We start from the raw sequence: 72,089 nt of genomic DNA on the forward strand, positions 1-72,089 counted from the left end.
TTCGGAGGGTTGGCCGGTATGACTACAGTGGCTTCGCTTGTTCTGAACAATGCGGCAAAATTACTCTGTGTAACGATACTGAAGTAATGTGAAATTGTTTGAAAGGCCATAAATTACCCTATTTCTGGTGTGGCCTTTCATTTCATTCTCTGGTCTGCGTCTTCCTTTCCGTGCAATATATTTTTGTACTTCACATGCGTGTGATTGGTGTGAGGGGCTTATGGTTGCACTAGATTTTGTTCTTTTTCTGAAATTTTCTGTAGCTGGCTCTTCAAGGTGGGCAAATCCAAGTGACGACCCCTCACATATACACCTCCTCCTACGGCAGCAGGGAACAAGCTATTCAGATTACCTCGGGAAATTCTCAGCGTGCCCTGATTTTGTGCCTGCTTTTGTACTACGTAAATTGCGAAGCTTATCTCTTTGAATTTTTCCAAGTACCTTTTTTCATGCAGAAAATTTTAGATCCTATTAAAAGTTTGTCCAAAAGACCGCTTGAAATCGGCCTAAAAGCTTGTTAGTGATGCATATAAAAAAAGATAACTTGGCGTGGGAATCACAACTCAGGCGCGATCGCAACGAGGAACCTAAGGGGGAAGTGTAAAGGTGGATTCTTAAATACGACTGAATTCCGAGGGTAATATTACAGACTCTGAGTGACACGGACTCTCAGTGACACGGAGAATGTAGCCCCTGAAGCCTGCCTGGAAGCTCTCGAGAAGACCATCGTACTCAAGAAAGTACACGAGCCTCCTGTTTATCATCTTCTCGAAGAGCTTGCACAGGCAGCTTGTCAAAGCAATGGGCCGATAACTGGCGGGAGAGGAAGGGTCCTTCCCTTCTTTCAGGACAGCAACTACTATGGCCTCTCTCCAAGAGCGTGGAATGTGCCCCGAAAGCCATATTTTATCGTATAGATGTAGGAGTGTTTCAATGGTGTCCGAGTGTAGGTGTATCATGGTGTATGTGATTTTGTCTGCACCTGGAGCTGAAGGCTTACATGTGGTCAGGGCTGCCTTCAGCTCAGGAATTGAAAACGGACAATTGTAGGAGGTGTACGACTTGTTGCTATCACGCAGGGACTTCTTCTCCGCAGATGTTTTGTGTTTATTGAAAGTGTTTGTGTAGTGTGCTGAACTCGACACGTGTTCCAAGTCATGTGTAAGTGTGTTAGCCTGGTTTTAGAGTGTGTCCCCTGTTGTGCTAACCAGGGGCAGGCTGTGCGTCTGTTGTCCCTTGAGCTTACGTATATGTGTTCAGACTTTGTGTGTGTACGTGTATGAATTTATGGATGTCAGGAAGTTATGCCAACTCTCTCGTTTTGCCTCACGGCGGACACGTTTGCTAACGCCCTAGCCCGTTTGAACAAAAGGAGGTTACCCGACGTGGGGTACTGACGGAGGATACCCCACGCCTTGTTCTGAGCCTCTCGCGGCCGCCTATATTCCTCATTGCACCACGGCCTCCCCTGGTTGCGCGGGGCACCAGAGGCGTGGGGAATGGACTTTTCGGTGGCGTCGAGGATGTGCGCCGTGAATAGTTGGGTAGCTTCTTCAACGTGTAGGTGTTTAATGGATGTGTGGTGTAGTTTGAATGTCTCTGTAAATGTATTCCAGTTAGCTCTTGCTTCATTGAACTTGTTTTGGGAAATTAGTGAGGTGGGGAAGTGGTCACTGCCGTATGGGTCAGTGCCCACACCCCACTCGAGAAGAGGAAAGAGAACTGCGGAGCCAATAGCCAAGTAAAAATGAGTGCGTGTTGTGTCTCATGTTAAGGTATGTAGGCTGTTTCTTGTTGAAGAGGCATGCTCCCGAGGATGTTAGAAACTTCTCTATCAGGCGACCTCGGGCATCTGTGCGAGAAGATCCCCAAAGAGTATTGTGTGCATTAAGGTCGCCTGTGAGGATGTATCGTTCGGGCAGTTGGTCAAACGGGGCCTCGAAGTCGGAGCTCGAAAGTGCAAGATCCGGAGGAATGTATATGGGGCATATCGTTATCTACGGCACGCCAGTTGCTTCAGCCTTCACGACCATGTATCCCGCGACGTCACCTACCTGCACCATCTAGCCTATGTCGCTGGGCATCCTGTGACCTTGGAAGAGATACCCGCTCATTGTGGCATTCTCGGCAACAAGAAAGCAGATGAGGCGGCTCGCAGAGGGCTACAACTGCGCAATGTAAGAAAAATTTTCTTTACAAAGCACGAGGCTGCAGCGCTAGCGAAGCAGCTTGCCTTAGAGGAACGAAACCGCTTCTGGTCTTTCCACTAAACTCACCACCCCTTTCTGTATCATATAGACTCTGACCTGAGAATGAGGCTCGCAGAGCGAATCCCACGTCGACTTGAGACGCTCTACCATCGGTTGCGCCTCAACGCAGCACTTACAAACTCCTACCAACATCGCCTCGGTTAAACTACAAGCCCTTACTGTGATAACTGTGGTTTTCTAAAAACTGTTGAGCTGTTGAGCCGGACACCCTAATAAAGGGTGTCCGGCGTACAACCAGGAAAGGAACCACCTCGCCAAGAAGATCGAGTGCCTCAACAATGGGCTTTTATCATTGAAAGCTCTTCTTGGACCATGGTAATCTCCACCATCCCAGCGAAAAGTGTTAGATGCACTGTTTTAATATTTACACGACATCGGCGTCGCAGAGACACGTAGAATTATGCGTCGTCATCCTGTGAGGCCACCTGGACTTTTACGTGACCCATGGAACACTCCATGTTACATTATTTTACCTCTTCCTTTTTTACCCTCCCTTTCGCCCTCCTTGCTTTAGGGCCATTATTCCCTTCACCCCATCCCGCAGAGTAGCATGTAGACGAATACGTGCCTGCAGACCTCTGCTTTCTTCTAATAAAGAGCTCTCTCTCTCTCTCTCTCTCAACCTATTAAATATTATTGTACGGATTCCTACAGCCTCAAGGACAGTGTTCAAGGTGACAGGGTGGCATGCTAAGGATTTCCGTGCGATTATGGCCACACCGCCACAAGAGTGTGTGCAGCCATCCCTGTCCTTTCTGTATACCAGGTAACTATTCGAGAAATTTATGTGTTTGGAATTCAAATGTGTTACCTGAACACATATTACACTTGGCTGATTAGCATGCAGCATTTCGTATACATCGCCAAGATTTTTAAGAAGGCCTCTGCAGTTTCATTGTATTATGTTTTCTCTTTCCATAATAGAAGTGTTCGGAGCTACTGGAATATGTTGTTTATGCATCGTCTTTCGGGGCTTGGACTCTCGGAGGGGGCTTTTTCGGCCTCTATAGAGGTTTAGATGCAACGACCCGTTCTTTTCGCTGCGACGCAAACAGGAACGGTCCAACGTCCATCTCATCCCCGGATGTCCGAGGGGTTCCTGATGGACCAGGCCCTTGAACTTGGCTCCCGTTCGGGTGCCCTTCGTTTTAGATGCGAAGCTTCTCATGCTTGGGGCTGTGTCCCTTCCTCCCTAGTTGTCGTTGTCGTTGTCCGCGGTCTGCAGTCCACTGCGCATGCGCGTCTCTGCAGGCCCGTCAGCGTTTGGGCTGACGTCAGCGCAGTTCACTATAAAAAGAAATAGGCGGCGCCCGGTTTCGATCCCACGACTCTCCAGCCGCATCGGGAGGTACGTGGCACTCTTCCCACTGCGCTACAAACTGAGACGGGAGAACGTGCTACGAACGCGCCTTATGTCCTTCACTCATTCAAACTACATCAAGAAGCCACTGATACAACGAAGGCACGCGAAGCTGAACGTCAACGGAAACGACGAACTGAAAAGTAATGGTAACTTCAGTCGACCCCATGGCTGCTTCGTATACTACTCAGGGTTCCCCTACGGGAAGGTGGTGTAATTTTTTTGACCCGCTACCGCCGAAGGTGTCGGGAGTACCACAGGTGGCACGGGCGGTGCGGCAGGGGTGGGAGCCGATGCGGGACCACCGGTGTCCATCACCTCCACAGCCTCCAGTGAAGCAGGGAGGGTGAGGAAGCAGGGGCCGGAGGGGCATCGGTTTCCACGGTGACTGTTGCTACCACAGCCGCTGGTAGCTCAGCGAGCGGTGTGGTGACGGGTTGGGCTGACTGAGGCAACCGGGGGGGGGGGGGGGCGGGGGTGGGACCAAGTCTGACTTGCAGTACTGGGTCCCCGCCGAAACCAGACGCCGCTCCGGCCCCCGGCGAGCCGCGTCGGCGTACCTCCCCAGGGGAAAGAGGCGAACCTCTTTCGCGCCTCTGGAAAGGTTATGTTCTCGTTGGCTTTCAAGGCAATGATCTGTTCCTCTTGATTAAACTTTTCACAGCTCCTCGAATAGGCAGCGTGCGGTCCCTGGCAGTTCGCGCAGGTGAAGTGCTCGGAATCACAATTGTCAGTTGGATGATCTTGTTCTGCACATTTTGCGCACGTCAGTTTACCACGACAAGAGTTTGTTCCATGCCCAAAGAGCTGACACTTGAAGCAGCGGCGTGTGTTCGGCACGTAGGGTCGTACCGGACATCTCACGAAGCCTGCCTTGACTGACTCAGTAAGTGTTGAGCGGTCAAACGTCAAGATTACGTGTTTGGTTGGTGTTATTTGGTCGTTTCGGCGAATGGTTATTCGCCTCACTGCCGTTACGCCCTGATCACGAAGGCCCTCGAACAGATAGGCTTCGGTTTCACTAATAAGAACCGGATCAGAGATCACGCCTTGGCAGCTATTAAGGCTGCAATGAGGCGTGACCTTCATGTCAACATTGACCATGCGCGTTTATGCGAGGAGGTTTGCGGACTGCTGCTTGTTGTGTACCTCAATCAGGAGTTCTCCCGTTTTCAGTTTCTTCGCCTTGTACGACTTGCCGACAAGGCTTTCAAGATACTTGGAGCTTAGAAACACGGACTGAGAAGTGATTGACTTTGTCTTATCAAGAGATTCCATGATCAAAAAGCGTGAGAAATTATTGGGCTTTGGGAGCGAGATTGATTGCAAAGAATTAAAAGAAACCTCGGTGTGGCCCCTTTTCAGGGACCGATCACGTTTGGGGGGGGGGGGGTTAGAAAACACCATACACTATAGTATAGCAGCAGGGGACGGGGGTACTTTCTTCATTCGGGTTACTCTGATACCGAAAGAGGTCGCGGAGCTCCCTGGTAAACAGACAGGGAGCTCATCTGCTGGAGCTTAACCTGGGCTCTGACGGCCACCATTTGAGGTTTCTACCCTTCACCTTAAAACTCATTACCACGGTCGGTTACAGTATGAGTAGGGGGATCCGCGGGTTCGGGTTTGGGGTCCGCGGTGTCGCCAATACCGTCACCAAGCTTGCTGAATGTGCCCCGTGCGGGGGGTGGTGTGGTCACGGGTAGAGATTGGGCGGCATTTTTCTTTTTCTCGCTTACTTCGTTCAATCAGTTGATTCGGGGCTCGAGGGAGTTTTGAGGCGCTGTTCAGATCATTGGGCAACATTCCTACCGGCCTTCCTATCGCTTGGTTATGTGCCCCCGCGTCCATCATGCTGACGGAGTTACATTTGTATTTCACGTTTGTCTTTACTTTCTTTGAGGGTATGTTTCTTAAATGTGGATGGATTGGCTAACGTTTTGTACTTTCCCTTTGAGACAAAGGCGATGGATTATTGTTTTAGTAACAAAAGCTTGAAGTGGGTGAGTTGGTACATTTTGTTAAAAAATTACTCGGCGCTAAAACAGGAACGAAGAAGTCAGACGTAACACACAACACAGTGAGGAACTTCACACTAGATTTCACTGAAAAAACACGCTGCTTATACACGCAATGCTAAAATACTAAAAGCAATGTGACGTCAAAATGCATCACATTTCTAAAAAGGCCACTGCTTTATCTGACAGTGATATGTACTGAGTACTAACGCAGTTATCCCCTGCCTGTCTCATTATAAAATGAGCCCCAAGAATTTTGCGTTCAAGCTTTCCTCTTGGTCTCCGCAAAAACTTTGTCCTATCTAGCAGGGGGCTACACTTGCATCTTTTGCAGTGCTCAGAAAGGTGGCCATTAGCCTTACTTGCAACTGTCCAGTTGTGCTCCCTCGCCCTCTTATTGAAACACCTTCCAGTTTGCCCTATGTGCACTTTTTTGCAGATCAGGGGAATTTCGTACGCTACACCCATGCTGCAGTCTGTGTAGCGAACAGCGTGGTTTTTTGCACATGATTCTGTGATTCTGGTTTTTTCTTCTGATTTTTATTCATCAAAGGGCATACTTTTGGCAGCTTTTCCGGGGTACTGAAAACTATATTTACGCCGTACCTTTGCGCCGTTTTCTTTACATTATGGGACACTTTGTGTAGATACGGTATAACGTGCACCTTTTTTCTTACCGGCCTGTTTAGTTCGTCAGGGCTATCTTTTCGTCTCATCTTTTCGAGAAGAGCTTTACACACGCTGGAAATCAGAAAAGAAGGGAACCGGGCCCGGCTTAGCCTCAAAATCTTGTCGTGGAGACTAGCCTCCACTTTGTGAACCACGATTTATTCAAACCGTCATCGCTACATCCCTTTTTACTAGTATTGAGTGCGCTATTGAAGGGAAGAAGCGGTTTTTTGTGCCCTCGGACTGTACTGCCAGCAAACATGCGTGCCTCCTCTGAACGGAAGCTGCAAATCCAGAAAACAGATTCCATTATCAGTTGGCAATTCACACGTAAATTTGAGAGCTTTTGAAGCGTGACTGAAGGTGTTAATCACATTTTTTACTATCAAATCATGGTGCGCTATTCCCGAATCATCACCACAAGATAGTCATCGACGTACCTACAAATGGTAAGGTCAAGCGAATTATCTAAAGGCAAGCTCCCACGCTTATCAAATGCACTAAAAAACAAGTCGGACAAGAGGGGGGCAAGGGAAGAACCAATGCAATTTCCACTACGTTTAGCATAGCGTTTGTACTCAAAACTAACCACCGTGGAATACAGGTAAAAGTTCAATAGTTCCAGGAAATTATCCCTGCTCACTCCCGTCACGCTACTAAGCCTTATTTCACCATAATCCTCAATTTTTGGCCGCAGGACACTGAACAGTTCATCGTGAGGAATACTGAAGTAAAGGTCCTCCACGTCGAGTGAAAAGGCATACACCCCACTCCACGTATCTTCTTCCAACTTCTGGATGACCCGGACTAGGGTCCTGGACTGAGGACTACACTCACAGCGCTCTTATTTGATATCAATAACAGTTTTCCCCCTCCTTCCTTAGTTACAGTTGCAACAGAGACTAAACAGCTACGGAAGGAAATTGAGATCCTTGGGTGCCTTGATCCCCCTGTCGGTGGGTTGGTGTGGCTGGTTTTTTTTTGTTATTTATTTGCAGAGATCCTTGGAGGTGGAGATCTCGGGACAGTGAACTGTGGGCTGGGCAGTGAGGCGCTTCCGGCGCCGCTCTTGTGGTGCAGCTCCAGCAATGTTGCCGTGGCTTGTCTGGACTGTGCCCGGTTCCGCCCTGGGGACACCGGTTTATTACGCCTGCTCCGGAAGCGGCCACATGTGGGAAACTCCTCGTTGGACCGTTGATGGTAAGTTTGCGGCTCTCTTTATGGACTCTGAGCTGATCGGACTTGCTCATGGACTCTCAACTGCGGACTCTGAACTCTGCGCCTTGTGGACTGTTGGGAAGGACTTGTGTTTGGTGTTGGAAGGGGTACTCCGTGCTGTGAGGCGTGCTTGTGGGGCACCCGGAGGACGGTGTTCTGTTTCTGGTGCTGGAAATTGTGGTCGGGGGAAAGCAAGGGTTGTGGGGTGGTCTATTGGGACTTTTTGGGACTTCATTGTTATTATTATTCTCGATTTTTTTTGGAGGGGGGGGGGGGGACCTGTGCACTGCGCATCGTGCGCCTGTCTTTTCAGCGATGTATGAAGGGCTTCGGGGTGGTATGGGAGAATCGTGGGGTGTTGGGGATTGTGTGCCCTGTGTGTTATCTGAGGCGCTTCCTCTCCTTGCATTCATGAGTCAACTCCGTGTGGGTGCTCAGTTGCGTTGTTTTCCCGCCGAACAAAGCAAAATCCTGAATTTTTTTTCTTTTTTTGTAACCCATTGGCTTTTCTTCCAAAAGGTTTTGCAGCCTCGGCTTCCTGTTATTTTATTTTTCTAATCGGCATTAACCTGCTATAGCCTAGCTGGTGCAAGGTTGTTCCAGTTTTTATTTAGGTTGTTTTTATTTTTCAAGGGAACGTTAATTTTTTCCTTTTTCTCCCTCACCCGTGAAGAGGAGCTTTAGGTGGGGACTCTGCATTGTGACCTCGACCAAAGGAGACTTGTTTTTGTACTTGTAAAAGTAACACGGTTTTTTATTACACTAATCTCCCTACTCTCGTGTCGACGTCATTGTTGTGCACTTCAGTGTAAGGTACACAGACAGCACAAGTGTCGAAAGCACACCCAGAGGGCAAGCAGTGCGACCATTTCAACGGAAGCAGTTGTTACTCTTTGTGGCAGCTGCAGTCAACCTCTAGCTCACTTTACCTGCGGAAAGGGTAGCGGTTGATGGGAGACGGGCAGAAACATAATGCGAACTGGTGTACATGAAATGAGAGACCTTAAGAATGGGGGAATAACCCGGTTGTTTAGAGACAGGAAAGTCGGCAAGTAGGATTCTGAGACTGTGTACGCCTGGGGAGGAGTCCACAACTCTCAACCTCCAAAAGAGGTTGAGGGCTTACTAGCCAACCCTAGCTGGATTCCTTCAGTTCCTTCAAGTGGCCCAGTTGTCGCAAAGATGCATTCAAGCCCTCTTGAGGGACCCCATTGCTGTAGCTTGGGCGCCATACTGTAACGCCATCTCGGCAAGCCTGACAAATAAATGAGAAGTTGCTAGAGGACATGGCTCCTTCTCGTCCTCTATCACGGCAAGGGCGCCAACCTTCCAAGACATCATCAGTTATCTTTCTACTGGTGCCGTGTTTGTGCTTCCGGTAGCAGACTAATTTTGAACAGTTGACATTATAACTCATCTGTATATATAAGTTGCGTATCAGTTACGTATATATTGTGAGCGCCAGCGATTAACCTTAGGCGCCGAGCTTTCTTCATGGTTTTCCCACCATTTATTTGCCGTCTGTGCATCTTCTTCGTCTTCTTATCTCACCCGTTCAAAATCAGTACATCATGTTTTAGACGCGAGACGCTTCATGATTATCATCGTAGTTCGGAGCCCTTCTCGGGTTCGGGCTTCTGCTTGCCGAATAAAGGGCCTTCTCGCCTTCAACCAAGCCTTCTCGCCTGAGCCTCTCACGTGGCGGAGGTGCAGTTCGGCCCCGCGACGTCGTCTACAACGTTTCCTTTGGAGCTAAGATCAGGTTAGGTGGAGCCTGCGTGAGAATTTTTATGAAACAAAGAGTAAGGCAGATTAATGTAAATACATGCAAATGTAAAATAAATGCACGCCAGAACTTAACTTCTGCTGAGCACGTTGTTTTAAAGGATAAAATTCAGCTCTGACGGGATACTGACCAGATTCTGCCGCTTAAATGGAGACAAAATTTGTTTTAGTTTTCATCCTGGTCAAATGTATCACATTGTCATACAAGTACTGCCAGAAGCGTCATGCGGATGAAAAAAACTGTTACCCTCTGTGTATAATTAAATGCCAAAACTAGGGATGGGCGATTGGTCGATTAAGCTCCCGAGTAATCAATTAATGCTTTAGTCGCGGACTCGCGAGTACTTTTTTATCAGGCAATTTATTGAAGTCTAGTGAGCCAAGAGAGATAGGCCTGCCGCCTTCAACGGTGCGTGTGAAGCCGCGTTTTTGTGTTGTTGTTATCTGCTGTTTTACGTTTCACGTACCACTCTTCCCCTCCTATTAGCGGCCGTCACCCTCGACTGCCGCGTTGCTTTTGTCCAGATCGTAGAAAAGATTCATTGTCGTCGCTTTGACCGCCGAAGGGGCACTCCACGCTGTGCACGCCACGAAGCTCCGAGCACGAAATGCTTTTTGGGGGTTCGTCCTCCATAAAGAAACCACATGCTCCCGCATTGCACAGCCCACACCCAGAAAAAGCGGTCGGCGCCGGCGGCTGTTTGCGCACTCTCAAGGTCCGTAAGCGGATTGTTCAGCCCGATTGTGTGCTGGCCACCGAACCCTCGCCCCCAAGATGTTTCTCAAAAGAGACCACCTGCGTCGAACCTCGTCTCCAACCGAAAAGCTGGGATACGCTTTCCGATAACAGGGCTGGACAGTGGGGACGCACATGTGTGTAGGCGTCACTATGAGTTTCTTTGGAGCTTTCCATGTCGCGTGTTTTTGCACTTAATGAATTGTCTGTCGATGGCCGGAAGCTTGGGCGAAGTTGGGCAGGAAAACAGCACGAAAAGACGCAAACACACTGAGAGTGAGAAAGACACAACTACAGCGCTGGCTCAGACGTGGAAGTACTTCCGAGGGTAGCTATATAACAAGCAAAGAACCTCTCGGCGACCGGAAAATGTCAACAATCTTTTTTGCCTCCGCTACTGGATGAATTATTACTGATAGTCTAAAATGATCTGTATTCAGAAGCATCGACAACGTGACAACGAAAACAGAAATCAAAGAAAAACTTAACCCTTAATCTTTTCAGGTCCTATGTCTCGAAATGAACGCACCCGATTAATGGGTTACTCATTGATAAAAGGAAGCTGACTAATCGAAATAAAGTTTTTAATCGACGCCCACTGACCCAGCCCTAGCGACACTATGGGTTGTCGATTAGCTGCGATTAGCTGCTACAACCAGCTATGTGACCTGTTAGGCTATCAGCCACCATGCTGGAAAATTGAGTTGGTATTATCTGCTCCTCCAGAAGAACTGTCAGCAAGTACACTGGCTCAGCGCTGTCAAGAAAGAACAGGCACTTTGAAATCCCCATTAAAGGGGCACTGACACAAAAATTTTGCATCTTGTTTTTTTTTGTTGCGATAAGTAGCTAGTGACCTACGTATAACCTGTAGAAACCTCATTTGCTTCAGCGTGCGACGGTTGTTTAGTTAGAGGCATTTTCAATGCGGCCAGTCGCAGTTTCGGTTTCAGCGAGTGCCGCGAAACGATGGATTTTGTGGATTTTGTGTGAACAAAGCTGACCACGTGACCGTCGGAGGGATATCACAGAGCAGAGCCGCCGTAGCACTGTCGAATACGCATCGACAGCAGTTTCTGCGAATGCCCCCACGTACTGATCTTGTGAGGCGCTTATTTAAAAAGCGACCGTGGATGTGTCGCAGGCGCTGCGAGTGCAAATGCTACCGCGGCTAAAGAACGACGCGCGACGCTCGAGTCGGTCGGTGGCAAGACGCGCGCTGGGAGCAGCCGGCCGGTCTGCCTACAGGTCCGCCTACAGATGTGTTCGGCTTAGCACTGCGGCGGATATCCGAGTGCTGCTCTCGTAAGCGGTGCAGATGACAATTTTTAATGCAACCCGCCATCGCATCATTAACTCCTTTCTCATGTAAGCCACCATGGTCTGGACTTCGGGACAATTTCGTGCAGCGGTAACAAGCTATCACTCGAGCTACCTGCGCCGGCCTGGGCCACTTCGCCGCCGTGGCCTCCGCCTGCACAGCGACCATGCGGCTAGCTCCGTGGGCTTTTCGTGCCTCCGGCGCGTTTTCGCATCCAATGGTAATAAACAGTAATAAAACAGAGGTCCTGGAATCGCTGTAGAACTTTGGTCGCGGCAAGCTGCCCGATGAGCTGATGAAATCACGGTGCCTCCGCCGCCAACGATCGGGTCGTTCGTTCTCGAGAGCAGAAGCTCCGCCCTCCGGCCCTCCGATTGGAGCGGCGAGCCGGGCGAGCCGGCGAAAAACGCTGGCAGTGCGGAAGCGGCAAACACAAGCTCGTGACGTGTTTGGATGTTGTTTATTTACACAATATACTCGGGATGTCGATTGCGCGTGGTCCTCTGCTGGCTGCTCGGTTGCGCTTCGCACACTTTAAAATTGATTTCAAATATGTTCTAGGCTGTATTCACCACTGATATTTTGCAGATGATGTATATGTGTTCCCACCAGTCTATCTCCGAAGTTATCTCGCCTTCAAAATTTTGTGTCAGTGCCCCTTTAAGCTTCACAAAATCTCGCAGGGCATTTTACCATGTAATAACATTTATGCCACAAATGGCGTAATTATGGGGTTAGTCTGGCTTCAGGCAGTGAAACTGGATAATGTTGAATGACTTGAGCTCACCTGCTAAACGGCCTATTTAAATTACTGAGCTCACTTGAGCGAATTCCGAAAAAAGGACGGGCCCAATGTGGCCATTTCAGCGGCTGCGTCGTAGTTGTGGGAGCCATTAAGAGATAGTGCAGCGTCCTCACCGCTTATAGTGGTTGCCTCCGACCCATGCCGTTTTTACTGCATTTTTGCCCTGTGGTGATATCTTATTTCTATTATCACCTCCATAACAACGCATTTTTTTATTTTAAACACTATGAGTTTTAGTTGCAAGGCCACAAAAACCGTTATCTGTATTTTAGTTGCTTATTTGTCAGCACTACTTAATCACGCAAAGAAGGCTTGCATCAGTCTAAAGGCCCGTTCACACTGCGACGAAAGCGACCAGAATTCTGTCGCTTTGTCGCGCGATGACAAAAATTGGTCCCGACCATTCGCCAAAAACGGTCGTCGCGCGACAAAGCGACGGAATTTGCGTCGCTTTTGCTCGCTTTCGTCGCAAGTGTGAGCGCGCCTTAATGCGAGAAAGTAGGTTGTCGATCGCCACCTTTACCATTAATTGTATATCAATTATTTGACTTTTGTTCGCGCCGGCACGAGTGTCATTCTGAAGACGCAATCTCGTGTGTGGAGCTGTCCTTCATGGTCCTCTACAACGTTGCAAGAACGTGCGTTATAATAGACGGCGCCACTCTCTCTGCCACCTCGCAGTTTCTCAATGCGGCAGGGCCCGCGCTTGAGTTCAGCCGTTGTGCGATGGAAGGAAGGAGTGAGGGCGCTGGTCCATCTGTGCCGAGCTGGTTATGCCAGCATAACCGGGCCTAGCCGAGCAAAGCCGCAGCCATTTTCGACCATAATTTGCAGCCTTTAAAAGGCTACTCAACACGAAAGGAAGTAGCCGTTTAGCTGCCAAGCACTCTCACATGCAGTCCAAGGAGAAATGCATAAAACTGTCGTGTTTTGCCTTTAACCTTCTTCATTCATACCGTATGGCTAGTACAAAACTATGAAAATATAGGGTGTCGAAATAAAACGCGAAGAGCCATTACATAGCTAAACTAGGTTTCCTTCACATTTTCAAAAAAGGGAACTCTGCCCTCTTCTTTCCTCTGTCTAGACAGAGGGCATGGGGCGGGTAGCTCGTATTGAATCTTTTTGGGGGGTGTTGGGGGGGGGGGGGGTATAAATCCCGGCTGAGTCCTCTGCTGTTTAAAGTGTATTTAACGACCTCGTCTCTGCTGTATCGTCTTCAATATTTCAATACATGATGTCACGGTTCTTGTTTCTTATGCTTGTCATAATTCTGACGCCATAAACGCGCTTCAAGTTTCTGCAATGGAAACTATGAATGGGTTTACGGCCAACTCCATTGATTTTAATGCCAAAAAAAAAAAACACAGCTGATTTGCTTTCACAATCCGTTGAAAAAAGTTGACTTAACGTAACGTTTATTTCTGCACTCAGCGGCTTGCTCTTCTTCTTGTTGTATTCGTGTAAATTATGTGTCCACTGTGAAGTATTTAGGTTTGTATTTCGATAGAGACATTTTTTGGAATTACCACTTAGCTTATGTGTGTAAAACAAATTCGTGCTGTATCATCGTTGTTGAACAAATTAAGAACATTTATTTCATTTACGCTGCGAAAAGTTATTGTACATTCCCTTTGTTATAGTGTGCTTAGGTACGGTATTAAAGTATATGGTCACTGTGCTTTACGTTGGATAGAGCGAGTCAATTCCATTTTGAGTTTTTGCTGCGTACCATTGCATATGACTTGTGTATTGAGAAAGATGACAATGTATTCAAAGCCTTGATGTTGCCCGATTTTACCTCGCTCCTAAACGAAACTGTTATTTTAGAACATTTTGGGATTAATACATTCAAAAATTGTTACACTCCTGCTAGGTCCCTGAGACCGAAGCAACCTTACGGAATTCCTCGTTGTTCCACAAGGTACGGGAAAAGAACACGTCGTTAGCATGTGCCAGCTATATTTAACACTTGCCATCTTACGTTTTTGCGCATGCTTCGAAATATAAACTGAAAAAGGCTTTAAGGAGCATGCGTTAGAGCTTTCCAGACATTTTGTGAATACCGCATGTTTATCTGTTCTTGGTTGGTACTCTTTGCTGTAATATATATACTTTTTTTTGAATAGCGCTTGTCTCCTGCCAGGCTCTGCCAGAAAAGCCCGTTGCGGCTTAGGTAGGCCTGATTATGTACAGGACTTCTGTTTGACTGATAAATATTATTATTATTATTATTATTATTATTATTATTACTACTACTACCTGCTTCAGTTAGTAACCCTTACTGCTGCATTTGCTACCCCCAGTTACTAAGTACACTATGAAACAAGTCCCTTTTTAGTATTCCGTTAGTCAATCTCACAACCTCTTTTTAAGTGATGGGACCGAAATCGTTCAGTTCTCACGCTTGAAGAAATTCATTCGGCGCCTCTCCCAGATTTTATCGGCGGCCAGGACGGCCGTTTCTCTGTGCGCGGGCGATAGGTGTAAGCGCCAGTGACTAACTTTAAGCGCGGAAATTTATTCATGGTTGTCTCTCTATTTGTTTCCCATCAGAGCATCTTCTTTCTTACCTCACCCGCTCATCATCATCACACCGTCGTTTAGACGCGCGACGCTTCAGTGTCATCACCGTAGTTCGGAGTCCCTTCGCTTGTTCAGGCTGCTGCTTGCCGTATAAAGGGCCTTCTCACCTTTAACCAAGCCTTCTCGCCTGAGCCTCAATATATTGCTGAGAACATGTTTTTTGCCAGACGCACCAAACCCCATGTTTCACGACATGCCCTCAGCCGGACGACCCGATCTAATCCTGACGTGACTCCCGAACGCGACGACAGCCACACGGAGCGACGCGTACCCGACATGACAGAACCTGCTGGTGAGAAGACGACGACCACGACGACGACGCATATCCGGGTGCATCGGGGCGTCGTATGTCGGCTTTTCGTCAACACGGAAAAGCCGAGATAAGACGCCCCGATGCACCCGGAGCACGGGGAAGGCGGCGTCCGACGTCAAGTTGTCCATCGACGGCTTTGACGTAGTCGCCCTCATAAACATGGGAGCCGACTACTCAGTAATGACCGCATCATTCGCGTCTAAGATGGAGAAAGTTACGACTAGACGGGACGGCCTGCACATACGCACAGCAGGAGCCCATCTGGTAACGCCAAGTGGAACGTGCACATTGCGCGTCTACATAGACGGCACCACGTACCATACTCCGTTCGTCATTTTGCTTAACTACTCCCGCGACGTCATTCTGGGAATGAACTCTTTCACGGCCAACGGTGCAATAACTGACCTGCAGACCAAGCGAACTTTTTCCTTCGATCACTCCATGACGCTGGACTCGAAATACAAACACCGTGCTGCTGTAAGGATCACCGATGACCATGTCCCCTTGCCACCCCGCGAAAGCGGGATAATCACCATGTGCGGTGTAGATGCGGTCTCTGCCGTCGACGCTATCGCAGTGACCAAAGTTTGCTTTTTGACCTTGGTGTCTCCGTCGCAAGAGGTATTGCGTGCTTCAAGCAATGCAAATTTAACTTTTTGGTCAGTAATTTTATCGATGAGTACCAGCATGTAAACAAAGTTGCTGCAGTTGCGTTCCTTGAAGAAACGGAGTGAGGTGATCGCGGTCGTTGGACGCGTACCTGACGAAGCTTTGAAGCTCCCGGACCCAGTGCTCCCGCAAGAAAAACGGAGCAACTTATTTGCTTTGTTGCGTGGCTACAGCGAGGATTTTTCGCCGAACTCAAAATTACCTCAGAGAGCTCTAGCGAAGCAGAGATTAGACAGTTTTAGAATAACCTACGCAGCTATACGGAAAAAGTTAGCGAACGCCATTTATTTGCGTCGTTGACACTGCGCATGCGCCGTACGCTAACACGGGTCTGCGTTTAGCGGACGGAAGACGAGCGGACGCTATTTCAGCAAAATAGAGAGCGTACGCGAGGCCGCTTCCGTTTCCAACATGGCGGCAAGCAGCGCTACCACCATCCACGGTTCCGCTCTTCAATGGACAGTAATTTGCTTCCGATGGACCAAGTTCTTTGCTCCTGTGTTTCGTTAGCGTGTGGTCGTGGTGTGGTTAACACGTCTCCCTAGCACAGCTCTTTATCGTCGTGACATCGCTGACTGTCCGAGCGAAGCTTTGTAGCCAGGCGAGCGACCGAAGCTGCGTGCGTGCGTGCGTTTGCGCGTGTGTGTGTTGTTGTGCATGTGCCTGTGCCTGTGCCTGTGCGTGTGCGTGTGCGTGTGTTGCGTGCGAGTGCGTGCGAGTGTGAGTGCGTGGATACGTGCGTGCGCGCGCGCGCGCGCGCGCGTGTGTGTGTGTCGGAAACGGAAAAAATGGTCCCGGAAAAAATGGTCGCGGAAAAAATGGTCCCGGAGAAAATGGTCCCGGAGAAAATGGTCCCGGAAAAAATGGTCCCGGAAAAAATGGTCCCAGTGACCATTTAGGAAAAAATGGTCCCATGCTCCAGTCGACGTGTTTCCCTTCAAGTTAGTCAGATCTGAACTTTTTGGCGGCTTTGCTTTTGTGCGTTTGCGTTTTAGCTAAAGGGTTGAGAAAGAGATGGAATGCTTTAATATTCAGGGGAGGCTGGATGGATGGGTGGGCGATTTACGTACAGATGGATGGATGTATAGATGGATGGTAGGGCTGAGTACCGATTAAAAATTTAGTGCAAGTAATTGGATTAAAACCGCCCAAACAACTGCGAGGCCTGGAACAGCCGGTTTAGAAGCTTAGTCGGACACAGCTATCTCAGTGTCTGGAAGGACATTAAAGCTCTACGCTGCGAGGTTTCATCAGAATCGGTGTAAATTGAAATCGGGATTTACGCGCTGATACTCCGCCTTGGTTTAGCCTTCGTTTCTGCTAAGTGCGGCCCAAACCCAACTCTCGAACGTAAAGTCATATCGAAATTAAAATATTAAAGCTAAAGCTTTAAGTTAATGTCTGGGACATCCCGTGCACTGAAATGATCGCACCGAAACATCGTGCACCGAAACGTCCGTGCGCTGAAAAGTCCGTGCACCGAAATATGCGTGCACGTAAATATCCATGCACCATCATGTCCGTGCACCGAAATGTCCGGCCACCGAAATATAAATGTAAATACAATTAAAATATACAATCTTTAACTTCACAGCACGAATAAACAAAGGAAAGAAGCATTCAAGAGAAACAAATAGCAACAGAGTGTAATAAAAAGTTAAGAAAAAAAAACGTAAAAAATTGCAGGGGGGTGGGGCTTACAACTCTGAGAATGTGAAGGCGAAATTTTCAGTTGATATGCCTTGAAATTTCATACGAACTTAACGGTCGCCCCCGTCCACTCCTGAATAGCCCCCTGGGCAGCCCCCTCTGACGCTCCTTCCTTTCACTACACATCACCAGGATCCTGTTTTTCGTATCGGTACCTTCACCTGTCGAGGGTGTGTGGAAGCGGTTTACCCTCCTCACAACGTGCGGGTTCAAAACAGAGATGTACTGAGATTTATGCATGCTATATGTGGTTGATACGTCATCAATGCGAAACATCTGTGGATTAAGCTAGCGTAACGGCAAATTAGAAAAGAAATATTGGAGAGGCCATGAAAACAACTCAACCTGAATTTCGGTAAAACAAACGTTCTTGGTGCGATTAACCGGATTTACTCGAACAAGACTACTTTTTGTGCTTTGGCTTCAGGACCAATTTTTCCGGGACCATTTTTTCCTACCTTGGATTTGGGACCATTTTTTCCGGGACCATTTCTTCCGGGACCATTTTTTCCAGGACCATTTTTTCCGGGACCATTTTTTCCTACACCCGTGTGTGTGTGTGTGTGTGTGTGTGTGTGTGTGTGTGTGTGTGTGTGTGTGTGTGTGTGTGTGTGTGTGGGTGGGTGGGTGGGTGTGTGTGTGTGGGTGGGTGGGTGAACGCGTTCACTTCGTGATGAAATGCGATGTGCTTCCTCGGGTTGACGGGTGTTTCCCATGCTCGCTGAATCAGGCACACTTTGGTAGAAGCAAAATGTCGAGAACATACTGGAAAACTAACTAAAAAACGAAGGAACTAATTGCCAAACGTAAGAACCTTGAAATGTGAAGTACGGCTGATCAGATTGAACTAGGCGAGCTGTCGAAACTGACTAACGCATGTAAAACAACCGACATTCGTGCATATAATATGGCAGTCATCGAGGAAATGCTGCAAATAGGGGGAAGCTTGAAAGCAACTAAGAGAAATCTAGCCGTCTACAAAGACAGGATGTACGCACGGAGGGACGAGCACGGTAACCTAACGCACAACCTGGACGTGATAATAAAGGTAGCAGAACTATTCTACACCATCACAGTGGTTTCTTGGGCGAGTTGGTCATTAATCGTTTAAGTAAGCGAGAAATGAACAAGGACGAACGAAGAGAACGGGACACGGCGCTTGTCCAGTTGTCTTCGTTCGTCCTTGTTCATTTCGCGCTTACTTACACTATTCTACACCAGACTGTATGCCAGCGACGTTATACCAGGGGATACTGGTGAGAGTGCAACCTTAACTTCCGATGTGCCACTAGTAACTAAAGAGGAGGTACGAAATGGTCTCAAGGTCATGAAAAGAGGAAAAGCCGCGGAAGACGATGGCATAATCATAAATATTTTGAAGGAGGGAGGAGATATTGCCCTGCAAACACTCGCCGTGCTATTCCCGGAATGCTTGAATGCCCAAAAGGTGTCTAAATCCTGAAAAAATCCAATATTCTTATTCTCATTCATAAGAATGGATATACCAAGGACCTACATAAGACTTCTAGACGACGTATATAAAGAATGCACAGGCATGATAACCTTCCACAAGCAAAGCGATCAATTCCTGATCCGGAAGGGAGTACGACAGGGAGATACAATCTCGCCAAAACTATTCATAGCATGTCTGGAGGGCGTGTTTATAAAGCTTGACAAGGAAGATGTAACACTTAGCATAAATTGGGAATACTTGAACCGTTTGTGGTTTTCCGACGACATAGTATTGCTGAGTGAAACTGCAGAACACCTGCAAACAATGATTGAAGAGCTACAATCAGAAAGCACGGCCGTGGGGATAAAAATAAATATGAATAAATCTAAAGTAAAAGGAACAGACATGCCAAGAGCGTTTTCTTCAGCTTAGGAAACGAAACGCTAGAAGAAGTAAAAGAAAAGAATTGTAGCCGTACGGATGCATTCAGGTGGATCTCAAACTTTCCTTTGCAGAAATTTACTCCACCTTGGTGATTTCCCCTAAAACGCGACTTGGACAACGACGGTAAAGAAGGACGACGGGACAAGCGCTCTGGACAAGCGCTTGTCCCGTCGTCCTTCTTTACCGTCGTTGTCCAAGTCGCGCTCTATTTTTTGAATCATAATGCACCAACTTGCCCAACAGATTTGCTTAAAGGGGCCCTGAAAGGCATTTTGAGCACACTAAATGAACTAGCGCAATCGCTAGATTGGGTCGCCAACGTCACCTGTGCCAAGTATTACTCTTTTACGCGCAGCGGAAAGCTCACATTTTTGTTGCAAAGTTTGTCGCTTTTTTCTCACCCTTTCCTTCGTGTTTTTGGACGCCGCCATCTTCACATGTCTACATCATCGATTCCCAGATGTTCGTCATGAGCTAGACATCCTGCTATTGGGCGGCTTTTTCACGCACTTCCGGCAAAGAGATGAGTCGTCTGCTCAGCGTCGGCTCGCCAGCTGATCTGCCAGCGGAGTGCCGGAGTGCTTTGACATTTTACGACAAACGAAACAAGTGTAAACAAACGCTTAACCGTTTGTATTGAATGCAACACGGCCATAACACGACGTGGATTTTATCTTACGTGAGTACCTACCATAAAGAAAGTCCCGTGGCACTTCTTTCGTGCAATCGCAGAGAACGCCCTGAGCCGAATGCCCGGGTTTGACGCGTACATTTTATTCAACTTCGAAACAATCCAGAGATGCGTTTCGAACGAACGCAACGTCACAACATGCGTTGCAAGTCTGAACCGCGATTGACAGTCGATGAGTTGCCTCCTCCTGCCCGTCGTAAATACGGCACTCACCTCACACCCGGTTTGCGGGGACGAGCAGCAAGTCACAACTCTGGCGCGCAAGCGAGAAGGCTTTTAGCCAGGCACACTGCACATACCCCATGCGAGGTTGAGTGGTACGTCGTTCGAGAAAGATAATCCAGACCACGGGAAGCACTATCCACCCGCAGAAGTACAATGTCGCATTTCATCGCGAAACGAACGCGTCCACAACACACAGGAGGCGATGCACACACACACACACAGCTTCGGTCGCTGCATTGGCTTAGCTGCAAGCTTCGTTCGGACAATCAGCGATGCTACGACGATACAGAGCTGCGTGAGGACGACGTGCTAACCACTTCACGTATTTAAAAACACAGGGGCAAAGAACTAGGTTCATCGGAAGCAAAAAATCTTTCCTCCATTATAGTGCCTGAAATATACTGGCTAGTGTGCCGAGGGCGGGCTCCAGGCGGGCGCCGGGAGCGATGTACGCGGCCGTCTGCCGCTTGGGGCGCTGCCGTGCGGGAGTGTGCGCGTTCATGCGGCCCGAGCAGATCGCGCGGTTACCTCCGAGCTGCGTAGCAGACGGCAGCGGCAGAACTTTCCATTCCCGCTTGCGACGAAAGCGAGCGAAGGCGACGGGAATTCTGTCGCGCAACCAAAATTTGTCCCGACCATTCGACAAAAACGATCGTCGCGCGACAAAGCGACAGAATTCCTGCCGCTCTCACTCGCTTTCGTCGCAAGTGCGAACGGGCCTTTATGCGCAATCTCCGCCCCACATAAAACAAGCTCTTGCTTGTCGCCTGAGCATACGGTTGATATCTGACTACGTTACACTGTGCTTGCCAGGGTATTTAAACGATGTCACTAGGTTTGAAACGTACGCGCTCGGCGTGCAGCTTTGTAAACGCAAGCGGTTTCACATACGCACGCTATTTTGCTGCTAATAGAGTTTTAGTACAGCGTTTGTGGCCTTTGCATACGCTAAACGCTAAATTTTGCGTCCAACGACCCGCTACGTTTGCGTTTGCGTTCGCGTTCCGCTGCGTGACACCGCGATGGGAGTTTTAGTAGAGCGTCTCATCAGTTTTGCGTAGCGACACACTAATGCATACGGCGCCATCTGTCAAATGTTTTCCGAAATGTCTCGCAGGCTGATCTGCTAGCGGAGTGCCGGAGTGTTTGGACATTTTACGACTATCCAAACAAGTGCAAACAAACGCTTTCCCGTCAGTGTTGAATGCAACACATGGGTGCAGCTTGTCAGAACACGGGTTCTCGCTGATCGAGTGCAGCGTTGGTTTGCTCTTCGCCTTCACGTTCATCGCCGCTGATAAAGCGATCCGATCCGGCGCGTTTTGTGCACGGGTTCTGTGTCGGTTGAAAATGTCTTTTTTCACATGCCGCCGGTAGTAGGAATTACAACCACCGCAAAATAACACCCGGCACCAGCGGGGCCACATCTGAGACCGCGCTTTTTGGATAAACAGTGCGCGGTGCACCAAAGGGAACGAGCGCACGATTCTCCCCACGCGGCTGCGAGTTCGCCGCCGATACCAACTGCAGCCCTGCAGCTACGTACACCGCGAAAGGGCAAGGCCAGGCCGCACACATGCGGCCAGGTCATTCGTTCGCTTTTCCAGCCTGTGTCCATGGTGTCTACAGAGATGAAAAAGCCGAAAGAGCTGGCCCGTAGCAGACGGCAGTCTGTGGGAGCGCAATAGCGGAAGTACGTCACCGCTGAGGAGCGGAGCATCATGGGAGGGGAGGCCAACAGCGAAGAAACAGTTGAAAGGAGGAGGAAATACGGCGCGACGATAATTCGCGATTTTTGATTTACGATTTCTCAGCTAATACTCATCGCTTTAACAAAATTCTTGCAGGAGGAGATTGCTAATACATTGCTTTATTTGGTTACATGTACATCCATGCATCGGCGGAAGGCATTTCAGGACCCCTTTAATGATTTCCCCTAAAACGCGACTTGGACAACGACGGTAAAGAAGGACGACGGGACAAGCGCTCTGGACAAACGCTTGTCCCGTCGTCCTTCTTTACCGTCGTTGTCCAAGTCGCGCTCTATTTTTTGAATCATAATGCACCAAGTTGCCCAACAGATTTGCTTAATGATTTCCGCTAAATATGGTCGATTAACACCTGTCCTTCACTTCGAGTTGTCGGTCAATTCGCTCTCGCGCTACAAATGACTAGCCCCCTGGTTAGCTCAGTTGGTAGAGCGACTGCTCCGGTTAGGGTTCGAATCCTAGACGAGGACAAATTTTTCTTCGGCTGCGAATTTTCTGAGGAAGCTGTATAGCTTTCCTTTGTAGCCGTACGGCTTCATTCAGGTGGATGTCAAACTTTCCTTTGCAGAAAGGTACTCCACCTTGGAGATTTCCCCTAAATGTGGTCGCGTAAGAATATAACTAACTCGGGCAGATGGTTAGTGCTGACCCCAAGCACGAGAGAGAAATCCGGCGCAGAATAGGTATCATCGGTTAGGGTGCACTCGGCAAGTACTACCAAGTACTGAAAAGTAAGCTACCTCTATTACTCAAAAGAAAAATCTACAACCAGTGCATACTGCCGGTTATGACACATGGAGCTGCAAGTTGGCGCCTTACTAAACTAGAAAGCAAGCTTAGGTCGGCTCAACGGGCCATGGAACGAATAAAGTTAGGAGTGACAGGAAACGAGCTACGTGGATCAGAGAACAAACTAGAGTAGCAAATGTCATAGTTCAAATAAAGAAGAAGAAATGGACTGGGGCTGGCCATGTAGCGAGACGAACCGACAGCCGGTGGACAATTAGGACAAAAGAGTGGATAGCAAGAGATGGGTCTAAACTAAAAGAAGAGCAACCCGGTGGAGGGATGAAATAAAAAAAAAAGTTCGGGGTAATCTGTTGACCCGAGCGGCGGAGGAGAGAAGCGGTTGGAGCTCAATGGGAGAGGCCTTCGTCCTGCACAGGACCTGAGTAGTCTGATGATGATGACGGTAACGATGGTAATAATCACGATATTGATAACAGTACCTGTCTACTTTTCACCAGTAAATTTTAGTAGTTGTATCTATGGCGCTTGTCTGGAGTGCGGATTATTTACAGCCAGATGTGGCTATGAGTAGCCAAAGAGTGGCAGGTGTTAGTATACTTTTTAATTTTTCATTTGTTTCTTTTCGCCAATGGTGTAAATATATACCACTATGTCGCATTTACAACGTTCTTTACACAGCTTTCTTGGTTGACTGTTTGCTTTTCGGAGGACATGTGTAAGGCATGTTTGGATTTCTTTAGCTCAGGTTTTTTAAATTTTAAATATTCCCTTTCCGTATTTTGGGATGTTTATAATTCTGCTCGACTAATTATCTCCATTTCCGGTAATAAATAATTCGGTGTATTACTTCTGCCAATTATGCGCTCTTGTGGAAATGCAGGGCGTTACACGGCCTGCTCATTTTCGCTTTTTTTATTCGTGTGGGGATCAACTATTTGCGGCCTTTTTTTGTTTTGTTTTTTGTTTTCGGAGAAGATGTATACGACGCATATTTTTTATTTCGTCCATTTATTTTTCTGAAACTTTCGTTTGTTGTTTTTTTTTCTATTTTTTTAATACTCTGTTGCACCAATTATCTTCAGTTATGCTCTTATAAAAATTCAGGGGTTTAATTCCAAATTTCTGCATTCTTGCGCTTATGCAGGACGTCACACCGTCCTGTCTGAGGGAATACTCGGCAAAGAATGCGATGCATTGAATCTAGGGCTTTTGACTCGTTGTACCTCTCGACACAATGGTGACCTGTTGACTCATTCGACCTCATGACTCGGCTGTCACGTGACTATTGGAATTTGGATCTGTTGAATCGTTGGACCTCTTGACGAGAAAGTCAGCCAGGGGCCCTTATATGGGCGCGCTATTGGCAAGACCCACCGAACATAACAGGACCGATTTGCGGTCCGTAGGAGGTGGCCACTTTTGCCGTCAATTTGAATGTCGTCTATGGGAAGGTTTTTGATGAATTCATAGCGCGAAGAACGAGGAGTGTTGCGTGTCTTCGTTCTTTGCGCTATGTATTCGTCAAAATCACCACACTAACTTGCTCAAGAATACGTACTCGTGTATGGGAATGTCTGGGTGAATGTCGAATGTGGGTGAGGCATCCTGCAGAAAGGAGGCAACTCGGTAGGCCGCTGTTACACAGCAACGCGCAATGCAAGGACAACTCTAGGTTGCACGTGCGGTAGCACCGCAGGGTTCTTTCCTAACATCGCTGATTAACAAGGGTCACTTCTTATGCCGTTTTTGCACTTTTGCGCGCCTACTTTTGAAGCACCGCCGGCATGCGGGTGCGTGAGGGGCCGCTAATGAAAGCGGGGCAGCAATGCGCCCTCTTCTTCGGCTCACGCCGGGCTCCTCTTTGTTCAACCCGCGTCTCATGGGCGAGTGTGCTGAACGCAAACAAGTTAGGGTCCTCCGCTGTCGTTGTTTTATCCAGGGTCATGATTACGCTCGACCCCAGAAATTAATATACTCAATCAGAACTTGGGCGTTGGCGTTTTTTATTGCCGGGTTTTGTGTTTGAGATGCTCATCTGGGAAGCATGTTGTTTGAAGAATGCGTGCATGGAAAGGAATAAATCTGTTGACCCAAGAAGTAAATCAATGAGTGCCGCAAAACGCATGATTCAACAGACACAGACTGAGACTCGCCGCTGCTCGCATGGCTTGCTTCTTGAGAGGAATGAAGAAGTGGCTTTGTTGAACGCAGCACAGAGAACACAAGACGAGGGATACAAGGACGAGCACTCGTCCTTGTATCCCTTGTCCTGTGTTCTCTTTGCTGCGCTCAACAAAGTTATAATGGATTACTAACTCGCTCGTACCCACTCGTTGCAAGAAGTGGCGGCAAGAGCGAAAAATTCATTGGCGCCCTTAAGCCCGCTTCCGTGCTTTCAAGGCTAAAGCCTGGTGATATTCAGCTATGATTTTTTAACTGCAGCATCGCATTTGTGTGCCTACTTCGCTTTCGCTTATTCGTCTTTTCGATAAATTCAACGAGCACATGAGCACACCCCACGGCTTGCCTAGAATAACCGTTCTGCGCAGCCGATGTGCACGTGTTCTGCTCAGGTGGAATCAAGTTCAGGTTTGTTGCAAATTGTGGCAGACTTCACTAGAATTCAAGAATATTTCCAATAAATACTAGATGGATCTCTTTTAATAAGTGAATCCGAGAAGTTTCTGCGACGTATAAATCCAGGAATTTCGGGCCGTAAAGCAGTGTTACTCTAACAAGCAAAGGTAAACAAACATTTAAAAATCGCCATTTTCTAACGTGTGAATGAAAGGGTCGAGAGTTTTATGCCCAAGATAAGAAAAAAAAATGAAAGGGAAGAACCCTTGGATTTTACCGGAGATATTGCAGTTGAAAAGGAGACAGAAGCGCCTAAAGAGAAGTCAAACAACAATAAACAACAAATCTTTCTCTTAAGCAAAAAAGCACTATAATGGGGAATCATTACCAATTTTTTTAATTACGTCTCCGGAGAAGTTTTGGTGTTCACCTACTCCGCATTCCACAGAACTGATACGTTTGAATCTTATGACTGTCCTATTCATGGTAGTACAAAAATTGCGAATGTGTTAAATAGGTGTTTCATTACCTACGTTTTTCCCCATATCTAATATCATTGCACTTAAAGGAGTACTGACACAAAAATTTGACGCGAAAAAAATGATATAATTGGCTTCAGTAGTTTGTACAGATGCCTCACAGAAATTTTTGCAGCGATCCGAGGCCGCAATCACATCTAAAATCGATTTTGATTGTCCAGGCCGCGAGCTTCCACAAATCGGCAGCACTAGCGAAATCGCTTTCGGCGTGACGAAACATTGGCCTGCGTGTCTGGCCGGTTCAGGGTGACGTCATATAGTCGTTTTCGGAACCGGAGACGATATCCTGCGCTGCTGTTCTCGGTGGTATTGGTTTGGGCAGGAGACGTGGGCGTAGCTGTGTGAGCAATGCTTGCAAACTTTGCGTGTTTGACGCCTTTGCTCTTCAGTTCATGGCCGGCTAATGGTGTTCCCTTGTGCTGGTGCCGAAAACTGCGCGCTGCCGGCACCGCGCAGTGCGCGATGTCGACGGGCACCGCGGCGACGCGGCGGTGCGCGTCGCCGAGCTCGCCCAAGTTGTGCTATGGCAAGCTCGCGGTATGCGAAGTGCTGCTCGTGGAAGCCTGTCCGAGCAAATCGACGACGACGCCAAGATGCATTATTTTCCACGCGATGACATGCAGCGCTAAACGTGGACTGAGTTCGTGCGCGGCGGCGGCCGCAAGAACTGTCGTCCAAGCCAGCGGGCTCGCGCAGGTGGCGCCATCTTTCGGCCGCTCGCGACACCGCGGTGCCGGCAGTGCTGGGTCGGAGAGCCGAAGCTCCGCTTCCGGTCAGCGTAGGCTTACCATCGCGGCAAATATCTGTACGCCACTTTTAAATTCAACGCTGATAACAACCCCTAGCACAATTTTTCAACACACTAACATCTACTTTCTCGCATGTGTAACTTCTTTTGCGCGATCAGATTGATTAGGAGAGTGGCGACAAGCTGTTGCTATCACGGTCTGCGACGGTTCGAGCCGCAGTGATATTAAAAAAACGGACGACGGCGAAGACATCGCCGGTCTAATCGCCTGGCCAAATACAGTGGTTCTGTCTGTCGGGTGGCAGCGACTCATCCGAGTCTGACGATTCAGGCGACATGTCGACCGCGCGGGCGAGTGCTGACCAAGTGCAATCCTAGTAGACGCTGCGGCGAACGTCCCTGACGTCACGGGTGAGACCGTGACGTAAGGCTGGGCCGCTTGCAGGCTGGCCTTCGAACAGCCATTTTCCCGCGCGGCGAACAAATTTGAAACTGGTTGCAATAAACGTGCTATAATTAATTCTGTGTTGGCGGTTGACTACTTTCGGTTCGATTTTCGTAATTACTGGGCCAATAGGTATTCTTTACCGCATAAAAACTGAAAGCGAGAAATTTCGTCTCAGTACTCCTTTGAAGTCGCATATTCAAGCTTCTCTCAATGCACCACGTTAAAGAATCACCAGGGTAGAAGAGTTTGGTGTTGGGCCTGTTGGTACATACTTTGAAGAACGGCACACGAGGAGAGAGTAGGAAAACACACACGCTGGTACTAGCAGCATTTTAATGAATAAAATTTCGGAGGAAAAGCAAGGTCAGGGCATGCCCCGTAAAAACTACAGTAAGAAGGTCAGCTGATGACGCTTTGTTTGAGGACAAGACAACTATCACTCGCTGTAAACACCGCGGCAGCAGCGGCATCTGGCGGCCCAGCTTACGGAGGTGTCTTGGTCTTCTGTGCGACCAAACATGCAAATAATGAACGCCGCGGCATTGAGGAATGCCGAACACTTAGCTGCCCGCTGCAAAAACTGCAAAGATTCTGCTTTTCAGACCAATGCTTGAGAAATGTGAGGTTTTCTTCAGATCGAGGGACCAGCGGAGCAGTATACACAAGACTTCTGTGTCAGCATGCCATCTTTGCACCGGTCGGTCAGAAAAATTGCTTTCTTGGATTTTCTGACGCACGGGTGTCGGTCGGCTGCTGCGGAGTGTGCAACATTCATCAAGTATGACTATCGCTTTCGTTCTTTTTCTTTTTCTTTTCGTCTGTTCGTAACGTGTTTATAAAGGGTGTGTCTGTGTACTAAACTTCAGTTGTACTAGCGCACGCGTGCCGCGTCAGTTCAAAGTAGCTGTGTATTTCTTGTGCTGAACTGTACAAACCATGGAATACCAACTCGGCCGATCGATCGCACAAAGCGCTGGCGCCACACCATTATTGCTTTAAGCCTCCGCCGCCTTCTGGGATTCTGGCGGTGCCGGCGGCCGCCGCCCACACTGTCGGCGTTCGTAAGTGTGTTTTATCCGCCGGGGACGCCAATTTGCCGCCATCATGGGCAGCGCCACTTCATTCTCCCCCAGTTGGCTGCAGTGCGACGCTGTCTGGGACCTTCTCCGGGGAGCGGTGTTGTTCGCTTCTAAAACGAAGAGAAGGTGCTCTGCATCAACGCATTATGCCTCCGCGACTCCCTTATGAAGCATGCTCAAGTGCAGTCTTGGGCAGTGTGTCATCATCAACAGCCTATCTACGCCCACTGCAGGGCAAAGGCCTATTCCATTCATCTCCAAGTACCCCGGTCCTGGCCTAACTGCGAACAATTTATCCCCGCAAACTTCTTGATCTCATCTGCCCATCTAACTTTGCCGCCCCCTGCAACGCTTGCCTTCTCTAGGAATACACTCTGTTACGCTTAATGACCAACGGTTATCTTGCCTTCGCATTACATGCACTGCCCACGTCCATTTCTTCTTCTTAATTTCTACTAAGATGTCCTTAACACGCGTTTGTTCCCTGACCCATTCCGCTTTCTTCTTGTCCCTTAATGTTACACCTATCATCTTCCGATCCATTGCCCTTTGAGTCGTTCTATATTTAAGTTGTACCCTATCAGTGAGCCTCCAAGTTTCTGCCCCGTAGGTGAGTACCGGTAAGATGCAGCTGTCATACACTTTCTTCTTCAAGGACAATGGCAGGCTGCCATTCATTATCTGAGAATGTCGGCTGTATTCAGTCCACCCCATTCTTATCCTTCTAATTATCTCTGCCTCATCATTGGGATCCAGGGTCACAACTTGGCCTAAGTATTCGCTTACCACTTCCACTGCCTCGCCACCTATCTCAATCCGCTGTGCTCTCCAGAGGTTATTGGGCATTACTTTAGGTTTCTGCATAATAATTTTCAGGCCCACTGTTCTACTCTGTTTGTACAGTGCGGAAAGCATGCTTTGCAATTCGTCCCCCGAGTTACTTAGCAAGGCAACGTCATCAGAAAATCTTACGTTACTGAAGAATTCTCAATTAACCCTTACTCCCGCCTGTTCCCAATCCAATGTGTTGGCAATTGCGAAGAAGAGGAAAAAGATGTGGCTCCTGGCTCGAGGGCACGAGCATCATTATCATTGTAACTAAGTCATCGCCATTAAAAGGGTCATTCGATCAGGGGTCCCACGGCTTCGTTTCCTGGCGGCGCACCCGCAACGAGGTGTCCGATCCGCAACATTTGGTGCCGAAACCCGGGAAAACGAGCGGCTCCCACCGACGTGCGCAACGAGCGACGGCGGCGACGAGTTTCTTCTAGAAACGGTCGCCCAAGCAACTTCGCCCTTCTCGGAACCGCACCCAGGGAGACAACGCGCGGACCGGGCTGCCTACCAAGCGAGTAAGCCGGACTTTATCGTTGAACGATGGACCGGCTGAAGGCGAAACGCGCTGCAAGGCGAGCCCAAGCGACGAAAATTTCGACAGAGGCGACAGCACTCATCGAGAGCGGCTGCTCGGACCGGCTCACGCTCTGGAATTTGTTGGACAAGCTCATGGCTAGCCGCGAGGAGCTTAGCAAGACCGACGCCCAGGTCGAGGACGCGGTTCCTGTCGAGGAGCTGGAAAGGGAGTACGAGTCGGCGGCCCATTACAACGACCAGACGCTCGAGGCTCTGACTCGCCTGACGTACCGGCTCGAGGAACTCGGCGTCAGCGACACGGCGCAACCTGCCCCCTCGGCTGCGGTTAGCACGCCGCAGGCCCCAACGACGGTTCCATCTCAGATCTCTGGACCCCGTCTGCCCATGCTCACCATCCAGCCCTTTCATGGAGACTTGTGCAGCTGGATGTCGTTTTGGGAGCAATTCAACGGCGCAGTCCACACCAACAGGGCTCTCACCGCTACCGACAAGTTTCATTACCTCCGGAACTACCTGTCGGGTGAAGCAGCAGCTGCCATCGCCGGGCTGCCAACAATGGAGGCCCGTTATGAAAGTGCCGTCCAGCTGCTGAAGGACAGGTTTGGCGACAAGAACCGTATCATACAGCGGCATTTTCGAAACCTCCGAGAGCTACGGCGCGTGACGTCTCACTCTGAGGACAAGGAGCTCCGCAGGCTTTACGACTGTGTTACGCTGAATGTCCGCTGCCTAAACGTACTGGACGTTTCCACGAGCAGCTTCTCGGAAATGCTGTACGACGTTTTGCTGGAGGCGTTGCCGAAGGAAATCTTCTTGGCATTCCACCGCCACTGACGTCTTCAAGGTGATACGCAGGGAGCAGTGCCTTCTGCTTTAGTAGAGGCAACCAATGCCGCAACATCTTGCCGGCAACTGGAGCAACTCTTGCGGTACACGCAAATCGATCTCGAGGCAAGAGAGCAATGTGCTCCAGTAGGGACTCCTACCGAATCGAGTGACCCTCTCCAGCGTAACGGCCAGTCAACGTCGGCGCTTCACGCCTCGCATGCTTCGATGCCCAAACGAAACGAGTGCTTTTTTTGCGGATCGACCAAGCACAGTACCGAGGCTTGCGACGCTTCTCTGAGCATCGTAGAAAAGAAGAAGCGACTGGCAAAATCTATGCGGTGCTACCGATGTACGAGGAGGGGCCACCGATCAAAGGAGTGCCGACGAAAGGTCATGTGTACGACATGCAAGGGAAGGCATGCACCCGTCATGTGCGACCCTGGCTACAAGTAAAAGGAAAACGAAGTCCAAAGCGAAACCACGCGCAATTTCCCGGTGCAGACGCTGGCCTCCAAGACTGCATCTACTGCGCTCACTAGCTGCCAGCTGGGCGAAGATGTTCAGCTCCAGACCTTCCGGTCGTGGATCATCGGTCCCAGCGACACGCGCTACATACGCGGCATTTTGGACGGTGGCAGCCAGCACACGTTCATCAAGGAAGGCCTCGCTTCGAAGTTAAAATTAAAAGTCGTGGGAGAGAGAAGCCTCGCCGTCAATACATTTGCATCGGCCGTTCCTTATGAACTACGAAAGTGCAAAATAGTTGAGCTCCGGCTTCATAGCCAGTTCGACGATGCGCATCAAGTGATCGAGGCGTTCACCGTACCCACGCTCTGCCGAAACATCGCGGATACGGACATGAACGGCGCTTTCGCTACACGGCTGAGAAAGTTAGACCATCGGCTGGCAGACGAAAGAACGGTTCCAGAGGTATGTGAGGAGCCAGGCATCAGCCTTCTAGTAGGCTCCGACCAACTGTGGAGAATAGCGACGGGGGACACGATTCGGTGCAACAAGGTTAACGGTTTTGTGGCCCTAAACACTATGCTTAGATGGACGCTGCAAGGTACAGCTGAGAAACGGACCCCGACACCTTTCCCCCAGCAAGCAAAGTGCGGCGTCCTTCAGGCGCAAGTACTTGAGAGAGTGTACAGGAACGCTGACATTCACAACGCCTTCCTAACGAAGAAAAAACATCGACACGACCCACAACGAAACCCTGGGTGGACATTTGGAACCACCGTCTACGCGGCCCGATCATGACTGCTGTGGCAACAAAGCAAGAAATAGATGAAGCGAACCGTCACATAACCTTCGACGGACGTCAGACGACTTCGCATCCATCGAGCGGGAAGATCACATAACTCGACGGTCCTGGAGAAGGAAACCAGCTGTCAAGCTGCATGAACTATTCAAAGATGAGGGTCGAGGTTGCACGACCAAAAAAAGGAAGAAACCTGCAGGAGCGCCGAAAAGACAATGTGCTCTGAACCGTCCTCTATGTTGTGTGTTTGACTAGCTAGAACTACGGTGCTATGTTTAGGCCAGGAGCCGCTTGCTACATGTGGAAGTTGTTTCACTCTTTTGTGGCCGGGAGAATGTTGGGAATTGCGAAGAAGAGGAAAAAGATCTGGCTCCTGGCTCGAGGGCACGAGCATCATTATCATTGTAACTACGTCATCGCCATTAAAAGGGTCATTCGATCAGGGGTCCCACCGCTTTGTTTCCTGGCCGCGCACCCGCAACGACGTGTCCGATCCGCAACACAATGTTCTGAATACTTCTTGTAAACATGCTGTGAATAACATTGGAGAGATTGTGTCTCCTTGTCTGACAACCTTCCTTATAGGTATTTTACTGCTCTCCTTATGGAGGATGATGATAGCTGTGAACCCATTGTAGATATCCTCTAGTATTCTTACGTAATGCTCATCTACCCCCTCGTTCCGTATTGACTGAATGACTTCTGAGGTTTCGACCGAGTCAAATGCTTTCTCATAATCTATGAAGGCTATATATAGGGGTTCAGTATACTCAGAACACTTCTCTATCACCTGATTGATCGTGTGAATATGGTCCATTGTTGAACAGCCTTTACGGAACCCAGCTTGTTCTTTAGGTTGACTGAAATCTAAGGTTGCAGAAATTCTGTTAGCGATTACCTTGGTAAGTACCTTGAACAACTGACAGTAAGCTGATCGGCCTGTAATTTTTCAAGCCCTTCATGTCACGTTTCTTATGTATTAGGAAGACGTTGGCGTTTCTCCAAGATTCCGGTACACTTGCGGTCACTAGGCATTGCGTATACAGGTTTGCCAGTTTTTCAAGTACAATTTCTCCGCCATCATTCAAGAGGACTGTCGTTATCTGATCCTCACCAGGTGCTTTGCCCCCTTTCATTTCTTTCAAAGCCTTCCTTACTTCTTCGGTCGTTACTGGTGGGATGTCTATCTTCTGTGAACTACTTTCTCGTTCGGCATTATCCTGGATGTCTCGGCTACTGTACAGATCCCTTCCTCCGCTACTGTGACTAGTTTGTCCCTATTTGTGATGACATTGCCTTGCTTGTCTTTAAGTGCATACATCTGATTTTTTCCTACGCCAAGACGCCTCTTCACTGCTTTCGGGATACCTCCGTTCTTTACAGCGTATTCGATCCTCTCCATATTATACTTCCGTATGTCAGCTGTCTTACGCTTATTAAATTCGAAAGCTCCGCTAGCTCTATTCTCTCAGCTGGGGTGGAGATTGTCATGGTTTTCCGTTTCCTAATATATCTGTCGTCTCCTCGGAACGTTTGCAGGTATCCTGTCTAGCTATCATGCCCCCGACTTCTACTGCACACTCCGTGATAATGTGTGTAAGGTTGTCGCTGGCTTCCTGTGTCGTAAAGTCTGCTTCCTCGGTAAGAGCTGAATATCGGTTCTGCACCGCGATCCCGAATTATTCTACTTTACGTCTTACTGTTCGCTCATAATTGGCTTCTTTCGTACTAGCTTGTTACGGTCCCTCCTCAAATCTAGCCTAATTCGAGATCTTACCATACGGTGGTCACTCCACCTTACCCTTCCGAGCACTTCCACATCCTGCACGACGCCAGGGTTACCGCATAATATGAAGTCTATTTCATTTTTGTGCTCCCCATTCGGGCTCCTCCAGGTCCACTTCCGACTCTCCCGTTTACAGAAGAAGGTATTCATTATGCGTAGGCTATTCCGTTCTGTAAACTCAACTAGTAGGTCCCCCCTGCTATTTCTACAGCCCAGACCATAGTTCCCAACTGCCTTGTCTCCAGCCTGATTCTTGCCTACTTTAGCATTGAAGTCCCCCATAACTACGGTATACTGTGTTTTTACTCTAGCCATTGCCGGTTCCACGTCTTCATAGAGGCGTTCCACTTCCTGGTCGTCGTGGCTGGATGTGGGCGCGTCGCCCTGTACCACCCTGAGTTTGTACCTCTTATTGAGCCTAATTACAAGACCTGCTGCCCTTTCGTTGATGCTATAGGCACCGGACACTGAAGTTTGCGCGCGACTGCAGCGCCATCTCTCGCCGCCGCTTAGCAACTCTGGCTCGGTGGATGTCGCGACCGGCCGTTCAGCGCACGTAAAAATACACGCGCTACGTGCGGTTCGACATTGTGTGGCGGAAGTTTTTTAAGAAACATAGTTATAATTGCAAGTTCCAGGGTCTGAAGGGATCAAAAGGCTGCAGGAAAGAATTAGTGGCAGCGCCGCTACTGCTGCTGGGAGCACAGCCACAATCGCGAAAGGCAGCCTACCATGGTTCTGTACAGGTTTCTCGCTCGGGCAGCCGTGGGAGAACAAGCGTCGCAAGAAATGATTTTAGCAGTAAGAAACGTCAAGGAAGTAAGAAAGTCATGACATTTTTTGTCAGTGGAAGGAGTAAACTTAAGAGTACGATAACCGTTTACGCGCAGTGCAGGCACGAAGGGCCGTAAAACTAAAACGTTTGCTTTCAGTGTTCATACACATCACGCGCTGCGATGAATCGCATGCCGTCGTAGTAGTTGCATAACACAAGGTATTACCGCTTCCGCCACTATTGTTTTATCAGCAGTAACCTTTTTTTAGCGACATTCACGGCACCGAATGGATATCAAAAGGCGGCACAAGAATATGCATCACAGCACTTCGCGGGTGATGCCAAAAGCAATATCAAGACGGTCAATACGCATCCCGCTTACTGCCCTACTTTGTTCCCCGAAATGTAGATAGTTCGGCCACGCATTCCAAGCGAGAGCATGGAAAGCTATCAAAGGCAAGGTTGCATTCACTCGCGCTGACTTCTTTAATGCGTTTTGCGTATTCTGAAAGTTGAGGTTATTATTGTTTAAGCAGAGGATGGAGAGAATTCTTTATAGCGTTTTTGTGTACTCTGAAAGTTGATGTTATTATTGTTTAAGCAGAGGATGGGGAGGAGGAGGAAATACTTTTTTGCTGTATTCCGAACGGCCTGAACAAACTGTATCACAATTAGCCGCTAAGACGACTCTAACATTACTCGCAAGATAGAAGCCGAAACTGAACGGAATCTTCGTAAAGACAACCGCCGCTCCGCATCAGATTTCCAACTGTGTGGAACTGCGTTCACTTTGTCAACAGCTAATAACGTTTGGAATGCGTTGTTAGTTAGTGACAACACCAACCGAGCTGAAGAAGGGCAACCGAAAAAGAAACTGTAGTGTGGTTGCGCGAACAGAGGAAACAATGACACAAACACGCTTCTGTCGTGGAGCGCCGTTGCATACGCTGGCTACTGACCTGAATTGGCGCTGTAAATAACCTTCGCTTGCTGAGAATGGGACTTCGCAACGATGTCTGTCCCGTAACTTTCTTTCACGGCGCACACGCGCGCGGGAACGTACAATCTCTGTAACTTCTCGCGCACGCGAGGCCGACAGTAGTAGTGCAGCCCCGTAATTGTCCGAAAATCGCACAGAAGCACTTGAGACACGGGGAAACTATTTGCCAGAACAGTTTTCAAGGTCGAGACACCTTTCAAAACAATTGTAGAATCGCAAAAACAAACCGAGAGGTGCCGAATATACGAACGCGCGGCCGCCGTCTTCCTCTCACCGACCCAAGGTTAGCTGAAGCTTCCGCAGGGCGGCGCTGGGTGTACTTATTCGTCCCGCCCTCTGAGCAGTGACCGGTGCCTATAGTGTTCTTCTGTGTTGCCAGCTATGCTTTTATTGAGTAGAAAACCCCCTCCCAGTTCTCTTTTGTCCACTAGACCACGGTAACATAGGACGTGTCCATTTTCAGCACCGTAAAGGTGTCACCAGTCCTCCTAACCTCACTGAGCCCTATGACATCCCATTTAATGCCCTTTAATTCCTCGAACAACACCTCTAGTTGTAAATATATAGTTGTAAATATAATAGGTGTAAATATTTGCGTAGTATAGTCCAAATAAACATTTATTAATTTGAGTAGGGATTAAAAATATCATCAGTTAATAGAAGTTTTCTAAAACCATTTTTCTTCTTGTGGGCGCAGCCGGCGCTGCTGCTACTACAGTGTCCTAGAAGTTCCTGCTGCTGCAGCAGCCGTATCGCCATAACAGTATCGCGTATGGCGAGTTCGAAGCCCCGATTGTGTAGGGTCAAGAATGTGCATAAAGCGGAGTTCGTAATGCTAGAAGCGCTATCTCAAAACGTGAGAACACTTCTAAAGTATCGGGAGGAGACTAAGCCAGCCTTTCCATACGGTAGCAAAATAACCGCTCTCGAGTAATGCTGACCTGTAACCGCCTGGTGTACGCCGGTTGTACCCGCATACAATTTAAGCGTACTTGAGACGACATCGCGCAGCCGATGGGCCCGGTTCGAACCACCCACCTTCCACACAAGAATAGACACACTCCGACAATAATTATGTAAACCTGCTGAGGCATGTCGGCACGCCGGCATCCGCTATTAACAGTTTTCACCACTGCAAGTTCAGAATGCTTTAATGGGTGGCTTGAGATTGCTGTGCGTGTACTCGAAATGAAGACTTCTTAGCAGCGCCAAAAGGTCGACGGAACGTACCGTGCTCAGGACGAAAGCTAGACGGGGCTACTGATTTTTTACTACCCGCACGAGGGCATTCAGTTACAAAAATTGCACCAAAAACAACCAAGGAAATCATTGCTGTCCCCCACATGTACCGCCTACGACCCACTGTAGTATATTTCCCCTTCAGAGATATTGTAAGGAACGTACGATAGAACAGTTTTGCGCAAAAGAAGAGGACGAAGATAGAGAGGATAAGACAACCACAACTTCCAAGTTTATTTTGCATGAATATACCTCCCACCAGCATGCCCCTCAATCCCATCAGCAGCCGCACCACCCAAGACGCCGTAACAAGAATCAGATGTCAAATACAATAAACAAAACAATTCGACTAAACGGGGTAACCAAATAGTACGCACTAGATAACAAGTACTACTTAGACTGCGTGCACGTCTTCCAAAATCAACATGTGTCGCACTTGAAATTAAAGATGAAAGAAATAGTTGCAGATGACATCTACGAGGTCTTAAGATGTATGACGCACTAGCGTTACTCCGACGTCGAGGAGCGTTTTGGAAAGGAGTTGCTGCATTTACCATTTATGATTTCCAAGTATTGAACTTATTCACAGTGGCTCAGGAAACTCAGACGCCATCTACGCTTGCTTGGCTTAAGATATTGGCGTGAAAAGTTGCGGCTGCGAGGTGTTGGTCAGTTCCAGAAAGACAGCAGCAGTATCAAAGTTTAATAGTGTTTATCGCGCTGGACTGACTGAATTTTCGGTTTTTTATAGTCAAACACAGAGAGAGAGCGAGATAGATAGATAGACGGACGGACGGACGGACGGACGGACGGACGGATGGATGGATGGATGGATGGATGAATGGATGGATGGATGGATAGAGAGAGAGAGAGAGAGAGAGAGAGAGAGAGAGAGAGAGAGAGAGAGAGAGAGAGAGAGAGAGAGAGAGAGGTGTCTGTGTAGTAAGATTTATTGACTCTTCGGGAGAAGGGTATAAAAAATGGTAGACTCTATATAGTTCAGCCAGAATTCCAGGACCCCGGAATAAGCTCAAGCTGATCTTGAGGTGATCTGGGCAGCCTGTCACGTGTCGATATAAGTTGGCTATGTAATGCTGAAATTGTTCACCCCTGAGGATATCCTTGGCTATGGGCAGGTTACGCAGAAGAGAGTGGTTTTTTGCCCGTATTTAGCACAGTTTTAGGTCCACCCCGGATATTTACAACCAGACAACTTCGCCCCTCTAGATTTGTTAATTGATGTGTTGATTTGTATCCGGACCAGGGTTTGCAATTATTAAGCGATGAGATCCCTGTGTAGCACGGAGAACGATGGTGTTCCGAAGCGTAGGATGAGGAGACGTCTGTATTTTTCGGAAGGGTGAGTGTGAGCTGTGCTCAACAAGGAGCACATAATACGAGTGCGAGTGGATCAGATCTGTTTAGAGACTCGTTGTTTTCCCTCAAAAATGAAATGAGCAAACGTTTCACCAATATACAAGTCAGGGAATAGAAATGTCCCCACTAATTACACGCTAATTTCTGCTTTCCTCGTGTTTCTAAAAGGCATAAAAATAATTCTTTCACATCTGGAATGATTCTTTTCTAAGCATGAAATATTATCCTCCCGCTAACATGGCTTTAACAAGGAATGCTCTACAAAATCCGCAGTGCTTATGAAAAAAAAAAACATTTTAAACAATATACAATCAGATAAGCCGACCTTGGGTGTTCTCATTGGTTATAAAACGTAAGACTTTATCAGTCATGAAACGTCTCGAACATTATGTCGCCATGGCGTGCGTTTTGTGCCGAACTTTTTACTGAAGTCTTACGCTACTGCTTGCCTGCAATCTGTTATGGATGGCTATCTATCTTCTTTTCGCGACATACTGTGTGGAGTTGCGTAGGGTATAGTGTCCGAGGCCCATTTGTATTCAATGTGTATGTTAACGACATCGTATCTGTTCATGAAAACACTGAATTCGTTTTGCACGCCGATGATAGGAGAGCAGTCTGTTTATTACTAGCGATAATGTATGAACATTTCTTTTCACCCAGATTCTGTTCTGTCCAAAATGTTTGACAGCTATAACTAAAATAGTCTGGAAATAACGTTAATAAATGAAAGCTCACAATATTCACACGAAAGAACAAGTGGTACACATTAACTCATACATTGAATTGTTGGCCAGAAAGTTATCTGCTGTGGGTGCGCTATTAACATGTTTCCCATAAAACAACTCCAAATTTACAACGCCCTTTTCAGATCTCACTTGAATTTTCGCGCTGTAGTTTGGGGCACTATTACTAAAAAGAGCATTGATGCCCCGCTTCTCCTTGAATAAAAGCCATTCGATGCATTAGTGCTGTTCCGTATCTGCATCCCAGCAAAGAATTATTTCGGCATGACTACATATTCAGCACTCACAACCTTGTATGAGGTTTACGTTTTGAGCACTGCCCGCCATAATTTTTTAGTTTAATTGTCTGGTATGCTATTCCAAACAGGAACAAGTCGAACTCGTGAACGAGATAAACATATTTTTCAATGGCGTCGAACTGACTTCGTTTTACAACCACTTACTTACAACATACCTGTGATGCTTAACCGATTACGTCCACGTGCTGCTGAATGTGCCCGTATCAGTCGCAAATTCTGTAGTTTTTACAGAAAAATTACAGTGATATTTGCATCAACAATGTTTTTCATGTTCTTCTCAGGAATGGCATTTTCTGTGCTATGTGTTTGACATTATCTACACTAGAATTATTACGGGATCGATTAATAATGGTGAAATATTGTTCAGCGTATTGCAACATTGCTTCTGTACAACTCTTGTTTTCAACAAACGAAGCTTTGCACGACCAAAGTTGTCGCAGCTGCACAGGCGCTCTGGCCCCGCCAAGCTGTCTATACAGCTTTTTGCCAGTGCCCGTCAACATTTTCGACACCATACCAGTGTTGAAAAATAAACGTTGATTTGATTTGATCTGAAATGAAGACTGAATTATAAGTCCGAAAAATCTGGTTGGAGACACGACTAAACAGAGCGAGAACGAGCCAACCGCCCTGAATTTGCACGAATATGTCAAAATGGCAAAATTAACAACATTTATTTTTATAACAGAGAAGATGGGGATATTTGGTCAAAAATAATTACACAAAACAAAAGAGGAAGACAGAAAGAAAAAGACAAATTAACGAAGGAAATAAGAAAATATGCAGTCCAGAAATACCCTACCAGAAAAATAGCACTAGAAATACGGAAAAAGAACTGTGGAAACAAGAAATAACCATGGCGAAAAGGAGCGGACCGTGTCAAGCCATTATTTTGCACAAGCGTACAAAATTGGCGATGTGGCGCATTTAGTGGTCATAATAGCGTAAATGGAGATAACTGACCGCAAAAATTTTTTGAACACCCTACCCCCCAACCATTCCCCCTTTCACGAACAGTGCGTGGCCTTCCTGAAAAGTCCGGACGCTGGGACCCAGCGAGTACTGGTGAATAGGGCCTGGACTGCCAGCCAAGGCCAGGGCATCCCGGACTAGGGACGCCACCCGCCGGGCGGGTACCGTAACAGCAGCACCAGCGCTCGTGAAATAAACATTTATTCCTTCTGCTCCTCACAAAAATGAATTGACAAAATGGAGATATACATCCCTGCTCAAAAATGCAGACTAGAATAAAAAGGCCATAAAGGAGTGTTCGTAACAGAAAAAAAAACATATCCTGAACACAGACAAACCATGCACAATAAATTCCACCTACAGAAAGATACGCTCTAATAGCATAAATATACAGCACCAGCAGAAAGAAAAAAAGGAAGCTTGAAAACAATAAAACAACCCAACGTATTGGCTACTGATAGCAAAATCTAGTATAAAGAATCACAATTTGTGCAAGCGGCATAAGAATGGTGCCGATTAGTAGACAATTCTCTTATTTTTCCCACATACTTCGCTAGCTCGCATATGGGGTCAACCCCGGGAAGACAATATAGACTCTAAGCGATAACCTTTATAGACCTTTCCTCATTCCTTGCAAGAAAACTATCACGTATTATTGCAGACAAGAAGCAGGTGAACGGTGGCCACATAAAACCTTGAGCTCGAATATATAACTACGGGAATCTCTGAGTAAGAATGAAAAATCCCTTCTCGGACGTGTCAAATTCAGCAAAGACACTGGTGCATGTTTGTGAGGGGAAAATGCCTTTGTGCCGTATTGGGGGGTGAGCACATCGTCTACAGGGGATGAATTTATATCCCATTATTAGCCCCTAGAAAGGCCTCTTTTCAATATTTCCGCGGTGTCCAAGTAAAACTCCGCGCCAGTTCTCTGTAACACCTGCCTGGGTAGCTCAGAGGCAGGATACGATTGGCCACTAGGACCGAGTTTATGGTCTCATCTTCGTTTGAACGGATGCTTTTACTATGGTGGCGAAATATAAAAGTTAAAAAAAGGTGGTGCCTACATTTAAGGGGTGAGCTCAGGATGGCGGGGCTCGTTTTGCGGAAGGCAGACGATCAAAGTTTGTTGCCGGTACTGCATCCCCAAGGGGTAATGAGCACGTGATCAGGGTTGCCAAAGTGATGCGAAAAGGAGTGTGAACCGGTGGCCCCACTTGGTGGAGTGGACACCCCTCACTTTCGTGGACGCGGCAGTGCCGCTGTCCCGATGACGAAGACATCCGTCGACCCATGGCCTCGTGGTTGACCGTGCATCGAATATAAATAAACAGAGACCTTCAAGGTTCGCATCTTTCGAGCAGAGCTTGCTTTGCTGCGTTTTTTGACCTATCTTTATCCACATTCCCGCAATATGCAAACGATGTTGATGTAGGCGTACTCATCTGAGCCAGCATATTCCGTTCGCCATAAAATTCTGATCGGCACGAAAATCTGATATGCCAGCACACGTCGGTTCTTGAGTAAACAGCATCGTTTAAAACCTCGCTGTAGTGAGCAAATAGTGTAAACATCAAACGGGCCTTCATCTTTAAAAACAGACTGATGCCCAGAAACACCGTGCTGTCTCCAAAGACCAAACACTATTCTGCCTGATATAATTTGGAAATGCACTGCTCGAACTTTTCGCAGTTTTTTGTGTCGAGAACTAGGGTATTACACTACAGTATTACAGTACTTGAAGCGCAATAACTAATTCTCAAGATAGAAAACGAAGCACTCAGAAAGCGAGCATAATCGCAAGCGGTGTTTTTGCAGTCAGTAGCTGATTAGCCGGAGATTATATAAAAACTTTTATGGCGTCCGGATAATTATTAATCGAACACCCTGCCCTATAAAGCTACGGTCTATACTTGTATTCGCTGCGAAATCAGGCACCTGGCAGACACGCTACTGAAGCGAAACCTTGAATGCCACCAGCGAAATGAAATTTTGAAAAGCCATAAGATACCCGAAATATTGAAGTGAAGTGCTTAGCAGAAAAAGCTTGCGATTTGTCGTGTTGAAAGTGCAGCACGACCGACCGGATTCAAAATATAGCCGTAGCTATAGCAGAAAAGACCAGCCTTTTCGTCCGAACCCGAGGGTTTTCTTTCGCGTTGGTTTAGACAAGATGGATAAATAATGCAGGCTTTTCAAAACGCCACAATGAAGGAAGCATGTATCAGCAAACCGTCTTTCCTTCCCCATGTCTCGTTTGGTTTGTAGAGTAATGTGTACGGTTGGAAACTGCATGTCTCTCTTTTTCCAATTATATGCGTAACTTTATCTTTACTTACAGCTGTTTAATTCCAGCTCACGCACAATATTTCTGCATTGTGTTTATTTACTTATGTTTTTGTTGCCGTCCGGCCACGCCCGGGTATTGTGTTCCGAGCAAAGCGCATGTTTCATCTTCTTTTTTTGAACCGCACGGCCGTTATCTTTGACAGGGAGAGTGTTCCTCCAAGTCGTCAGTGGACTGGAATGATCTTCTTTGATCTCCAGTGTTCTCTATGTAGTACAGCGGTTGGAGAAACAATCCCACCGAAAGGTAAATGCTCGCAGGGCAGACGCCGTGGCATTTCACCCCTGACGCCAACCTGCGCACGTCGCTTCGTTGACCGCTTCTACGCCGCTTGTATTTTTTTTTTTGAGTAGTTGAGGAGCACAAGTTTGCTCCAGTAAACGTTCGTTTTTTCAAGAAAACCTCGTCGTCCTTGGCTAAGTGACAATATGTTTGTAGTTCAGTGCATAAGTAGACATACATAGGAAATAAATACTCTAGTAGAGAAAGTGTTCATCCTGTTTTCTTGAGCTTTTTTATGACGTATAGCGCGCTGTTCAGAACCATGACTTAAATACTGTGATGCCCCCAAATCCTGGACATGTTCTTCGTTCGATGTTACCTTTTGAAGACACTTTCATAAGCCCTTTCCAGCGGAAGGTTACATGCAAATTTTGCCGAATCAATTCCACAGACCTTAAAGTTCGACGGATGCGCTCACCGCCTTACCCCTGCGTAGGAGGTAATTCTCTGGTGAATGAGCCAGCGAACTCTGCTACACACGTATACAGCTACACACTCCGCAATTATTCTGAACGTTGTTCTCAACTAAGTGACAGTTTTGTCATCTCTCAGAAGTCTGTTGAAAACCTGGAGCTGCTTCCTGTTGCCAAATTCACTCTAAAAAAAGGGGAATCCGTACCAATACCGTTTGCTTGCAAATCTGCTTGCCACAGAATTGATCCCCTTGCGATTCTTAAGGAGAGGGTAACCAAACATTTTCCAAGGGGAGTTCCGTGACTCTCAGGTCAAGAGTCGCCACCAAGAGTCGAGAGAGAGTATGCAGGACTCCATCGGATGTACCCACTTCGACTCCAAATCAGTAAACTAGGAGAGTGCAGTTGATTGCTTTGTGATACCAGTAATTAGAGTCAGTCTGACTCGTTTTGAAAGAGAGTCCCGAGACTTTATCAGACCAAACGTCGTGAGGTATTACCCAGGATTCCTTAGGCTTCAGTCACTGCGACTCCACATCGACGAGCAATGGGGGTTTCGTTGGCCATTTCGTGACCACTGCAACAGGGGCGCCAGACCTTTTTTTGAAAGAGTTCCATTACAGAAGAAGACAGTCAAAAAGCAGTATGGATGGCTGCATCAGACATAATCGCTACGATTCTATAAGGTAAGGCACGCATGCCTTGAAGTAGCCGCATCAAGTCCGGAAAAACTGTTGATGCGGGCTTATTGGTACATGGTTTGATAACAGCGCTAGAACAAGACACAGAGAGGGCGACATGAGACTTGATTGATTGATTGCGGGGTTTAACGCGCCGACGCAACGCAGGCGATGAGGCGCGCCGTAGTGGAGGGCTCCGGATTAATTTTGACCACCTGGGGATCTTTATCGTGCGCCGAAATCTCGTACACACGGGCGTTTTTGCTTTTCGCCTCCATCAGAAAAGCGGCCGCCGCGGCCGGGAATCGAACCCGCGACCTCGTGCTCAGCAGCGCAACGCCTTAGCCACTGAGCCACCGCGGCGGGTGCGACATGAGACTGGGCGCTCACTAACAACAAAGGGTTTATTTCGCCGCAGCTGAATATATACCCTGTTAAATAAAAACAATAAAACACACAAAATAATAAAATTGCGAGGCAAGGGCTTGTTTCCCTAAAATTTACATACGCTAAGATTACAATCAATGAGTTAGGCAATCGTGCTCCTTTTTGTGCATGTCAATTGACGCTATGCTGACGGAATTGTGATTTCGTGAATGAATTATGTGGGCCTCAAAGATTTCCCTGGTGCGTTGCTCCTTATATCTTCTCAGTACACGTGTCTGTTCGAGTCTTGACGTGCATCCACACTTCGTACAGTCAAGGGCTAGATTGCTGCCTTTTCCTGCTTTTTGGTTGCAGGCGTGTTCCCGTAGCCGGTCGTTTAGGCAGCGGCCTGTTTGGCCCGTGTATGACGTACCGCAGGACATTGGTATGTCGTACACTAGCCCCGATGAGTACTCAACGAATCGCTGTCCGTGCTTCTTAGAGCAAGGCCGCGGGGCAGTTCTTGAAAACAATAGAACTGGCGGAATTCCATCCGGCCAGGACTTCTGAGCAATCGGCGGCAACATGCTTCCTTTTTGTCCTTCTCGTCGTCGTTGGCAGCGACGTCAATTCTTGCTGCCTTCGGCTGGCGCCTCGCAAGCATCGTGAAACCGCTCCCCACCCCCTGCCCGAGACTGTTAATTCTTTGCAGTGCGCCTCGCACCTGTTGGGCTCGCGAGAGCGCAGGGGCCGTCGCGACCCTCCGCCCCGCGGCCTGAAGACGAGCGTCGCGATTGCGTTAGAGTTTTAGTGAACTAGAAGAACCTAATTTATGTTTTAGAAAACCTAATTTTCTCCGGGCAGCAGAACGTATACCATCAATATGTGCTGTACAGCTAAGCTTCGATGCGATCGTTACGCCCAAGTACTTGTATTCTTCGATGCTTGCCTTATAGTGTATCCGCCTACATTATAAGTAAATTCAAATTTTCGGATTTTGCTACTGAGGCAAATATGCGGTTTTCTCAAAATTAATTCTCATTTCCCACTCTTTAACTATTCCTTTATGAAGTTTAAGTTTTCACACAAGTCACGCTGGTGAGAGATAGAATATATGGTATTAAAAATTATGCAGACGTCAGGAAATAACAGACAAGCCAGGTTGGATGGCTTGAACTAGATCGTTACTATAGATATTAAATAATACTGGCCCGAGAACTATCCCTTGCGGGACTCCAGAAAACACCACCAAATAACCAGAGCTGAAACCGTTTATATCTACGTACTGTTTGATGTTTGTATAATATGCTAGAATCAGCTAATTACTTCCGGAGGAATGCCAATATCTTTCATTTTGTTTGTTAGTTTCAAAGGCGGGACCTTGTCGAATGCCTTAGAAAAGTCCATAAAGTAGACATAACCTGTACAGCCTTGTCCAGAATTTGGGAGAACTCGTTAACAGTCACTAATAATTGCGTGGTAGTAGATAATCTCCGTGAGAAGCCATGTTGCATGCTGTGAATTACATTTTTTTGGTTCAAGAAAAGTATTTAAATACTTCACTATAATATGTTCATGTAATTTGCAACAAATACCAGTAAGGGAGATCGGTAGATAATTGATGACTAATAATCTGTAGATAATTGATAACTAATAATCTGTTACCTTTCTCAAATGTCGGAATCGGCTAAGGCGTTGCGCTGCTGAGCAAGAGGTCGCGAGTTCGATTCCCGGCCGCGGCGGCCGCTTTTCTGATGGAGGTGAAAAGCAAAAACGCCCGTGTGTACGAGATTTCGGCGCACGATAAAGATCCCCAGGTGGTCAAAATTAATCCGGAGCCCTCCACTACGGCGCATCGCCTGCGTTGCGTCGGCGCGTTAAACCCTACAATCAAATCAAATGTCGGAATCACACGTGCCAGCAGCCAATCGTATGGCACTGCACTAGTTTTAATCAAAACATCAAATATTACTACGAAACTCGCTAGTATTTCCGCATACTTTTTTTAGAAAAACAGCTGGGATACCGTGAGGGCAGGTCGATTTTTTCACGTCTAATCGCAATAACAGTTCTATCACCCCTTCCAAGGGTACATTTACTAAGTGTGAATGACCTGGTACCGTCATGACACTCGAGTTTTGTGCTCTTGAAAAAACGCTGTGAAAGTGTGAAGTAAACGTGTTTGCTATTTCGTTTTTATTTGTGACAGGGGTTTCTCCGTTGATTACTTCATCAGGAATACGGTTGTCTTCGTTTTTTAAGAACTGATAAAATTTTTGTGGACTCTCTGACGCAAAGCGGCATAGTGTCACGGTGTAATAAGGGTCCCCAGCCTCCCTCTACTTGGATGCCAAAGTATCTCTTGAGATCGTGCAGAATATCATCATTAGCTATTTTTTGCTTCCTTCGCCGTTTAATTTTGCGTTTTAAGTGAATTACATCGCGCGTTATTTAGGGGTTCGTGAGATCAACTTTTTAAAGTTTATCTGGAACAAAATTGGCAATGCGAAGTGGCAATAAAATTTGAACCTTTTCTATAGAGAGTTAACACTGCCGTCACAAAATGATATCAAAGCTTCTTGTAGGTAGTGAACAATCTGGAAATCGTCTGCAGCAGAATACTGCTTTACAGCTACGGGTTCGGGTCTAGAGGGCCTTGATCTGCGAGATAAAGAACAATGAAAATATACCACTTTGTCATGAGAAATGCCACCAAAAACTGTTTCCATGCAGGATTCAAAACTTGTGAAACAGAAAATCAGATCTAATATTCAGTCTAATATTCAACATATTCAACCAGAAATCTATGACAACATGCCATCTTTGAGGGCACGGCAGCACTACAATAGTGTACGAACTTGAACGAAATCCGGAAAGCGTGTCGTAAAAACTGACATGCACAACAAGCCAAGCAGAATCAAACATGCTGCTCCGACGAGGGCCGCCGTTCCCTCTGAGAAGACAGGGCTCGACCGGAGACTTTGTATCCTGGATGGTCCACGTCAGAGAGTTGTGCAGCCAATTCGGTGTCCCGTCCTCTGAGTCGATGAAAAGACGATCAGTCCGTGAAGGCGTTTTCCACTTGTGCGATAAACCGCCAGTGCACAGCGCAGACAAGAATGAGCAGGCTGTTCGGCACATGCAGCGGTCGGATCAAATTACAACCCGCACAACAAGCCAAGCAGAATCAAACATGCTGCTCCGAGGAGTGCTGGCGTGCTCTCGGTTGCAGGAAATGAATGTAGCTTCTCATTCATACCACGAAAAATACCCTCCTCTCCCTCTTTGCGAGTCACCGACTTTGTGTGCCCAAGAAAAAAACACATGCAAAAACGCAAGAAAGAAACAGCATGTGGGCCAAGTCACGCCCGTATTCATTCCATACTGATATCTGGCATTCTTGGCGACGATCGGTGGTCATATGAGAGAACGCTCGTGTCCGCGCACGACCGAAGCATGCCGTCATCATAGTTTCTTACAGTATACTCTAGAGAGGAATCCGGCGCTAGCGTCTACGCGGCTTGCATCAAGGCCTTCTGTGTTATCATGAACCGCCATTAAATAACGCACTCGCCTAAGTTGCATTAATGGTTTGGATTGAAACGTTTTAGTGACCGCAAATTTAAACAAAGTTCTAGAAAAACGCGAAAAATAGTCTGCAATTATGTAAGTGGAAAATAAAACCGGCTGTTTTAAAACTAATAAAAAAAGAAGTATACCGTACTTTTGCCGGAACGTTTCTTCCTGCTATTTCGCAGGCCAAGGTGGTAGTTACGAACATTGTTAATCTTTGGGGTGGTAACTCATTAGAGACGCTCATTTTAGTTCGTTACCTGTATTTCAAATAATAAGTTGTTTGAAAAGTTGGGAAAGTTTTTGGAGCGTGCCTATGAAAACATCACCTCCGTGGTGAACCGGTGCCCCGACCGTCAGCTACAGTTTAGCAAGAAAAAAGAAAACGTGGCTTTAAACAGTCGTGGACGATGACAAGATAGGACGGATTCAGACGGATCTGTTGTATCTTGTCTGCGTCGAAGTACCTTTTGTTTATTTTTCTCGTCGGCTACAAATATCGTGGCGACATATTACCCGCTCAGTCACACGTCCTTCGACTGCGGCATGACCAACGTCAGGTGCCATCACGCACTGCCTGCTGTTTCAATTGCTGTTTCAATTGCCGGCAATTTGTGCAGTCGAGAATAGGGCCATAGGGGCCCTATTCTCTCTCTCGCCCGCAACTCTCTCTCGCCCGCAACGTCAGGGGCAACTCTCGCCCGCTGACGTTTGTATACAACGACGTAACGGAACCTAGCCCTCTAACACCAGCGTGCTTCCTCGTCGGCAGAAGGTTGACAGCGTTGCCCCCGTGTTTTTACACAGAGGACCTGACCCATGGATCGACGTCCACAAACCTCCGACGGATGTGGCAGAAAAGAGAAGACACTTCAGAGGAATTTTGGACGCGTTGGAGGAAAGAATACCTCCACGAACTGCGCTCTCAAGGCCAGAGGCGTCAACCTTCAACCGAGAAGCTACAGCCCGGAGCAGTTGTGCAAGTCGAAGAAAACGACACACCAAGGTTGTTTTGGACTCTCGCCCGCATCGAGCAACTTCACCCAGGTCGTGACAACAAAGTTCGCGCTTGCGCACTACGGCTCCCAAATGGACTAGTGACGAAAAGACCGGTGCAGCGCTTATATTTGCTTGAAGCAGGCTGGCACTTGGCATCCGTGGCCGGGAAAGATGTAGAATCTATCATCATCAGCGTTGCACCGAAGACATCACCATCATCGAAGCCTGTCGTCATTGGACGATCGGCGTGCGCTCGCGCTACATCTTTAAAGTCGCCATGAAACCTTCCGACCGCTCGGTCGCTCCCTCCCTTGTCTGAAGGCCTCTCTCGTCCTCAGTGGCTAAAGGATCCCACAGCTATTATTGCTGTGGTTGTTGAGTCAATTATTGAAGAGAGTGCGACATTTTTTGAAATAACACTTCTAATGTTAGTGTATAAAAAGCAACAACCGTTCTCAGTACCAGATTTATCAGTTGTTAAAGCAGTACTGACACGAAATTTCTCGCTTTCTGTTTTTATGCTGTAAAGAATACCTATTGACCCAGTAATTACGAAAATCGAACCAAAAGCCGCAAGCCGTAAACACAGAATTAATTATAGCACGTTTATTGCAACCAATTGCAAATTTGGTCGCCGCGCGGGAAAATGGCGTTCGAAGGTCAGCCTGCAAGCGGGCCGGCCTTACGTCACGGTCTCACCCGTGACGTCAGGGACGTTTTTCTTTCCTCTATGCATTCGCTGCATCGTCTGCTACGATTGCACATGGTCCGCACTCGCCCGCGCAGTCGACATGTCGTCAGAATCGTCAGACTCGGATGAGTCGCTGCTACCCGACAGACAAAACAAGTTTATTTGGCCAGGCGATTAGCCCGGCTATGTCTTAGCTGTCATCCGTTTTTTAATATCACTGCGGCTCGAACCGGCGCAGACCGTGATAGCAACAGCTTGTCGCCACTCTTCTAACCAATCTGATCGCGAAAAAGAAGTTCCACATGCGAGAAAGTAGATGTTAGTGTGTTGAAAATTGTGCTAGGGGTTGTTATCAGCGCTGAATTTAAAAGTGGCGTTCAGATATTTGCCGCGATGGTTAGCCTACGCTGACCGGCAGCGGAGGTTCGGCGCTCTGACCCAGCACTGCCGGCACCGCTTAGCGGCGAGCGGCCGAAAGATGGCGCCACCTGCGCGCTAGAATCAAAACAGGCCGCGGAAGATGTCTTGGTCACCGATCGCTGAAACGGAAATTATTGCCAAAATAAAGCTCCATATGCGAAAAAGCGGTTGATAGTGTGGTGAAAAGTTGTGTAAGGGATGGTCATTCGCAGTTGTACAGATGCCAGTGATCAAATAGTCGCCACGATACTAAGCCTAAAGTTCCCAACACCCAAGGTGACCCGTGCAACCCCGAGCCCACTGACTTGGGCGACAGTTCTTGCGGCCGCCGCCGCGCACGAACTCAGTCCATGTTTAGCGCTGCATGTCGTCGCGTGGAAAATAATGCATCTTGGCGTCGTCGTCGATTTGCTCGGACAGGCTTCCATTAGCAGTACTTCGCATACCGCGAGCTTGCCATAGCACAACTTGGGCGAGCTCGGCGACGCGCACCGCCGCGTCGCCGCGGTGCCCGTCGACATCGCGCACTGCGCGGTGCCGGCAGCGCGCAGTTTTCAGCACCAGCGCAAGGGAACACCATGCGCCGGCCACGAACTGAAGAGCAAAGACGTCAAACACGCAACGTTTACAAGCGTTGCTCACACATCTACGCTCACGTCTCCTGCCCAAACGAATACCACCGACAACAGCAGCGCAGGATATCGTTTCCGGTTCCGAAAACGACTATATGACGTAACCCTGAACCGGCCAGACACGCAGGCCGATGTTTCGTAACGCCTAAAGCGATTTCGCTAGTGCTGCCGATTTGTGGAAGCTCGCGGCCTGGAAAATCAAAATCGATTTTAGATGTGATTCTGGCGTCGGATCACTGCAAAACTTTCTGTGAGGCATCTGTACAAACTACTGAAGCCAATTACATCATTTTTTAGGCGTCAAAATGTGGTGTCAGTACTCCTTTAATGTGTTTTGTAGTTTAGGATCTGATGAAATGTGCGCGTCGTGTCAGACTGGAGAAGCAACAGAGGAAACAAGCTTCGCGCAGTTTGCTTGAGTGTCCCATATGTACACTTCCTTGTTAATTTTTAGCTTGTTAAAAGCAAGGCGGACGCGGTCTTTATCTTTTTTTATGGTTTTTGAAAACTGCCTAGTTTACGCCTTTTATCGCGAACAGCTTCAGAGAAATCGGAAGAAATACCAAAGTCCGTCCCTTTTAGCTTGTGTCCATTACTGAGCACTGTTTCGATTTCTTTTTAAGTGCGAATGCACTTTATAAGCGACCCTGAATTCCGTTGACCGCCGTCCGTCCACATAGCAACAGCTGCGGGTGCGCGCGCTCCTCGTCTTCCTTGGCAACGGGGGGAGATGGCACATACCCACGTGGGGGATTGGCCAGGAATCTCCTCGTCTTCCTTGGCAACGGGGGGAGATGGGCGCGCGCTGCCTGGCCGCTGACATGGCACATACCCACGTGGGGGATTGGCCAGGAATCGGGCGTGAGAAGGGCTAATGCACCCGCCTAAAGGAGTACTGACACGAAATTTCAAAGCTGAGATCCGCTCTAGCAATCAAGTACAACGACAACACAAATAGGTGTCTGTGCATGGCACATACCCACGTGGGGGATTGGCCAGGAATCGGGCGTGAGAAGGGCTAATGCACCCGCTTAAAGGAGTACTGACACGAAATTTCAAAGCTGAGATCCGCTCTAGCAATCAAGTACAACGACAACACAAATAGGTGTCTGTGCATAAATGCATCTTTCTTTCTTTGTAGTTGTGTGTGTGTGTGTGTGTGATCTCTCTTTCGCGAACATTACCGAACCGCGCAAATTCAACTCGTGCATTCGCACTTTCACATTCTTCCCCTCGGGATAATGCGGGGAAATTTTCGTTAAAAAACTTCACAATGATTTGTCGAGTACGGTCTTTTGAAAATCGCCCAAGGCGATGCGCACGTGCTATGGAGGCTGTTGTTACTCCTAGTTTGTCTTGGCAAAACTTTGTAACTATTTGCTCGGATGTGTCCCAGTCTTCTTCTTCACCCGTATCTTGAATTCCATAAAAGAGAAGGTTAGATCGCCTTGAGCGGTTTTCCAAGTCATCAATCTTATCGTGCATCACTGACATGTCATGCTCGTTGCTACTGCTTCTAGTTTGAGTGGAAGTTCCCGAGGCAAATTTTGATTCTAAATCCTGTATTTGATTTTGTATTTTTGTTAGATTATCGTTCTGGCTCGAGATTGTTGTTTCTGATCAAAGTGACTCTAGTTTGCCTTCAACTTCCTTTACTCGTTTCGTTAGGGAATCGAGATCGTTTTGTAGTACAATATGAATTTGCAACACTTTGTTTACCGATTCTAGCATGTTAGTATTGCTTGTTTCCAAGCGTTGCACGGCATTGAATACCATGACCAGTTTTTCTTCTTGCGCTTTCGTCATGGAACCCGGATTAACTTCAATGTCCCCTCCAAGCAATAGCATACGCCATAAATACACTGCTGCTCGCGTAAACCGCTTGATACCGTTGGACATGTAGGTGGGCCACGACACTGCAACGAGACAGGGATTGCTGCTACGGTAACATGAGGTTTGAAGGTAACTAACCTGTAGGAGTGCAAGCTGTGAGCGTAACATTCCTAATGCGGTGGCGTGGCCCGAACTGTCGAAGCAGGGTGCTTGATTATATGCAGCGAGGTCAGCTGACGTGGTTCCAGGTTGCCAGCCGAGGGGACGAAAATCTACCAGGTTTAGCCGCGGGACATCCGATGGATCCCGGCCGCTTTTTGAAGGTAGTGTCTCGCTGTTCTCGAACAGTCTGACGTGGCAGCATTCGCTCAGGCGAGGCCCAAACGAAGGTGCCGGCGACGTACAACGGGAAAGGCCAAGCAGCGCCCCGGCCAGTACCTGTAGGAGTGCAAGCTGTGAGCGTAACATTCTTAATGCGGTGGCGTGGCCCCAACGAAGGTGGGGCCACGCAGAATAGCAAAGTTTCAAGATGCAAAAATAGAGGACAAGTATTCTTATTTTGGCATACTTCAGGTGCACCAGCTTTTTCGGTATGACGTACTAACTCGATATTACTTCTGCAACCAGTTCAAAGTTCCTGTTAGGAAAAGTAGAACGCTAAGAAAAACAGAAAGGTTCGTGAAGCCGCGAGTGTTCGCAAACTATGGGGAAAAAACGCGGAAACATTACGTACCAGAATTTTTCATCGCTCTCTGAAACGATTTGTATAATTTAAAAAGACGGAGGAAAATGTTTAAGAAAATTCGCGAATATTGTGTCTCAGGAAACTCATATGGGTGAAAAGTGGAATGCATTTGTGCGCTCCACAAGTACGTTTTTGCTGTTTATATTGTGTTGCAATGCATAATTCTGCTGTGTGATTTTCGACTAAGAAGTATTTGTCATGTTCAAACTTGAGAGTGTGCTTATTCTCTTTTGTGTATGTCTACACCAACTGCCTGGAAAGCCAACAAGCATTCGGTGCTTAGGCAGACCAGAGAAAAACTATGTAAAACAAAAGTGAATAAAGCAGAATGAACAGCGACCGAGGGGGAGAAGAATGTCCAAACTAGTAACCAGGCAAGGTAAAACAAGCCGCGCGAGGGCGTTATCGTTGTGGTCGGTCGACGCGCGAATTATAATTGCACGCGAATTGCACCTTCAAATGGCACCTTCAATTGCACACGGCTGTAAATAGTTCACGCAGTTCACGTACGCAAACGGGAAAGTATATGTAACCCACGCGGATGTAGTTTGAAACCATTTCAGTTGCACGCGACGGACTACGCGCGCACGGCCGTTGGATGAACGCCCTCTACGCCCGCAGCCTCGCGTTACTCCCAGCGCCATCTACTATAGTTGTTGACAGGGTAACTCTGCAGGAGGAGCTCCGCCCATGGGCGTGAGGCGGTCGCCTTGGGGGACTTCCGCGATTTAGAATCTAGTTCCGTAATGATAATGTTGTTTTGCATGTAAATGATCACTACAAAGAAGGGAATTATATTAATATCGAATAATTTTTACGGCACGAAGAACAATTTTGTTTAAAGGTACGCACAAACAATTTAAAAGAAGACATTATTGAAAACGTGGTGCGGCAGAAAAAAAAAAGAAATGTGAACCTGACAAAAAAAGGTAATTAGAGTTAGGAAGAATGTATGTAATTGCTTTATTTTTTATTTGACATTGCTGCATAACATAATGTTTTTAGCCGTTTTCTTTTAAAAACATTCGAGGTTAAGCGAGCATTAGTTCCTACGTCAGGTTTTGACGCATTCGCGCATGCATAGTGTGCCGGCAACACCACTTGCACCGCGCGTCCCCTCATCGGCTCTCTGAGTGCGTTGTGTGACTTTTCTTCCGTGATGGATCCCCGCGTGGTAACATCGGCGTGTGATTCTTCCTTGCCTGGTGAGTCTGGTGGAGCTTCAGTCGCTACACCGAGGACCCTAAGCAAGAACAAGAGCGGCAATGTGCTCAACAGCACTTCGTGGAAAATTATCTTTCACTGCTGCGAGTTCTGGCGGGCCAGTGAGCCGAAATGCACCGTGAAAGATACTGCCGCATTTGTCGCCGATATGCTCGCAATGGGCACGCGGACCGTGTTTGCGGTCAAGAAGGAGGCACAAGCCACTGATGGAGTGTTGTCAACGCCGTCTCGCAAACGCCCGCGGAATTCCGAGAAGAAGCGGCGCAGTGCGTTGTACGACAGCTTTACGTTGAACGCGCTGAGGTCCTGCGTGCGCGACTTTTTTCACCGTAACGAAGTACCGACGGTGGCAAAGATAACAAAGGAGTTCTCGGAGCGTATAGGTGACCCGTCGCTGAAGCCATGGACTGTTCGTCGTCTACTTCGAGAGACCGGGTTCAAGCGGGTGAAGAGAAGCCGGAACTCTTTGCTGCTTGATCGGGAAGACATCCTCGCATGGCGGCACGAGTACCTGCGTGACAGTCGGGGGTACCGAGCGGAAAATCGGCAGATTTTCTACTTGAAAAAGACCTGGGTGACGGCAGGACACACGACCTCGACTGTGTGGACTGACAGCACTGTGAAGTCCAGTGCAGACGCCTTCAGGCGCGGTCTGACGACGGGACTGAAGCAGCCAGGTCAGCGGGTCATTGTCACCCACATAGGCAGCAAAGATGGCTTCGTTGATAGATGTCTCGACGTCTTCCGTGGCAAAAAGACAGGGGATTACCGCGAAGAAATGGACGGCCCCCGCTTCGAAGGCTGGTTTGACGGTGTGCTGCAGAGGCTCCCGAGTGGTAGCGTCATAGTGATGGACAATGCCTCCTACCACTCAGGGCGGAACGAGGCAGTGCCAACGACGAATTCCCTCAAGGGAATGATCACATAGTGGTTGGACAGCAAAGGCGACCAGTACGGCTCTGGGCTGACGAAGAAGCAGCTGCTGGAAATAGTTGCTCGTATGAAGCCACGCTTCATCAGCTACCGAGTCGACACGGCTGCACAGAAGACAGGCTTTATCGTGGTAAGGCTGCCGCCTTACTACTGCGAATTCAATCCTATTGAACTGATCTGGGCGCAAGTTAGGAACGCTGTGGCAGCAGCCAACACGACTTTACACATTACGCATGTGGAACAGCTGCTAAAGGATAAGGTCGCAGAAGTCACAGCCGAACACTGGCGGGAGACTTTGAGGCATGTGCAAACACTCGAGGAAAAGTTTCGGCAAGTGACGTGTAGTAGTGACCACATTGACGCAATCGTAATCACGCTTGAGGAAGACGACGAAAGCAGTTCCGATGACGCCACGGCTTCTGACAGCGGAATCTCAGGTGTTTGGCGTGTTGATGAACTTTTAAAACGATGATGACAGCATTTCCAATGGCACAGCTGCTTCCTACAGCACGAACCGCTTTGGTTGGAGGCGTTAAACACGCCGAAGCTACGCCTGGGCTACGAGGCCCACTGTAGTGGAGAGCTCTGGATTAATTTCGACCACCCGGGGATCTTTAACGTGCGCCGAAATCTTGACACACGGACGTTTTTGCTTTTCGCCTTCATCAGAAAAGCAGCCACCGTGGCTGGGATTGACCCCGCATCCTTGGACTGCAGAGGGTCGACAACGTCTCTGGTCTTTGCCACCATCAGCACGTGACCGTCTCCACCATCACCAAGATGAAATAGCCTTTTTAAAGGCTACCAAAACGTTGTTTGGCGGGATTGGGACTTGGTGACACCCATCCCTCTCTGCTCTCAAAACTTAATAATCTAGGACTTAAAACAATGGCAGGAAAAGCAGTGTCTCATGAAATAGCAACAGAGTACTTTGATACGTTTAAACACCACAGAAAGATAACTATACCACTAGCTGAAGAAAAGATTGTAATATCTGCACATCTAACCATTGCACCAGTAGCAGCGATGCCAGTGGTTTTGACTCTGATGACGGAAAGCACAATGCTATAAAGGTGTACTGAAGTGTAAAAGCCAGTTGGCCTGTATAAGTAGTAGCATAGTGTCGTGAATACAAACATACCACTCACAGCAGCAGCAGAGTCTTTTCATTACATAAAAGCAATAAGCATAAAAACAGGTATCACTGCCCCACACACTTTCCCACACTACATTTTGTGACATCAGAAGTCTTGAATGGTGAATCACAGGATTGGTAGAGCTTGCCGAAACATTTTTCTGAAGCTAATACTGGGTCAGGCACATGAAACGTAAATTAATGGACGTGGGCACTTACTCGTGGGCTTCCTTTTAAGGGTGGAAAGCTCAGCTACCAAACATAAAGCAGGATGCCTCAGTCCAAGCCGCTAGCGCTGTTTCAATTTTTTGTTGCAACATTTCGCCTAGCATACAAGCACAGCCAAAAGATGCATGCATGCGGGTCAACATCTGAGCCTACTGTACCTGCTTATCACTGGTGCATACATGCAACAGAAACTGGCAAAATAAAACTGAGTGCAGTCACATTCAAAAAATGGATGGGATATAGTAGACGGAAACGCCAGGTTCAATTGTCAGCAAACAAGTCATTGTTAGTTATAAAATAAAATCTGCGAGAGCTATGAAACGTATGATATTTCAGCTAAAACACAAATTTATTTTGCCTCTAGTGCTCCTTGAAAGACTATCAATTGCAGAATCAGTGGGCTATGCATCTTCGAGTTAGAAAAATCGCCTGCAGTTGCAAGGAAACAAGTGGTCCACTCTCGCACTATTGTGTAATAAAGTTGTCTCACTCTCATTTGCCAGTCCAGAATAGTTCTGAGCAGTTCGCGGCCATGCCTGAAGGCTGATCTCGCCGTAGGCATTCCATGGGCAGAAATAAAGTCTGAAGCTACTCTTTTTCAACTCTCACCGCTGTATCTTGGCCAGAAGCAGAAATGTGTGCATGATAAGCAGCAACTTAACAACATGAAGGCCTGAATTTATTTTAATGTATTACACGAGTGTCTTCAACTCTCACCGCAGCTTCACGGCCAGAAGCAACACTGTGTGCATGAGAAGCAGCAACTTCAGAGCATGAAGGCGTGAATTCATTTTGACGTATAAGCGCCTTTCATTATTGCGTAGCTTCCTAGCCAGAACTAACAACCCACCCTTGCGAAGGATTGACACAGCAAGCACCTTAAAGTCGTAACATCTAAACGTTGCATCATGCTAAGCAAACTTTTACAATTTTTACATCGAGGAACAAAAGCGGGTGTTTGAAAAGCAGCACCATGAGACTCTGAAGGCTTGAAGTTAAACCATCCTGATATGCTGCATTGTTGTTTTCTATTCTTACCACAGCTGTATGACCAGAAGCAACAGTGTGTGCTTGGAAATCAGTGACATGGTACTCTTAAGGGGTGACATAAACCATTTATATGTGCTACAGAAGTGTTGGCAATTATTACTACAGCTCTTCAACCTAAACAACCTTCAGCCACTCTATGAAACCTATCCCACTCTTGTCACTATTTCTTAAGCAATAACAACATCCCGTGTGGTACTGTGGTTTTCTTTTCTATCTCCCTCTCTCAATCTTTGCAATTGTGATTTATCAATCAACCATTCGAGTTCAAGACGTGATGTGTGATGGCCTTGGTAAAGGCCATCACTCAAACTCTGCTGAAATACAATGGCAACATAAACTGTTGGTTTAGTCCTCTGAAATCCGAAATACATGGAGCTATATTAAAACAAGTTTAATAGCTTACATTTCTGAGAAATTCCAACACTGCAGACACAATACAAGGCAATTTGAGCTCAGTCCACGCATTCAGTTTCTTTCATGCCGCTTTGATTAGCAACGGACACATATATATACAAACCAACACCACATACAACGCAGTGCACATGAGCAATTTTCGCAATGTATCGAAAACACGTAAAGTCCTGCCGCGGGGCCACACACTTCCAGCTTTCTGCAATGACTGAGTTAAATATCAAACAATATCACACTGTGACTGCTTAGTTACCCTCTTACAAGCAGCCACAATCCGGTCACTGCATTTGATTACGTGATCAAAATTCGCGCTCGTTCATACTATTTTTTTTTGCTGTAAAGCTACGCAGTCTCAGACGACTGTGCGCGAATGTTTCGTTCTTCTCACGTCTCTCCAATAATGCTGTACTCATGCTTGCTTAAGTCAGGTAAAAAAAGAAAAAAAAAACATCGTTGCTCCGGCTGTACCTCGACCAGGCAGAGCAACATGCGCTGCCGATGCCAATTAGCAATGAACGGTACCGTCCGCTATTATAAGTCAAGTATAACCCGATACTTAATGACGTGTAAAGTTGCACGGCCGGCCGCCCGTATGCGAGAAAAACAGCACGCCGCACACGCGAGCACAACCCTGCACGGCGCCAGGCCAGACGGGAACAAACTACGTAGGCCTAGCGCTCAACACCGGGGGCAGCTTACGTTCACCGCACGAAAAAATAACCTTTGCAACTGGTCGCCGCTACTGTCGTAGAAGAAAGCCACTCATATTATTCCCTCAGAGAGATTGCGTTACGCAAAAACACTCTCCACAATCACTCCAGCAATAGTGCAGCCTTGATGTTTTCGGTTGATTGGTGACGACGGTGCGCACAAAAACCGACCACCACAATTTCCCGGTGTACAAATCACTCAAATGCGTACACGAAATAAGCAACGATCACGAAACAAACGCGTTCTTGATGCACTACAGCAGTGGTTCTCAGCCAAGGATGTGTCGGGGACCCCTTGTGGACTGGTGGAAGTGATGGGGGACCCCTTGCAGCGGAGGGGAGGGAGGGGGGGGGGGTACGTAGGTAAATTAACGCAACTGGAGCGTGAAACAGGTGCCTTGTATTGCTACCAAAAACATCAAACAAACGTGCCACATCACTTCATTTTGGGCGGTTGATCAATACGTGGCACAGTCGCGCTTAAAGAACAACAAAAAAAAAGCGGGTGAGGGTTTTGCGGATCCTAGAAATGGCTTCGCGGACCCCCTAGGGTCCGCGGACCCCCATTTGAGAACCACTGCACTACAGCACAATCGCAACCCGCGTACAGCGCTTTGGTCCCGGCCGCGTATTCCCAAACCATATCCCGTAGGGGCCCCGGCCGACCACACCTTCTAAGCAGGGGCGCAGCCAAATAGATTAAAAAAGTTCAATTTTTGAACCTCCTTGGACGCAGCACCGTGACGTCTCTACCTATATGTGCGCGACTTCATGCCAGGTGGATGTTTTTTTCCCCCTCCCCTCGTTTCGACTGCTTGGCAGGCGGCCGATGGTTTCGCTCCGTGGGCGGGACTGGCCTGCGGCGCTGGGGAAACTCGCACATGTGGTAGAAGCTAACCTTTTGTACGTGAGCCCCTGATCTCTCCGCGCTCTTCTAGCGCACCTGCAATGTGACGCTGACCTCCGATGGTGTTCCTAAATAAGCACTCGACTCGGTGCTCGAAGTGCACGCGTGCGGATGGACGCTTTCACACCCATGTGGCAATTATACACGGTCCGGAAAGCAAACACCCTCATTGAAAGCTCATTCTCCAGCACACAGAAGGGTATTCAATTGAGTTGGGTGCTCTTTCACTATATACACAGCTCAAAACACGATTCGGTGCTGCAGGTAAGGATTACAAGAAAGGCAGCCAATTACCCATGACTACATTTACAAACTGTCCTACTCTTGCGAAATATTACAGCTGCATGAGCTGCTACATTTTGGCACTTTCATAAGCACTATTACATTGAATTTCGTTAGCATTAACTTCATTGCATTATTCTTTATCAGGAACAGTGCCACTAAGGAAAACATTGACATTTTGTTAACAGCAATGGAAGGTGTGAATCGTTCTTGCAAGGGTGATACATTGATAAGAAAGACACCAGCTTAAACGTACACGTTTTACACTCGGTCATGAATTCTGCATAATTTACACTGCTGGTCATAACAATTTAGGAAAACAATATCCGAAATATCTACCAACCAAGGGCTAAGTAATAGTTGGATTGTACAGAAACTGAAGTACTCGAGGAGTTTGATATATGTCTTCTGTACAGGGCTATTGACCACAGTCTCTTCACTGAAGCCACCAGGCCGAGTTTGATATCAGTAATCATGCGTGCTACCACTCACGCTGCTGCCAATCTCGATTAGTTATTTTTAACAATTTGTGCTTCATGCGCACAGAGATTTTGCTGCATAAGATACGTTATTTGTAAATAGAAAGCTCCTGCAGGATCCGAATGGCGCTGATGCCCCCCCCCCCGTAATCGGGAAGCCACACCAAATCGTTATCACTTAATTTGGCTCTGTCCATTATTCGACCGTAATCACAACCAGCTTTTTACTGTAGGTCCCGCCCCTGCGACTGAACAGGAATATGTTAGTCGGGTCCGTGACGATCCCACCGCACTAGAAGCAATTACCGAGTACGCCCTTGAAAACAGACTTCACAAATTGGTGTAGCAACCTGGTCGCCTTTTCCTTTCGGCATACAATGTGAACTGTCTGCAGCGTGCACTGTTTTCAGTGTGAACCGCTATGTCCACAGTGTGAACTGTACATTTAAGTGTGAACTGTGCGTTTTGCTGCCACTGACTCATTTTGCGATTAGGACCCCAAGACTGCCACTGTGTTCATTGTGCGAGTTGTGCCCTTCCCCTTTTCTCCTCATCCTATCCTTGCTCCTCCAGGGCCCCATGGGCTCTCATTTAATGCAGTTTTTCACTCACTCAGATACGCATATTCTTTTCGCTGGGACTAATCAGTAGTTTCCCGTGAGCTTGAAGTCACGGTAGTCGCAGCAGAGATAAAACTAAGTAAAAAAGTTATCTCCTTGGCGCACTATTTTTACAATAGTGATCTCGGAGTCCAAATAGCGGCAAAAAATTGTCAATTTTAGAGATCTATTGGTGGGTATAGATGAGCAGTTTGTGTCTGTTTCCTGCGACGCATTTTTAGCTACCACAAATATATATTTCTGTAGTGTCTGGCCTTTGAAATCACCAGCATTGTGTCACAGCTCGTGCCTCAACTGTAAGCCACACACGCAAAAAAGTATACAAATGTATAAACAAGAAATAGCAGGAATAAAAATATAAATAGTACAACACAAGTTGCCCGCGGAGCGAAATCATCGGCCACCCACAAAGCAGCCGAAACGAGGGGAGGGGAAAAAAAGAAAAAATCCACCTGGCATGAAGTCGCGCACATATAGGTAGAGACGTCACGGTGCTGCGTCCAAGGAGGTTAAAAAATTGCAATTTTTTAAACTCCTTGGCTGCGCCCCTGCTTAAGGGGGTGTGGTTGGCCTGGGCCCCTACGGGATATGGTTTGGAAATACGCGTCCCGGCCAGGTCGTTGACGCTTGACGACGCGGCGTCGGAACGGCGGTCGGCAAGCAAGCGCGGCCATATTAGAAGTAGTTCGCTTATAATAATAATAATAATAGGCCTTTATTCGCATCACGTACACAACGCATACATGACGCTGGAGGCCCGCTGAAAAAGCTGTCATAAAGGCAGCTTGACAAGGCCGCAGGCCCCCGTATTAGCAGCTTTAGGCAGTGGTCAATAAGATCATAAAATTGAACATAAAAAGTATAGACGATATAAAACGCACTCCAATAAATATTAGGGGGACAAAGCGAAGCAACACATTTGAATTTACCGGTGTGGCATTACAAAACTCGGGAATACAAGCCACATGTGCCGAAACATAACACACGTATAAATAACATCATATCAAACAGTTCACAACAAATTACGCCGGTAACAAAGCCAGGTGCACAAATGTTTCTTTAAAAAAAACACTTTCATTCTGACGACAGTCATGCAGTTAACAGTTGTGCAGCAAGAAGTGCATACATATAGTAGCAAAAAGATAGGGTTGGTGAGACGGTTTTCCTGTTTTCGTTTTTCAGTTTCCAAAGTACTCGCGAAGTTTCCTGAAAGTAATTTTTTCGAGTTCGATGTTTCCCTGAAGCAGTGTATTAAGCACTCTTGGCAGCCGGTTTTTTAACATTTGTACTCCGTATGTTGTCCTACATGTGTCAACTTTCCATCTCTTGCTTAAAAACCCGGTATTATTTTTCAGGTCGTGTTTATACTGTTTGAATAGGTGGTAATCATAAGTCCTAGTAACCGGCAATACATTATAGGTGTGAAATAAAGGTGCAGAGGGAAAATGCGCCGTGACATTGGCGACAGCGCGCAAAAACCGTTTTTGGAGAATGTGCAACTTTTGTAGATTTGTCTGTGTCGTTGAGGCCCAGATTAAATGGCAATAGTTGAGCCTAGAACAGAATAAGATGTTGTATAGTAACATCATTACATTACGTGGCAGTAAACTTGCGTTTCTGTATACGAGTCCGACTATTTGTGAAAGTGACTTTGCCAAGCCGTTTATATGCTCGTCCCAGGGCATGGTCTCGTGAAACATAACACCTAATGTTTTTATGCAGGGAACTATTTCAACTGAGTCTGATTTCAGAAAGAGACTTTGTTTTATTGTTATGTTTTTATTTCGAGCGTGAAATAGTACTGCCTTGGTTTTCTGTACATTTATTTTTAGGAGGTTTTCTTGTGTCCACTTTTCAAGTTTGACGAGGATTTCGTTGGCGTGAAGAATAACTTGATCAGTTTCTTTTGCTGACAAGAACATGCTCGTGTCGTCCGCGTAGATCACGAATTTTATTTCTGGAGCTATACTGGTGATATCATTTATGTATAAATTAAAAAGAAAAGGCCCTAGAATGCTACCCTGCGGCACGCCACAGGAAAATGCTAAAGGATCAGAGTAAAAGCCCTCTATATCTACAATTTGTTTCCTATATTGTAAGTATGATCGAATTAATGAGGCAGCCACACCCCGAAAACCATATTTCTCCAGCTTTCTGATAAGGAGGTCATGATTAATAAAGTCAAAGGCCCTTGAAAAATCAACAAATATGCCTAATGTGTTATTTCCTTTTTCGATTTTGTCTAAAATGTACTCTTTCTGCGTAAGAAGTGCGGACTCAGTGCTAAAACCTCTACGGAAACCATACTAGCTATCAGTCATGATGTTATGTTTCCGTTCAAATTTCGAAAAACGCCTGAGAATAATTTTTTCAAATGCTTTTGATAACACAGGTAGTATGGAAATAGGTCGGTAGTTTCCCATGTCGTTCTTGTCACCTTTCTTATACAGTAGTTTTACACGAGCAACTTGCATTTGGTATGGAAATACAGCTTGTTCAAGGCATAAATTGAATACGTAGCTTAAACAGAGTGCAAGGTAAGAAATGACATGTTTCATAGGTTTAACTTGCATTCTGTCAATATCGATAGCACTGCTATTATTTAAGTTTTTTACTAACTCTACAACTTCAGCTTCGCTGACAGGACCGAGAAAAACTGAGCTGCTGTTGTAATACACATTATGTAGGTCATTATTTACGGTCAATTGGTTAGCGGTGTTCACAATATGGCTATTAAAAGCATTGGCTAAGGCTCTGCCTGACACCTTGATGCCATTATTCTTTATTTCACACACTGGACCTGTGCTAACGTTATAGTTTAACAATGAGTTCAGATTTTTCCATAGAGCATTGGTACAGTCGGTAAAACGCTTGTCTATAACAGCGATTTCAACTTCAACCAGCTACATCCGAAAACTGCCGAAACATACTCGTTCCAAACAAGTCGGAGGCAAAAGCGAAGGGCTAAGACTTCAGAATTCCGCAGTAGTTTTATTCAAATCACGCTCCGGCGGGGCAGGATAGGGCTGAGAGTACGGAAGCTGTGTTATTGACAAGCCTTTTACCGGCTGTACATTTGGAAGAAGAAGAAAATAAATTATTGAAATACTGTTTCCGTGCTTTTTTTATCTCCTTATCTAAGCGATTACGGAATGTTTTAAACTTTTTCAGTGCGCCTGGATCTTTGCTCTTGACAAACTTACTGTACATTGTATTTTTCTCCTGTATTTTCGCTGCTAGATCGGGGCTTATCCAGGGTTTACGGATTTTGCTGTTTTCTTTTACCTGTACTAAAGGAAAACAATGTGCATATATGGGTTTGAGGATATTATATAGCTCTCCGCAAGCTTCGCAAGCATCCACTTTTTCGTACACACTGTCCCATGATACTGTGGAAATTTTTTCTGCAAATGTCGAAAGGTTTTGTGGTGTAACACGCTGTAATACAGTTGCAGGTAAATTTTTGTTTGTGTTGACTTTTTTGGCACAGCACAAAAAAATAGGCAAATGATCGCTCAACTGTGCCAAAATAACGCCTGCTCTTAGCCTCTCTGGTGTCATATTTGTAACAAAAATCTCGATTAGTGTCGACGTACTTTGTGTCACTCTGGTTGGAAGATTAATGACATTTGAAAGACCATTTGCGGTTAAGAGAACATCTAGTTGAACTTTTGAGGAATCATTACTTAGCATGTTTATGTTCACGTCTCAACCAAAAATGAGATCAAAGTGAGAGTTGTTCATGAATGCGAAAAAATCTTCTAAGTATTTTAAAAACTGTGTCACCGACCTATTTGGAGGTCGATAGCCAACCGCAAGAATAATGTTTTGTAGCTTAACCGATATAAGCTCGAAGTCACTTGTGGATATACAAATGTTTTCTATTAGCTCGCACGTGAAATTATTTTTTACCAAGAGGCATACTCCACCACCGCGACCATTAGCCCAAATGAAATAAAATGTCTGGTAGGAAGGTAAACGATAAACATTTGTTGCATCTGTACTCCATGTTTCTGAGAGCATTATCACGTCAAATATGTTTCCAAGCTGCTCAAAAAGGACACTAAGCTGAGATTCTTTATGAATTACCGACCGTATGTTTAAGTGAAAACATTTTAGGGATTTCAGATATGCTTGTCCAAGGTAATTTTCAAGGTTGGGTGGCAGTACGTAACATTCACCAACGGCGCCTGCCATGGTTATCAGTATCTAATCTAGGAAATTGAAGTGTTTCTTACCGTAGCCTATCCAAGTCGCGGGAACTTGAAATTGCCACTGCCTTCTCACCTTCTGCTTTGCGCATCAGGATTTTCCCATTACTGTGCCACACAAACTTAAAACCATTTACCTTCGCCCAATTTTTCGCGTCGAAAAGAACGGCTCGAGTTCGCTTTGTTAAATTTTCCTGCAAGAACACACTGTCGTCTGCATCGCTCAGTTGTTTCCTGTTTTGCCCCCATTCATCGCGCTTTACTTGTTTAGTAAAGCGACAAATTATTCCAGGTATTTTTTCTTTCTTTGCTGGCAGTCGGTGGATCGCCACAATGTCATCTGGCAGAATTTCTGGAAGCTGGGCTTTTGCAACTAGCTGGTTTATCTTTTCCAGTAAATTTTCTTTTTCTGAGTGTGTAATTCCGTGAAATTCCAGGTTCAGCTTATGGCTTTGCCATTCCAAATGGTCAACCTCGGTCAACCTTTCCAAACGTTCGTCAGTGACGTCACGCTAACGGCGAGACGCCATTGGTTGCGGATGGGCACAACTTCCCTTTGATGTGAGAAATGCCGCTGCAGAGTTAAGCTGTCACTGACTATAGCCCACATACTGCTTACACAGATACTGCTCGTGATCTCGTAAGCCCGTTGGTATGCCAATCGTCAGGCGTAACAGCGTCAGGCGTAACAGCGTAACTTCGTCAGGCGTAACAGCTGAAAAATCGCTCGTCCATGGAAAAATCAAAAGCTATTTGACGATTTAAACCATATGTGAGGGTAAGAATGGGCAAACTGAAGGCGAAATCAACAGCTTAGAACAAAATATCGCCCCGAGGGATAAGCGACGACGCTGTTTTCACTGCGAAGCGGGAGGGCAGGGCGCCGGCATCTTGTTGAACTCCACGTACGGAAGCTACATAACCGCGGAAATGTAAAATTTCGAATGTCAAGTACGTTTTTTAGACCACCGCCTCTTGTATTACAGGTTACAGGAGTTTTCAGGAGGCGCTGGTGAGACTCACGTACGCGCTTTGCGTTCCGAGCATGAACACTGGCCACCCGTGAAAGTTCTACGTACGTGAGACTAAAACTGTTTATCAGCTTGCTGGCGTGTTCATGATCACGCCCTGACGCTCAGGCATGCAAGGAGTTAGCGAGCACGCGTCGTTCCGTGTCGCAGCTAGTATAACGATATGGGCAGGTCCAACTTCCCATGTTGCATGAAGGGACTATTTCACGCCTCCTCGTGCTTAGCACATTGTTTTGAAAGTACAGCCCTGTATACCACGCTGGCGGGACACCATAGTCTCGCGCTATCTGTCAATCGCCCGTCCGGTTTCGGTGCGTACACGGCCTGTGTCGGTTTCCTCCGTCGGCGTGAAAGATCGTCCCGATCGCCGCCGACGTCTTTCTTGCGTGCGCATGCACGTTTTGCGTGCACGGTGCAGCGCGCAAGGTGAGCCGACATTGCCCGCAACTGGGCTGAAATCGGTGCGCGCCTGTTAGGATGCATGGTCTGCAAACTTTTTAAATGCCGGTAACAAACGCATGGCTGCGACAAAAAACGACAATCGAGACATGCGTTTCGAGCTTTCTCCAGCTTGCTCCATTCATGTCACTGAATGTTGCGTGCAATCGTTTTAACGAAATCACATGCTTGTTTTTAATGCACAGCGGAAGTAAAAGGGCGCTGTTTTATACATTATATAACACATAAGTCTGCAAATAAAACTTCGCTGATGAATTGGTGTGCGTGAATGGCAGGAGTTCATCTCCTTGCTTATTACCCCACTGAACAAGAATGAAACGGCAATTTTACTCTTCCTGTGGGAGAGAGGGAGACGATGCGTAGGTTCACTCTTCCCTGGTGCAGGAGTGGAACTGCAACTGGACTCCGCCCCGCACGAGAAGAATACGCAGTTAGTTTTACTTTCCTCCTCATCTGGAGCGAACATTGCATGGTACTCCCCGCAGCTTTCGAGGGGAGTGCGCCAGCGCTCACAAGAGTACAATGACTGCTGACTACTGACTGCTGACTACAATGACTACTGACTGCTGAATGACTACTCCCCCGATTTCTTAACACATTCGCGAAGTTACAATAGATGTATGTTACAATACAAATGCCATCGCAAAAAACTACGCATACACATAGCAACACACTTTAAGAACAACCTAAACTGGCTGCCAAGAAAAACGTAAAACCAGGTTCTAAGAAAAAATAACCTTAAACTAAATATAGAATCATACAATCACTAGACAACAAGTGGGTTTCAATCGAACAGCACAGTATAAAAAGTAACACTTTTTTTAGACAACAGCTATTTAGTGTCAAAGCTTGTTTATAAATACGACAAGAAGGTAACGCAGCATTTCTGTGCCGTAGTTTGTGCGGCACAGGCTACGGCGCATTTCTTCCGCACCGTTGCTAACTCAGTACTCCTCGGGTTTTCGTGGTTTCCTAATGGTTACGTTGCGGGTTTCGCAGCGTAAAGGTCGCGGGTTCGATTTCCGGGACCTCCCTAACGACGCTTTCGTCTTAAGGCTCGCACTCTGAACACCCACTCGAAGGCTCCTTGCCTCCTCGCCACTTTTCCTCACACTTAAAGGTTTTTCGGTACGCCGGACGTGTACCACTCGGCCTGACTACCTCCCCTGTTAAAAGCAATCGCCTAAGCCAGCCGTGGTCTGTCGAAGGAAGAGAAAAACTACTCAGCCTCTTAGAAAGAGTGCCTCGCTATTATATGGGCCATTTAAAAATTTCGCCCACACGTGTATGGTAGACCATTCAAGGTTGTGACAGACCACCATGCGCGGTGTTGGCTCGCCAATTTGAAGGACCCACCTGGCTGGCTCTTGGGTGGTGGAGCTTGCACCTGCAAGCATTCGACGTTACTATCGTTTATAAATCCTGCAGGAAACATTCAGACGCCAACTGCCTGTATCGCGCCCCCGTCACCCCCGCCCCCCACCACAAGACTCCGATGACGACGGCGCGGTTTTCGGAGTCGTGACAGAGAGCGGCCTAGCCGCCCAGCAGCGCGCCGTCGTCAGGATACGTTTATAATCGACTACTTCGGATGACTCAACGTCACCGTCCCAAGGGCCTTCAAGCGCAATTCTTGCCTGCATTCCGCCTCAAAAACGCCGTTGACGTAAAGAAAGGCTTCAACACCAAAACGACGACAAATTATCTCTTGTCACCCCCGCAAACCTTCGTGACGAAATTGCGAACCGTCCCAGGACGACCATCTCCCGGACAGATGTCCGGGGCTAAGATCTAAGCACAGCACGCACTATTAGAAAACTCAAGGCGAAGTACCACTTGCCCCGCCTTACATCTGATGTCTCCCACTACGTCCGCAGCTGCTGTGACTCTCAGGGATGAAAAATGCCGCCGAAAGCACCTTCCGGACCTGCCTATCGCCGTCACGTCAAAGGCCTTCCAACAGATCCGAATGGACCTTAGAAGCAAGTTCCCTACGTCGTGAACAGAGAACCGCTCTTCCGAAAGTGACTGCGCAAGAATCCGCAAAGTTCTTCCTTCACCAAGTTAGGCTGCGACATGCAGCCCCTGAAGTCAGAATCGAGGGCTACGGGGCGGCCTTCATTTACGAGATCATGCAGCGATGCAGTGATAATGAGCAACCTCCCGAAGGGGTGTGTCAAAACCCCCGAAAGGGCATGCGTCCAGCAGAAGGGTGTGAAATGTGCCAGCATTGACGTGAACGGAGGAACGAGGCAAGCGTTGTGAGAAGGAAGAAGTGAAGACCAGGCTACGCTCCTGGAATCACCCCCAGCATCAACGGTGCGTGATGACGCCTGAAGCCCTCTGAGAGGAATTACAGGCTACGATCCTGGAGGGAGATCCCGCGGCAACGCACCGTCGGTGGCTTCTGGCACGACAACCAGCTGGGCTACAGGCGGCGACGCTCGAGCTACGCTGCGACGCCAGTAGCACATCGCAACTAGGGCTACGCTCCCTTGGCTCTTGGCGGCGACGGCTGGACCCACTCCGTAAAAGCAGTACGAGACACGAAGAATGCTTTGGCCCACACATCAAGAAGGAAGACATCGCCTGTAACTTGAGGCGACGCAATACTTTGACTTTTACGCAAACTCAACCCATGAGAACACTTTTTTGACTGCTTACCGTTACTTAACGTGTGTTCTGAAATATCGTCCTCATCAATTAAACGTTTTTCTGTGTGTCCTGTTCACTTGGTGAATTGACGTGACAATTTTGGAGAGCCTGCGTGGATCCATCATTTTTCATTGTCACTGTCAATTCAGCCAGGTGGACTATGGATTCAGAAAAACTGTTAGCCCTTACCGAGGCACTAGGATTGACGAAGGAGAAGACATTGGTTACGTCTGAAAGAGCAGCACGGGAGAAGCAGAAGAGAGATGAACAAAAACTGGAGAAAGTAAGGAGAGAGCAAAAAATACTGGAATTGAGAGGACAGCTTGCTGAATACGCTTCGCAAGGAACGATAACAGAGACAAGGGAGAGGTCAGGTTCTGTGTCACCCCGAGCGCTTAAGATCAGTCCGAAGACATTGATGTCGCCGTTCGACGAGAGCCGTTCGCCGTTCGACGATTTAAGTTTACCCCAATTAGTTACAAGCCCAACACGACGTTCTGCACACTGTTCTAATATTCTTGACTTGATTCTGAATAACAACCCCTATTAAATAACTCAGCTTTCTGGTTTTTCCGATCATGACGTATGATATGGTCGAATAGTTGTTTTTTGTCAAAACGGAAACATTGATCAAGCGCATTAGACGTTAGAAGCAAGCTAACTTAGATCGTATTAAGCACAACGTATCGCTTTTTCCTGTTGTCATTCTGAGAGATGTATTGAACAAGAGCGCGAAGCTGGGCGTGTCGGTAAGGATCCATGATTAAAACAGCGCAAGGGACAGGGCGAGAAAGGCGACAGGGACAGGCGATGACTGACGACTAAATTTTATTGAAAGAAACAGCGAAATGTACATCAAAAAACAAGAGCACAAGGAAAACAAGAAATGCAAACAAAGGTTACAAAAAGGTTATTAAACAGTGGTGTTATCACCGCAGCCATGCTGCCCAAATAACTTATCTCTTTTGCATACAGCCCGATTGATGACATGCTTACACACGAGTCCCGGATTTTATAGATTGTGAACGCCTCCGAAACTTCACGTGTGCGTTGTTCGGGGTACCTGGTCACAATCGAGGCATGGTCGAGCTTAGGCGAGCAGCCATGTTTTCTGCAATGAGTAGTGAGGGTGCTCCCTTGAAACCTGTTGAGCGAATTAGATGCAACGCCCCGTCTTCCGTATACGTAGGACTTCTCGCAGGACAGTGGGACGTTGTACACCACAGAGAGACTGCATTATGTGTAGGGGCATTTATGCTTGACGTTGCAACGTCCAAAGCTACAATCGCCGCTGTTGACCTTTCTGTAGAGTTTGGAAGCTTATTGGGGCGGAAAAAACCACTCTGACGCCGGCCTTCCTTCCAGTTTTCATAAGTTTGGGGAACCCCCAGTGCAAGTATGGGATGACGGCGACTATTTCTTTATCTTTGTTGCGGGTTTTTACAAGCCTTCCTGGGTTTATTGTAATATAAAAAATAATTGTAATTGTTAGATTATATTACAGTAAAGCCTGCTTATATCGAACACGGATTTATTGAATTATTGTCTATATCGAACCCTTGTATTATTCTGGTAAAACTTACATGCATTTAAAACCTTTTATATCGAACGCGAGTTTGCTCACAATGGTATATCCAACTCTCCCGCGCGGGATTTCTCGCCCTCCTTAGGCATGCGGCAGGCTTTCCCGCAATAAATCGTCGCGCAGCGGCGGCCCGGCTGTCGCTTGCGGCTCCCTCGCGAGCTCGGGCGCGTCCAAACCAGCCGTGGCAGAGTGGACCAGCTCCATGCATACATGCCGTTGTAGCCGAAAGCGCCACATTAGGCGCTGCGGGCTGCGGTGTCACCGAACTTCAAGTCCGCCCCACTCGCTGCCCGCACTTGCTCGGTTTGTTGGGTTCACCGTTATTCGCTTGTATCCATGCTTGTCTCCGCTCTCTCGAAGACGCCGAGGACTCCGTACCGCTTCCGACCACGAGCGAAGCCGTTGCTGCCGTTGCCCTGCTACGGCGATACTGCAGTGCCATTAGGAGAGCGGTCTTGTGCTTGTCGACTGTTTAGATACCGTGGAGCAAGCAGTCACGAGCAACGCGTTTTGCTCCACAAAGCAGGCTACACTCACGCAGTTCTTCTGCCCCAATAAATTAATGTTTTCTTTCCTAGAAACTGTCGTATCAATAGTGAACTGCAGGGTGGTAAGAGCTCAGCGTTAGCTCCTGACTCCGTCGGCAAGATTGCTCTCATATAAGTTGCTTTTGCTTCACTTTCTATATCGAATTTTTGCTATATCGAACTATTTTACAACCCTCGTGCTGTTCTATATAAGCTGGCTTTACTGTATCATATTACATTTATATTATAGGATAATATAATGTAATAATTATATATTATAATTATAATATATTATAATTCTTGCATTTAATTCTGCACCTTCGCGAGCATAAGGTTTGTTCCCCCGTTTCTTAGAAGAGCCCACTTTTGAGTGAGCCATTTTCATCGGCTCGCTCGAAAGTGGTTAAGCGCCGAATCGCCCAAGGATGCCTTGCAGGATGCCCTGCACAATACTTGCCACCACCTTGTATCAGACAGCTTCAAAGCACAACACTCGCGGCTCAAAGAGACGGGCTTCTCCGAACGGTTGGTCGCAGGAGTCTTTCTGAAGGACGCGGGTAGACCTCATCCCGAGGAACACGAATCCGGACTTTAACGAGGAGAAAAGAGCGGCAAGGGCCAACGCCCTTACCGACTTCCTCGCCAAGGACGAGCACGCAAAGTTAGTGGATGCGGCCGAATACCAGGGAGGCAGCGGGGAATTCGTGGCTACCGTTATCGAGGCGTCATCCGGCGCAACCAGGGCGGCGCTGACAGTTCGGGTCCGAGAGGCGTGCCAGGGGGAGAAGGTGCCATTTCCCGTGCCATGACCGACCCTG

At 47.4% G+C, this 72,089-nt stretch overlaps 2 protein-coding genes across 2 annotated transcripts; both read left to right on the forward strand.

The window, feature by feature from the left end:
• Nucleotides 1–29,560: 29,560 nt before the first annotated feature.
• Nucleotides 29,561–30,391, forward strand: LOC144175730 (uncharacterized). Its single transcript, XM_077704760.1, has 2 exons — nt 29,561–29,728; nt 29,957–30,391. The coding sequence occupies exons 1-2, from the start codon at nt 29,561–29,563 to the stop codon at nt 30,389–30,391; spliced, it is 603 nt and encodes a 200-aa protein (XP_077560886.1).
• Nucleotides 30,392–54,205: 23,814 nt separating this feature from the next.
• LOC144175731 (uncharacterized) lies at nt 54,206–54,976 on the forward strand. The gene has a single exon (XM_077704761.1). The coding sequence runs from the start codon at nt 54,206–54,208 to the stop codon at nt 54,974–54,976; it is 771 nt and encodes a 256-aa protein (XP_077560887.1).
• Nucleotides 54,977–72,089: the final 17,113 nt, after the last annotated feature.

The sequence above is a fragment of the Haemaphysalis longicornis genome, unplaced genomic scaffold (assembly GCF_048455015.1).
Source record: "Haemaphysalis longicornis isolate Haplotype H1 unplaced genomic scaffold, Haemaphysalis longicornis Haplotype H1 scaffold_3, whole genome shotgun sequence".
In the NCBI taxonomy this organism is placed as follows: Eukaryota; Metazoa; Arthropoda; class Arachnida; order Ixodida; family Ixodidae; genus Haemaphysalis; species Haemaphysalis longicornis.

Bases quoted from the DNA above. Each gene is read 5' to 3' on its own strand.
- LOC144175731 (XM_077704761.1), top strand. From the start codon at position 54,206: ATGGGCACGCGGACCGTGTTTGCGGTCAAGAAGGAGGCACAAGCCACT.
- LOC144175730 (XM_077704760.1), top strand. From the start codon at position 29,561: ATGGACCGGCTGAAGGCGAAACGCGCTGCAAGGCGAGCCCAAGCGACG. The intron at 29,729-29,956 runs GTCGAGGACGCG...CTCACCATCCAG, and splicing joins TTAGCAAGACCGACGCCCAG to CCCTTTCATGGAGACTTGTG.